General features: G+C 46.2%; 3 protein-coding genes and 1 pseudogene across 4 annotated transcripts; 1 reads left to right on the plus strand and 3 right to left on the minus strand.

Moving 5' to 3' along the window:
- Positions 1 to 5,093: 5,093 nt before the first annotated feature.
- LOC136466026 (uncharacterized) lies at positions 5,094 to 7,086 on the plus strand. Its single transcript, XM_066464538.1, has 5 exons — positions 5,094 to 5,159; positions 5,345 to 5,515; positions 6,200 to 6,310; positions 6,528 to 6,894; positions 6,968 to 7,086. Exons 1-5 carry the CDS (start codon positions 5,094 to 5,096, stop codon positions 7,084 to 7,086), a joined length of 834 nt encoding a protein of 277 aa, XP_066320635.1.
- Positions 7,087 to 8,210: 1,124 nt separating this feature from the next.
- LOC136464195 (uncharacterized) lies at positions 8,211 to 9,071 on the minus strand. 2 transcript variants are annotated; one of them, XM_066463154.1, is made up of 2 exons: positions 8,898 to 9,071; positions 8,211 to 8,787 (listed from the first exon to the last, which is right to left on the minus strand). In XM_066463154.1, the coding sequence occupies exons 1-2, from the start codon at positions 9,069 to 9,071 to the stop codon at positions 8,392 to 8,394; spliced, it is 570 nt and encodes a 189-aa protein (XP_066319251.1). In that variant the 3' UTR covers positions 8,211 to 8,391. The 2 variants fall into 2 exon arrangements, with proteins under 2 accessions (XP_066319251.1, XP_066319253.1); XM_066463156.1 differs by having other exon boundaries at positions 8,211 to 8,790; positions 8,898 to 9,066.
- Positions 9,072 to 9,458: 387 nt separating this feature from the next.
- On the minus strand, positions 9,459 to 30,722 carry LOC136467502 (protein PHOTOPERIOD-INDEPENDENT EARLY FLOWERING 1-like; annotated as a pseudogene).
- A 5,567-nt stretch (positions 30,723 to 36,289) lies between these two features.
- LOC136467503 (protein NRT1/ PTR FAMILY 7.2-like) lies at positions 36,290 to 40,425 on the minus strand. The gene is made up of 5 exons (XM_066466231.1): positions 40,288 to 40,425; positions 39,868 to 40,048; positions 38,710 to 38,927; positions 37,646 to 38,205; positions 36,290 to 37,545 (listed from the first exon to the last, which is right to left on the minus strand). The coding sequence occupies exons 1-5, from the start codon at positions 40,288 to 40,290 to the stop codon at positions 36,678 to 36,680; spliced, it is 1,830 nt and encodes a 609-aa protein (XP_066322328.1). The 5' UTR covers positions 40,291 to 40,425; the 3' UTR covers positions 36,290 to 36,677.
- Positions 40,426 to 71,929: the final 31,504 nt, after the last annotated feature.

Here is a 71,929-nt window from a genome sequence, read left to right on the forward strand (position 1 = left end):
GTTTCTGTTCTAGTTTTTGCCTTGGTAGCCTTGCCAATCTTGGTTCCTTGTCTGGGTCTCCAGTCGTGTTGGCGCTGTCTGTTGCTGTTGCTCGGTGTGTGGTTGACCCTCGATACTGAGCACTTGCCCCTGGCCTGGCTTCTGATTTGATACATTCTGGTTCGTATAGGTTTTCTGGGGATTTTTGCTGCTGTTTTGTTGTCTGTTTTGACCTTGCTCCTCCAGCCTCTTGCGCAGGTCATTGTCTGATCTGCAGTACTTCTCAAATTGGTCATACAACTGCTATATGGAGGTTGGTTTCTCTCTTGCTAAGTGTGCTGCGAACGGCCCAATTTGGAGGCCTTTGATTGCTGCTTCGATGGCTATCTCGTCTGGGACATCTGGTGCCTTCGCCTTTAGTTGCACGAATTTTCGGAAGTAGTCATAGAGTGTCTCTCCCTGTACTTGCTTGCACTGAAACAGATCTGTGGAAGTCAGCGACTGTGCTGTTAGGCCTTTGAAGTTTGCTAATATCTTGTCCTGGAGGTTCTCCCAAGAGTAGACTGTACTTGGTTTGAGCATAGAATACCAAGCCAGTGCATCGCCTTCGGCTGCAATGACAAATGACTTTGCCAAGACGGCGTCGTCTCCGCCCGCGGAGGCTACTGCTGCTTCGTAACTCATGATGAACTGATGGGGGTCAATCTTTCCGTTAAACTTGGGTAGTGTGATTGGCTTGTACCCTGTTGACCATGGCGATTGTTGTATGCCTTCAGATAGTGGTGACTTTGGATCGATAGGCCTCCGCATCACCTGAGATGGTATTGTCGGCTGGCTGATCACTGGTGTAGAACCTTGGAGCATGGTTGCAGTTGGTGTTGCTACGGAGGCTGGGATTGCGGAGGTTGTTGCTGGTACTGCATGCTGCATACTTAGCATCTCAGCGTGTAGGACTGCCAACTGCTGCCTTATTTCTGCTGCTTGTGCTGATGCTTGAATAGCTTGTTGATTAGCTGCGAATGCTGCTGCCATTCTGTCCCTCTCTTGTTGCGCTCTTTGCAACTATGCTTGCAGCTGTTGCAGTTCTAGCTCAGGTGCCGTGGCTGAATTTGGTTGGGCCTCCGGATCCTGAATCTCTCGGTCTTGGGGTTCCGGTGGTTGACCCTGGGCATCTGTTCTGGTGTCATCCTCCGCTGGTGAGGTTGCGTAGGCGCTACGAGTGTTGCGCCTAGGCCTTCCTCGCTGACCCGTGGTCGCTGCTGCTCTGGTGGTGGTCTTTCTTTTTCCTGCCATCGTTGGTTTGCCTTGGCCTAACCACGGTGGGTGCCAATGTTGAAACTTGCTGTTTCGAACTACGTGGAAGTGGCCAAGGCCTCCGCCGGGCGGACGGTCGGCCTTGGGCGGAGGCTCGGGAAGGAAATGGCAGAGAGAGAGAGAGTGTTGAGTGAGTGAATGGCACGGAAAGCTAGGGTTTCATTAATTCATCCACCAACCCTCATCTCGGTTACAAGTGTCCCATATTTATAGGGCTCAACTACTACCTAACAGAATTTATTACAATGCCCCTCAACTGCTACAGTACATTATTGGAATATTCCGTCGCTAGCCTTTTAATCGCGGGGCAGTCCCGCCACACTGTTTCCAAGCAATGGGCCTCCTCAAGCGGTCGGCCCACTGTAGCTAGTCTTCGGCCCAAGGGCTCGGCTCCCCGGTGCTAGCCTTCATCCCCACGGCGCGTCGCTCCCTCGGCGGGCCTCCACCGGGCGGTCGGAGACGCTCTCCGCGCGCCGCTGGCCTTCGCGTTCGGGGGTGCGCGGTTGCCTCGGAGAGTCCCCGCCGATCCAGGCGGAGACATCGCCAGCTGGTCTCCGCCCGGCCCCCGGCCTCGGGGCCTTCGCCCTTAGTGGCGCGCCGTTGCCTTGGAGGGTCCCCGCCGGTCCAGGCGGAGACATCGCCAGCTGGTCTCCGCCCGGCCCCCGGCCTCGGGGCCTTCGCCCTTAGTGGCGCGCCGTTGCCTTGGAGGGTCCCCGTCGGTCCAGGCGGAGACATCATCTGCTGGTCTCCGCCCGCCCCCCGGCCTCGGGGTCTTCGCCCTTAGTGGCGCGCCGTTGCCTTGGAGGGTCCCCGCCGGTCCAGGCGGAGACATCATCTGTTAGGTCTCCGCCCGGCCGAGCAGGGGCCATGCTGGCGCGCTTGCGTCCATCGCGGGTGCCCGCGCTTGACTACCTGCGCACACTTGGGCAAAATAGTTCGTTTGGTTAGTCTAGAAATAAGGCCGCCTCCGCCCGTAATACCGGAGACGCCCGCCTGAGCGGTCGGCGGAGTGCGTGCCCAGTCCTCGGCGGAGTTCGTGATGACCCCTCGAGCATGGTCGAGAAATCTCCTAGTCAACGTTCGGTCTCCGCCCGCTCGAAGACGCCTTGGCGACACCCCGCGGTCAAGGGGCTTCGCCGCCCGCCAGGAGCCATGCTACAACATCACCGATGCCGGGCAAGAAGCAACGCCAGCGCCTGGAAGCTAGCATCAACCCAGGCGCTGCCTTCAAGGGCGATCTGCTCTAGCATCAAGGACGCCTGAATCTGAACGCCATCGAAGACCCGTCTGTTGCGCTCCTTCCAGATGCACCACACCAGGTGACAAGCAAGACAAGCGAGTCGAAAGCTTTGGACATGGCGCCCGGCAACCTTGCCCGCGCCTGGAACCACCGTGTGCGTAGTTCGTCAATCAGTGCCGGGGCAAGCTCGTCCAGTTGAAGTCGGTGAAGAACGCGCCACCATGTCTCACGATCACGAGTGTAGACGCACGCGACAAACAGATTGCCGATTGATTGCATAGTGCGCAGGCATCGCTGTCCTGGAGGCCATGCCGTTTGCGACGGTCCGCCGTCCATAGCCTACCGTGGAGAGCCAACCAGAAGAAGAATTTCACCTTTGGTGGAGCGCTCGATTTCCATAGCTCTTTGGCACCCATCATCGTGGTCCTGCCGATGAAGAAGGAGCAATAGGCTGACAACGAGAATCCACTTCATGAGCAGTTCCAAACAGGACAGCAAAATTGGCATCGGCAGGCGAGAGCGAGATGATCGTAGCGTGCCGGGCCTGTCGATGTAGAAGGAGAGCACCTGCTGGGCTTTTGAGAAGGTCGATCATAGTTGCGGATCCGAGTCCCTACCACATGCCGCAGCATTGGCGCAATTTCTGTTTTCGGCCCAATTTCCATTGGCGCTTTTAGGCTAGGCCCTGCTGTTCAGTGATGGGTCCGCGACACAGGTCCGGCAGAAGGTCTCAAGAAAAAAAGGTCCCGGCTACTGACCGTGCACACATAGTTCAGAACTGATACTCGATTGGAGATGGAACTGCACTTTCTGAACGTAGTTAAATCACGAGGAAGATGGAAACACACCAGTTACAAGATGTTACCTGTCCTCAAACCACACCATGCTCTATTGGTTCATTTGAACTCATCTAAAGATTGGATGCCTTTCATTTTTCTTTAAAATAGTCCTGAAGACTGAAACAATTGATAGATTTGTAGATGGTAACTGCGAAGTAAGCAGCGTCAAAGTGTAGACCGTAGACACTGCAGTAAAGGATTTCCTCCACACACAAATAAGAGGGGGGGGGGGGGGGGGGGGGGGGGGGGGGGGTGAGGATCAACATCTGCACCAGAAACACTTGGAAGGGTCTCCAAAGAAGAAAATCCCAGAAATGCCTTCAAGATATGCAATAAACACTCAAATGGGCCAACTTGCGCTCAAACCAGGGGGCCAATAGATCCAAAATTTCTTTCTTAGTAACACTTGGACTTTAGCAACTAGCTTACTTCATGGTCCCCTTCAATAATGGTATCAGGAGGTCCCAAACCTCATATAAGATCATTGATTATAAAAAAGGTAGGCACAAGATCATATGCTATGATAATGGAAACCTTTATCAATCCCCGTGACAAACAGGGGCATGATCATATATAGGCTCCACCGTTCCGCACTGACTTACCAGCTAAGAAACGACAAATGAACTTTTCAGACACAAAGACGCATTGTGCCATAGCACAAGAATTTATGTAAGAAAATCATAATGATGACACTTAAATATGAACGACAATTTTCAAAACTAGTCATGCATTTCAGTCAAGGGAGAACAGTAGGCTATTGGGTTTGTTTTGTATGTGTAAAACTAGTAGCATCCTTGCCCAATCACTAACCTTGAGCATGCCAAGGTTGCGTATAATTTCTGAGTCAGTGCGGTGTCACATTACAAGCCACGTGAAGATATCACTAGTTTAGGAACCCCACCACAGTACCCTTTTCACAAGCATGACTTATTGGGTACGATACATCTTCTATATATAACATAAAAGCACATACAGAGTAGGTGAAACTCTATTCTACACCAAGAACAGACTGAGTAGCATACCAAGTCAACAGAAGGTTGCTAACTCCGATGAAGGTATACTGCTGGCGAATCCAGTGACAGTCCATCAGAAAAAGAGGAGACCATCTAAAAGTTTCAACCTCATCTCGTGATTCTTTCAAAAAATAACTTCTACATATAGAACATATATAAGGGCATCAAGTAGTCAGCAGCTAAGAGGTTCATCACGTCCAGGCCTACCCTTTTGAGTAAGCATACCCTACCCTTTTGAGTAACCATCCACGTTGATTAGTTGCCATGTCAAATCTTCTTTGAAGACATTTCAGTTTCTTATGTTGCTTCTTTCAACGTTGATCTATTTCAGTCAATCATAGAACATCATTTTTCATTTATATTGGAGAAGCAAATACATGAGGTCTTGTGGGGCTGCTTGTTTTCTGAAAGAACGTCCAAACTGAAATGTAGCATATATGCATGAGTTCCCTTGATTATTTTATGTTCAACTATACGATACAGAATTAAATGAGGCTCTTCACTCCATCGCTTGCTATTTTCAGCATTCCTTAGGAATAACCCAACAGCATTTTCTTCTAATATGAAATGCACAGTATGCATAAATATTGCATGTAGACGTTATGAAGCTGGCTTTATGATTCTAAAAATATACATGCTCTTATTAAGAGTTGATTTTCAGCTACTTCCAGCTATCTATGTTCACAGGAAAGTACACATCATCAACAAATGGGGCAAATAGTAAAATTTGGAAGAACTCTATCCCAGATTGGTGTCTCAAGGTTTGATCCTAAGGTGAGCAATATGTGTTTTGTTCTCGCCAGTTAGAATGTCCACTTTTGCCACATATATGACAAATTGTAAGGACCTCCAGGTCAAATTGGTGCTTTCAATTGTTATGTGCCAAGATGAAAAGAATTAACCACTTAGGAATCATATAAGCATCTAAAGTAATTTGATGTAATCATGATTCATGGCAGGAAGGATGGCAACAGAAGTTGAATGACCAAAGAAGCCTAGAGATATACAGCAAAATTCCAAAAAGATCAGAATATTCTGAACCAGAGGAAACTGAGAACCATCTACAAACTGCAAAGCTTTGTCCTGAAAGCTTATCTTCCTCTGAAATATTTTATCTGCTGTCTGTAAACGTAAGTATATTAAGCCAGTATAAACCAAGTAATCTGATGCGCTATTTTAACTTGAAGTAAAGCATTCATCATGATCTACCCAAAAGCACACATGATAGGGACTGCATGTTCTATGGAAGACTGAAATATGGTAGAGTGCAATTTTATGTTAATCCACCCACATGATATGATACCTGGTCCAACTCCATGGTACCAGTGTCCTTCAATTACATATTTTGTTCAACTCACTACTGCATACTACAAACCTTAGATATTATCATATATATGATTGAATTGCATATATTAAAATAATTTCCGTAACCAAGCATAAACTATAATAAATAGGTAACTATTGGTGAAACAAAATGAACTTTTCTTTTAAAAAACAAAACAAATAACCTATCAAGTGAACTGCCAAACAAAACCAAAGGCTTTCAATTTATCGCATAACTGTCAAACATTAAAAAATTATCCTATGGATTATGGCCCAAAGTGTATCCTAACATTGATTGCTTTACTGGGAAAAGAAAAACTAGAATGCAGAGTAAGATGTCCCATCAGATTATACTAGGACAAGACAATTGAGATGGCAAAATGGAACAGACCTACTCGTTGGATATAATATTTTCCAGTACCCATTATATTTCATGGAATATTGTAAAGTGATCTCAAAATACATCTATGAGACTATGCTGTGCTTCTTAGAGTATAGGTGCATTCTCTGGCAATGGTACACTGGATATGTGCAAGGATGACAATGGAAACAACATGCTCAATCTCAATGAAGAGATCAAAAAAAAGGTGGAAGATATTAGGGTAAAAACAAATATCAATGTTATATGCATATAGCAGATGTTTATGTACCAGATCTGATGGATGCTCTTCCAACAGGCTCTACTATCCAGTGGAAATGTTCAGCGCACAAGATGTCAGAAATACAAAACTAGCCACGCCAACCGTGTAAGCAAAGACAAAACTTCCCAGACTAAGGCAGTCTTTCTATTTTAGATTTGACACATGTAATGCTCCCCAGATGATTATGGGCCCAGTGGCAGAATGGTTGAAAGGCAAGCTAATGAATATAGTGCAGAAGGGATATGTAAAGAAGAGGGAGGATAAAAGACTTCAAACAGCCCAGATAAATGCAGCCCTCTCGGTTGCAAGGTTGTCTACAGTAGTTGCAGGAACTATTGGAAATTGCTCCTTCGGGTCAAATAATTTGAGTGGCATGAAGATGCATGCTGCAATCACATCAGCGGCAGCGCTGGTGGCAGCCTCATGTGCTGAGGTGGCAAAATCTGCCGGAGCTACCAGGGAACAGGTTTCATCAGTCATTAATATGGGATTGGAGACTAGAGCACTGGGAGATTTGCTCACACTAACTACTAGTGCGGCAGCCTGTAAGATCAAGAACCAGACCAGCTCATTTTCTCTGGATAACATAACATGAAACCATGGTTCTTGCTTCTGTAGGTCTAAGAGGGGTTGAGGGTCTTAAGATGCGGACAAACAACTGTTCCTTGGAAGGCCGCATGAACAACCAGAAAGATGCCACACTCCTTGTTCATACACCCAAGGGTATAGCCAATTAACTCACCATTTACTGATTGCTTATCCCATTATATTACTTCATTTTCAATAATAGAATGTTTGGGGAAAAAAATTAAGTGGATTCATTTGTGCACCCATGCAGGAAGGTTCCATAACAGGATTGTTTCCGTGCACTGCAAGTATGACAATATAATACTAACATTAGGCAAGAAGTGTCATTTCAAAAGCTCTGAAAAGTGTGAGTACTAAATAACATTTATCATTGTTTTGTACATAAACAAACAGAATTCATACTAAGATCAGGTTGAAACAATGATGAGCTCTTAACAGATAAATTTTCATTACTTACCCATGAAAAAGCATTCCAACATAGCACAATGACAGACTTAAAAGATCTAGACGATACAGTCATACAGTGAAACTATAAGATAGAAAATAGTAAAATACAGTCATACAGTCACTTAAAGAAAGAACATACTTAGAACTACCCCCACTTTGCTAAGCAGGAGGATATTAAAGATAAGTGAGCTGCCAGAACTATGACACATTGTTGTTTCTTTCCAACAAATTGTCATACCATTTACCCACTTTCTTCCAGATGTAATTTTCACGAACAAGGGGAGGGAGAAGAGTTCAGCTATCCTACAGATAAACAAAGCTATTGTGCAATGAATCTCTCTACATCTGGTGGAACCATTCAGTTGTTATTTGAAGAGCATGAACAATACAACTCCTGGAGGGCATTCATCAGCTACCACATAAACAAGGGACGGAAGCTACTGAGTGCCTAGTTCCAACTTCCTAGCAACACCAACACCATGTATTTCTTATTTTATTATACTCTCTAAGTTTGAAATCCTATCAGTAACAAATATAGCAAAATAAAACTTACAGTTATCTCACTAATGTAGTCAAGGATGATGATTTTCACTTTTGAGTAGTCGATTACTTTAGATTTTGAGAAAATGGTATTTGCCACTGGATGAATTTGTCTCTAGTTTTTTTTTCTTAACATTTTGCTAGTTATTTAATATATCAAATCTGAGGCTCAGTGAACCTCATTGAACTAACATATTTTAAATTTTTTTATTAGCATTGGCATCACAACTGGCAATTTCTACAGTTGATTTGACAGTTTTTTTCTTATTACTTTAGACTAGCGTGGTGTCAAACTTTTGCAATTTCATCAAACTTCAGAACTGAAAACAGCAACTGTCAGCAACATTGGTCTAAGACATTTAGTGTTAATACTTTTGTATTTGTTTTGATCTCAATAAGGGAACAATTTCCAGGCTACAGGAGTCGACACTAAAACACAACAGCCCTACTCCTACCATGAAACTTGCCTAGACGAAGATGATGCCGTGCTCCTTAATGGTGTCAATCACGATCCCGAGCTTGCCCTCGATCCTCTCGTTCTTCTTAGGCTCATAGGCCAGAGCAAAGACGTCGGCGTCCATGGACCTCTCGGCGATGAGCCTCCCGATGGTCCTGCAGGCGTTGTCGTCGACAAGGGACGGGAGGGTGAGCCGGAGGTCCTTGGCGTTGGTGGTGGCGACGGCGATGACCTTGCTGGTGCCCCTGTGCATGACCTTTGCGTGCACGAAGCGCTTGGAGAAAAAAACATTGAGCAGGAAGGGGCGCATGTACATGTCCGTGCGCTGCTTCCACGACTTGCGGTTGGGCCGCTGCTCCGCCTCCCCGCGCGACCGCCGCGTCCACGCCGCGCACACCACCGGGCTCTGCTGCGGCGGGTTGGCGACGGGTTAGATCACCGCTAGGACATCATCGCGGTAGCGAATCGAATCGTAGCGCGCCGGTGCGTGAGAGAGAGGGTTCAGAGGGTTCAGACCTGGCGGTTGCCGGAGGCAGGAGGCGGAACCGGTGGGTGGAGCGCGAGACCAGGGGCCGGCGGGATGCGGGAGACGGCGATGGAGGCGGACCATGAGAGCGACGATGCGCTGACAGAGGGCGCAGGGGAATGGCGATGGGCCAGCATGGCCGTCGTGGGGTGGAGTGAGGCCATGCAGCGGGATGGGTGGGGGGGGGGGGGGGGGGGCGCGGTAAACAGGAGAGGACTGTGGTTTTAGGCCGTCTTACCCTGTTTTGTCGGAGGCTGCGTAGTTTTCTCGGACCGGGAGCGCGTTTTCCAAGCGTGGAAATAGTGTAAATATATGACGTTGATCGCACTTGCACAGATAATCTTATAAATAAATAGAACTCCGTTTCTTATTATTATATTATAAAAGTTCGTGCTTTGAAATTTTGTTTCTGATTGTTTATGCTTAGTTATTATGAAAAAAAAAAATCACCTTGTTCACTTATGCTGAAATGTTATGAGAGAAAACACTGTTTTATGACTAAAACGTAGCGATGAATAAGCTCAAACGCATAAAATGCTTAGCGAGGGACTTACAGATTATGGGATTGGCCAGACATTCTCAGCTAGTCAGCTTACATATTATGGGACTGGCCAAACATTCTCAGCTTACAGGTTATTGGAGGCCAAGACTGAATACAAGCTCAGTATTTTTGAGCGAAACAGACCAGTCACTCTATCTCAACGTTGCTTTGCAGTGATGCAACGTCTACTTACCAAAAAATCAATATGCTGGCGCACAATCAATTGCATTGTTACAGGCTCACAGTCACAGCAGCAGCCCGCTGTTCTAGAAGCCCCCTAGCCTCTAACAAAAGATTATCGCTATTAATCGGCACACCCGAGACCGAGAGTCCACAGAACCATACGTCCAAAAGTCCAGAGTGAAGATTACTACCTTACATCATTTTATTACATACATGTATAACTATGGCCGCGCTCTTTACCTCCTATGAAAAACTTGCCTCCGGAGTCTAGATCAAACCAGAATTTGCATTCCTCAAGTGAAACTGGAACACCAGTTCTGACAGTATTGACACCATGCATTGATTCCTGACCAAATATAATGCGCCCATAAGCTGCACTTGACTGATCATTCTTTGGCAGCCACATTGGCACCACATCCTAAATTTCTGATAGAGATGGCAACCACCAACTTGACATCTGAGATGTTTTCGATGGCAAGATAGCCAAACAACATTGGGTCAAACAGAGAATGAACATAACACGAGATACAGCAACAAATGGGTGATGCTGAGGGCCTCCTCTTTTCCCTTCTCTGTTGGTACCTGCTCAACAAAATTTCCATGTGGTCGAGTTACAAGGTCTGCCCCCAAACACAAATGAGGGAGGCATTTCTACATCCTACGATTCTAGACTACCAATATACATACATGTATGGAAATTACCCAATGCCGCCATTAGTGAAAACCCATCCTCCAAGCTTGTCAGATCAATGTGACCTCACCAAGCCAGCAGCTTTGCTCCAGCCAACCATGATCAAGCTTGCAGCACATATGTGCACGGCTGAGCAACTCAACCTATATCCTTGGGCTCCTGCCAGAGGCAATCTTGTCTCCTCTTGGTATAGAAGGGCATCCCATCAAGAATAATTTGCCCATCTATGTTCATCCGATATCTGTGAAATCTGAAAGAGGTTCTAACTCTTCAATACCAGGAAGGAGACCAGAGTCACCCTGATCTGGGAAGAACTCAAGATCGTCGACCTCTTGCAAGAGATCCTCGGAGTAGTGGAATTCAGAATCGCTGATACCAAATTCAGATAGGGAGTCACTAATGTGGAAGTCAGCTGTACTTGGCAATAGTTGAGCAGGCATACGGAGAAAATTACTCATGACAGTTGGCCCTTCCTGATGCGATTCAGTAATCTTCTGGACTTTGGATTTGGTAGGTCTACCAGATTCCGATGCTGCTTTGTGCTTTCCTATGGACTTTGAACCAGATTTATGGCGGGTGGCATCATTCACGTGGAAAGCTGATGATGCCCAATGAGAACTATCACCATCATAACAAGCTTCTGATGCTATCCTGCAAAGAAAAATGAAAATGATGCATTAGCATTATTTCGTGTAGCAGAGGTGGGCTAAATATTAGGAAAAATCATGAAATTCAAAGAATCACTGTTTTATTTAAACTAAGATAAGAATGGCAATGGCCACCACCATTATAACAGCAAAATATGAAGACTTGCGTCAACACTGACCTGAGTCGGTTCTCAGCTTGTCTGCAAGAAAGTCCAGACAATAACGATTGTTCCACTGGCTCTGGAGCCTGTTTGGATGGTTCTGGTTCCAGTATGGACACATTTATTACAGATGGGAAGTCTTCCTCATAAGCATGTTGATGTTTCAAGAAATCTAACTCTAATTCTAAATAATTCCGCCGGTATTCCTGATTTCTTGACGGTGGTGGAATCACCATTAGTGTAGACTTAGCCTGAGCATCTGCAAGGGCTTTCCTAACTAGATTGAAGCTTGGTCTAAAGTTTACCATGGGCCAGTTCTCACTTGATCCACCAGGCTTCTTCACAGGAGAAAACATATGTAATGCAGTAGAGTAAGTATTCATAAAACAGCAGGGATCACGGCGACATTTTGATCTCCAGACAGACGAAATTACAGCCATGAAGTGTTTCTGGAGAAGCAATTCATTGTTAGGAAGTTCACTGGTCACATTCACCAACATCTGAGCTTGATCCTGAAAAAAAGATATAATAATAATCAGATATTTGCCAAGACAATAAGTTTTATGTCAGCAGTAAATTGCAGATAAGTTTTAACATGGCACAAGCAAAGTCACATGTTCTTCCTGTTTAATTGGATTGAAGATATGCTGGATTGGTAATTGGCCATAAAAACAATATAACGCCAGGATAACACAGTTGTGGGTGCTTGGCAGTTACCCTTACTAGTATATCCTGTACCATTTTTTCTTACAAACTGGCCAGTCTAGTCTAGAAGCTAAAGATCAAGAAATTTTACTTACACTGACCCGGTTTCCCCTATAAACTGGGCCGATTCTCTTATTATTGATATAAGCTGGAATCAAAGGTTCCAGATCTTTCCGAAAAAAATTACTTAAACTGAAGGGTTCCATGAATAAAGTGTATTGTCTAAGGTATGTTTGCTTGCATGATCTCATAAGGGCACTACCAACCAAGAAACTAGATGGTTTCTATCTTCATTAATTAGGGTGCCAACTAAGCAAAAAGATGACGTGGCACTGCAATTAAAGAAGAGAGATGAGGAAATGGTTTCCTAGAGAAGAAACCATGTTTACGCGAGAACCAAGACACGAAGAGATGTGATTTATAGGTAATGACGAGACAAGACATGTGATTGGACAAAAATTTATTATCTAGAAACTATCCATTGAGAACATAGTTTTTACATATAGTGTCTACAGAAATTATTAAGCATAGAAACTACCCGTGGTTTCTAGCATTGGGACTGCCCCAACTATTTTTAAGAGATCATAATAAAGTCAATCCATTGTTTGAAAAACAACAATAATATAGTCAAAAGTCAATCTTTGTCAAAATTTGCGCACAACAAAGCTTCCTTTTTTATAAGGTAGTCCAATAGGAAGACAAGATATCAACTCACCTCGGATACTCTAAGTATAGCCTTTCCAGTCCCAGAAGGAACCTTTTCACTGTTAGAATTATCTGTTGCTGATATTGCATGTTTGCAGAACAGTTCTCTGTATCTCTCACAGCAATGCACAGGATGATGATATCTTCCCCTATAGGACCCACCTGGCAAGGAATGAAGAAAATCACTTGCCAATTCCCAAAGAGGACCATACTCATGCACAGTTCCACAAAGAACTGCATCTTCCTCAGATGTCCATGAGTCTGAAGCACAATCTCGAGACCATATTCCCTTCCTTTTCAATCTCTCAGGCTTTATTACAATAACACGTTTTACTGGCATGCAAGGGATGGAAATTCTGCCATCACTTTTAGTTCTAGCCATTGATTTTGGATCTGAATCATTAAGGTCCTCCTTCAGCCTAGGTGACAAGGCTTCAGAAATAAAACTTGACTTAGTAGTTTTCTTAAACTTCTTTAAACTTCTGCTGTTACTATCTTCCTCAGTAGCAGACATAATCTTCTTACGCTTGTTAGAATAATGGTGTGGCGATTCATCACTTATAAGCTCAGGTGAGGGTGCATTGTCATCAATGCTCATTGTATCTACAGAGGTTTCCTCCAGTACGACTTCTGATTCAGACGACAAACGCACTCTTTTCAGGGACTTGAATTTGCCTGTCTTCTTTTTGTTCTTTTTTGACTTTCTGCGGTGACTGCTGTAGATGAATGCCAAAATGTATAGTCAATAGTATATCAAAGGGAAGCTATAGTCTAAGAAAAAAAAGTCAACAGCCACAAAAACATCCATTAGAAATAATGTGGGCATATAACATGCTAATATTGCCAATTGACACAAAAGTGAAGTGCAACTGAAACAAAACAAAAGAAAAATTTACTACCACTGTTGTGTTTCAGGAAAATAAATTTCCATTCAGTACCTCATATTATCATTCTTCTCCTCCAACTCTTTTGCTGCTTCCTGAGCCTGTCTTTCCTGTTCTTCCAACAACTGCATGTATTATAACAAGTCAGACTAAAAGGCACTGTGTTTCAAGTGAGACACATAAGAATACAAGTTAGCAAGTCAATAAACGACCTGCTTTTGAGTTAAAGCCTCAACATGTTGCCGATAGGCTGTTGTAGCAAAATCAACATCCCATGCTGCAATAAATAAAGATGATGTCAATATTACTAAAGCATAAAAAAGGAAGGATACCTACATTGAGGTGAAAACAAAGCTCCAGCTAAAATGCAGAAAATGCTAAAATGACAAAGAACAGAATGTTCCAAAGTGGCAAAAAGGAAATTATTGAAGACATAAAATACTTACATTCATAAGACAGTGGTTCTTGGTCTTCATCAATTTCTGCTTCCAAATCCTCTTTGAGTTTTTCAATACGATCAAGCTCCCATTCTTCCTCCTCAACATTTACTTGATGATTCACAGCAGCTTTGTCAATTACTGGATCCCAGAGTTCCATAAAGCGCATTGCATATCTATCAATTGGCCGGAGCTGGTTCTCAAAAGATGAACTTGCTTGCCCTGCTGCAGCTGCTGCAGCTGCCATCTGTTTCACATCAGCAAGCATGTCAGTATCTTCATCACCAACAGCCAATGTAAGAGCCTTTTCATCGATTCAATCGCTTGGTAGACAAAGTTATGTGCTTCTCCTTCTCTACATCAGAAGAGTTGTATTTGTGTTCTTCATTAATGTGCTCATCAGGTTTTCCATCCTCCTCATTAACCAATTCATCCTCCTCTGGTCTGCCAGCAACCTCCTCACTGAATTCTTGATTGTCCACGGCTTCTTCCTCCTCCAGCTTCTTGAGAGCCATATAGTCAACTTCATCTTCTGCCTGTCTAATAGCTGCTTCAACATCTGCATTTGACAGAGCCAGATCCACATCATTTGAAGCTCCCGCGGTTGTAGAGCAATTCTTCTCCTGATCTTCCGCATGGAGAGACGTGTGCCCGGAAAAGAACTCCATAGGATCAAGTTTCTTGAAGAATTCCGTATTGTAGCTACCACGTTGTATCACTAAATCATCAAGAGCTCGTTTCTGATTTGCTTTCTTGAGAATGTTCTCCTCTATAGTGCTTTCACTAATGAGTCTATATATGTGAACTTCACGAGTCTGACCAATCCTGTGGCATCTGTCCTGTGCTTGTAGGTCCATTGCAGGGTTCCAGTCACTGTCATAGAAGATGACAGTGTCTGCACCTACAAGGTTGATTCCCACACCACCACTACGAGTGGACAAAATGAAAAGGAAAAACTTTGGGTTTGTGTTGAACCTCTGCATCAGAGTCTGCCTCTCTTCTGGGGGAGTAGAACCATCTAAACGTAAATATGTATACCCATATAAATTTATGAACTCTTCCAAGACGTCAAGCATCTTAGTCATCTGAGTAAATATCAAGGCCCTGTGCCCTTCTAACTTCAAACGCCTTAACAGAATTGCAAGTTCCTGCAACTTCCCACAATCAAACTGGATCAAACGCCTATCAGGAAAGTAGACTTGACGACGAACAATAGCAGACCTTATAGGAGACAGAGTGGGAGAAAACTTGTTCATGCATTTTTCTCTATATTCCGGATCAATAAAAACAGGAGGCTTTCCTTTGCTGCACCAGCAAACAGGTGGAGGAGCTCGAGCAGCAGGAATTGCGAATGTAAATGATTCAACAACATCAAGCATTTTCTGAAAGCGTTCCACAGATGGAAGAACAAGATCTGCAAGGCTTGATGAATAGTCCATGTGGCACAAAGGGTTGTTCCTCTTATCAAGAATATTTGATACAGGATGATTTACAGTCAAAACATGTCTCGTGTTTGTGCCATAGACAGGCCTCTTTTGGCATCTAACTCTATTCCACCATGCAATGGAAGCTGCCCTTTCTCTGGATTCCTTTATTCTCTCCTCCTGTAGGGCTTTCTGAATATCTTCAAAAATGTTTGTCAAATTACTTCCCTGATGATCCTTATTAGAGCAAAAAATATCCAAGTCACAATTCCTGGAGGTGATACTTGAAGGAAAGGCAGAGATGACCTCGTCAGCTTCCCAGGAACTCATGCTAAATTCATTTTGAGTAAACACAAAATTCATATCAGACAGGTCCACCTGAGAAAATGGACTCTTATCAAGGAGCATGCAGACTGAATAGCTGAGCTGCATGTTAATCCCAGCCATATCAAATGAGCTTATTATTGGGCGACCTTCAAAAAGATCTGGATGGTTACAGACCTTTCTAAGTTGCATAATGATGCTTATCATGCCAAAATAATTCCCACTTGCCAGTGTTGCTTGTGTCTCTGAGGCTAGCGATAAAATCTTCATACAAGTTCCTTTGCCTTCTAGAAAGTCGGCAATATATGACATGCTCATGCTTCCTTGGTAACTGTTTCTCAACATCCCTTTTCAGTCGACGCAGTATAAATGGACGAAGGACATTGTGCAATCGATCTATAACTTCTTTGTTTACTTTATCTTGGCCTTCCACCATCCCAGAAATTGGATTGCAGAACCAATCCTTGAACTCCTGATGAGACTGAAATACATGAGGCATCAGAAAATGCATGAGGGACCAAAGTTCCATAAGGTCATTTTGCAGTGGAGTTCCAGTCAGAAGAATACGTCTCTTTGAATTAAAGTTGAGCAAAGTCTGCCAACGCTGTGATTTCCAGTTCTTTATCAGATGAGCCTCATCAAGAATAAGATACTTCCACTTTTTTCGCTTAAACACTTTAGAGTCCTGAATGACAAGCCTATATGTTGTGATGCAAACATGGAAGTAATTTGGTTTCATCCAGCCCTGACGTTTCTGCTTTCTCTCCTTTGCACTTCCAAAATAAGTCAGTATTTTAAAAGCAGGACACCACTTAAGAAATTCAGTCTCCCAATTTAGCATAACACTAGTCGGCACGACAATAAGATGAGGACCCCATATCCCCTTCTCACACGCAAGGTGTGCAAGCAAGGAGATAGTCATGATTGTCTTGCCTAAACCCATTTCGTCTGCTAGAATTCCATTAAGCCTCTTCTCATACATAGCAACCAACCAATCCAGCCCTATATGCTGGTATTCACGAAGAGAATGCTTAAGAAGGAATGGGAATTTCGTGCGCACTTTTGTAGTCAAGAAGGTGTTGCCAGTTGGTTGTGCTGAATCTTGCAGCAGCTGCAGCATCAGCAATTACATCATCACTCTTATCTCCATGGACTGCCTTAACATCAGTGAGATTATTCTCTTCCACAAAATTTTGTTGAGCACAAGGCTCTGATGCGATTTCTGATTGTAGAGCCTCCTGCTCAGTTTCCACCACATCGATTTCTGATTGTAGAGCCTTGTGCTCAGTTTCCAGCACATCCCTGGATAGGTGATCCACAAATATATCACTTTTCGCTTCCAAAATGTTCACAGATTGATCATCCAAAGACATGTCAGTATTGACCTCTTCAATAAAATGGGGTGAATTCTCCAACTCCGCTGTTTCATGATCTGCACAGCCATCCTAAATATAAAAAAAAAGGTATTACAAATGGACCACAGTAATTTGTTTGAAGAAAGCAATGGAAAACCTAACTATACCTTTCGGTACATCGCGAGAAGTTCTTCTAGTGGTATCTCACTCTCCTTCTGCAGTAACTTAATCTACAATTGAAAGGACATATGATCACCAAAAAATAGTTAGCAGAAGCCTTTTGGAACATATGGAATTGTGAAACCAATTGCTAGAAAAATTGGGAGAGTATTTGCAATTAATGTATAAAATTACTCCTAGTCCGACTCCAACCTCTGAAGCCTTTAATGAAAACAAGAATTTGGCTACATAAATTCTAAATGGAATGCTGACCACCAGGGCCCTCTGCATAGACCAGTATAATGTCACATTTTGGTTTTTAGACATGGTTCTATTGGATAATAATATATAATATTTATATGATCCTACTGATTTAAATATGCACCACATTGTTAGTCGTGTGGTCTTTCATTCAATTTGCTAGTATCTGTTCAGCAATCAAATAATAAACCCTAGAATTCGGGTTTAACGTTAAAATGCCAGTTTGCTGTGTGTGTGTGTGCGCGTACGAGAGAGAGAGAGAGAGAGAGAGAGAGTTTGCTAAGTTTCAGAAAACAAAATACTGTTAGCCCCCAATAATTGCAGAAATATAAGGGTATTTTCCTAAACAGTCAGCCAAATGGATGCATCGCTAATATGCTCATTGAGTCACTTCCTCATGCACAAGATATAATCAGACCCCTTATCAAAACTTAAGGGCTGTGCTTTTAATTGGGATTCACACAGAAACAAACTTGTGTTACTAAAGGAATCTTTGTATGTTCTAAACTAACATAAAAAGACTCTGGAACCAAAGGTGGTGGCAGATAGCCCAAACAATCTATTTAATTAACTTAGCTTCTTGACATTCCCAGAATTAATGTCCAGAACCAAAATAAATGAAGCGAACTTCAGAAAAAGAAATCGATAGCCTTGCATAGTTACACATGATAACAATGCTATTGAGTCAGTTTTCAAGACCGGCTAAGTTTACGCTCCGTGCAATAAAAATTGAACTAGAGCACTTCAGCATGACAATGCAAACAATTCAATGATGTTATGGATTGATGGCAGCAATCCACCTCTTCCAGATGATCAGGATCTTCTTTCTTTGCCAATTCTTCCTCTTCAGACAAAGTTGCTTTCGTCATCCTATCAGAGATGATCATATATTATGTATCACGAGACAGCAGGACTCAGTATACATGACAACTTTACTAGATGGCTATAGTTTTCCCGATTTTTCTTCAAGTATAACTCCAATCCAGGTAGTATGGCGTAATGGAAAAACTAGGGAACAAGAAAGCAATGAGGAAACAAGATGAAAAAGGCAATGCTACCTTTACTTCTTCAGCAGCAATGTAATCTTCGTCCTCCTGAAAAAATAATATCGCAGTTACATTAACCACACAATCATAAAATAGCGAGATAGGAGTCCTAGAAAGCAGTTTTTTTTTTTGCCACCATTCATCTAGTTGAGCTTAAAAAACAGACCATTTGATCTTTACTTGGCATGAAGAAACCAAAGCTGAATATCCCCAACCTCCGGTGCAATAGTGGAAACTAACATGTGTTAGGTTTGGAGACAACCTATGATGGGATGGTACTGTTCTCAAGGGGATCCCACTAGCCTGTTTGGTTACCAGGATGTGACAATCCCAGTTTTGCGTTTGGTAGAAAGGATGAGGATGGATGGTGATTCCCTTCCCGTCAACCACCATTAGCGACACAGGTGTCGGCCACTGAGAAGCAGATAAGGCCATGCCAGTGCCAGGAAGGTGCAGGACACCTCCCGCGCAAGGAAAGGTGGAGCACACAGCAGCAGGAAGGTGCAGTGCACCCCTTGTCTTGAGTTTGCCCAGGCCACACTTGTTTTAAGCACAGGAGACACAGACATTGGAGGACAGAAGGCGGTGCGGGGCTTGATTTGCGATGGCTGCAGCCAAGGATAGCGCCATGAGCCTAACTGCGAAGAGGGCCGCGAACAGGAAGGTACAGGGCACCGCGCCGGTGACACTCACGATGTTGATTGTAGCTAAATTTACTGGGATTTAAGCTTAAAATGTCCACATTAAGTAATCCAGAATGTATTGCATTTCTTTCTCTGCTCTTCCTCTACTTCTTAAAGGTTGTTAATGGAGGTTTAATTTTGAAAAGATAAACTTTCATGGGATAGGGGTATTGTTTTCTTAATTCAATAGCTAACTGGTCTACAAAGGAAGTTTAGTTGGGCAGATACTATCAAGTGAAGGGGCAGTCCACGAATAGCTAGTGTTAAAATTCTTCATGACCCATGACCACCGCAAACTCCCATTTCCCACACATAAGGATTGTTTCTAGAGACATCACCCTCAGGCAGCGATAGGAAAGAAAAAAAAATATAAGTATATAACAGTGGGATAAAGGATAAAGAAAATCATAAACAACATAGATGACTAGAACATGCCTGATCATTGATAGAAGAAATATTTCCGTTACTTTTACCCTGAAAAGTTAAGAAAATTTGGCTGGTACAATCAGATAATGCTCTACTGTCCAGGGTTTCATCCAAAGAATGAATAAAGATAAAAGAATAAAGCCAACACATGGAGCACAAATAAGATACAGAAAGCAAGCATACATGACTTTTCTTCACAAACTCAGCATAAGATTGATCATCATCCACTTCCTCAGAAGAATTGCCATCGTCACTTGAAGAGTGAGCAGGTTCATGATCACAGCCATTAGCCTGGTTCGAAGAATCTGAGAAAAAGGCAAGATCCACATCAATCATAAGAAATGACATCAAAGAGTCTGATCAACTTCCTAATACTCTACATCAATCTCACCTACAATCAAATTCTTCGAACCTAAGTTACTTAACATGTCGTTGCTGTCTGGACTGCTTTCCCTGCTAACTGAGACATATTGAACTAATCAAATTATCAATTGAGTGTCAAGCAGTGCATAGCATTGTCCCCTCTATGTATGGAAGTGGGTAAGAGAGAATTGTTGTTGGAGATCACCTTTGGTTTTGGTATACATCTTGAGAATAAGCATCCAGTGGTAGGTCAGCTTCTGCCTCTAAAGCAGCTAGTTCTTCATTCCGCTCAGCTTCGGTGATCTGAGCTTCATCCACATCGATTGTCTGCTCATCATCTTCCTGCAGCATTCACACATACAAGTACAATTCATCATTCATGTGAACAACGGTTTCAAAAAAGACAACAAACATTCCATTCTAATACTTGTATGCAGCCTACTACAAAATTGACTAGAGCTAACAGTATGTCCAAAAAATCTATCACCAACTTTTGCTGGTCTGAACAATAATTGATAAATGAAAATATATTTGCTGCCATGTAACAGTATAGTATTAAGTATATACTATATAGTGAAACAAAACAGAGGAAAAAACATATGGATGGTAATAGCCTCAAAGAAAAGGATCCTTCTCAAATTAACAAAGACAATAATGTGCCCTGATACATAGAATTCCTTACATTTACTTTCTGAGTAACAAAAGAAAAACTGAATTAGGTAACTGAAATGGCTTACTGGCTCTTCATCCAAGGAGCTCTCATAATCATCATCGACTTCCATATTATCTGCAAATAGAAATTGTTTAAACCAAGAGAACGAAAATAAGGTCTTGACACATGCAAAATACATCACTATGCTACAAACCAAGATCATCAGGAATGGCTGCATTTATGTTCTCTTCTGCTACTTCTTCTTGATGGGATGGTTGGTTTATCTGCGAAGTCCCGTTTTCTAGGTTTTGGGAATAGGGCATGTCCACAAGGTTTTCCGCCAACATTGTCGAATACCTGGAGAGAATTGTACCAAAGAATAGAAGGTCAATATACAGCTAGGAACAAAATTAAAGATGCTACAGGTCAAATGAACCATAATGAGACTGACATACCTTTCAGTCTGACCTAAAAGGAAATCAAGTTGCTTATCAAGTGCCTTCTTCTTTCTCTCCTCAACCTCCAGTTGATGCTTATAAACAACCTGCTTTCCCTCAAATCAAAGAAAAAAATATAGCTCAGTTTTCTTCCAAAGACGAATATCCTAAAGTACTGTCACAGTTAGCCACGACGTTAGAAAACAAAAATGAACTTGCCAGCTTTTCTATTTTAATCCAGAACTTCTTCACATCCTTTGAAATATTAAGGGCAACTTTTCGCATTCTATGTTCTTCCTCCTGCAAAGAAAAATCATCATATACTAGAATAATTCTCTTAATTCATTATTTACATAATTCGACTCTTGGGTTATTATTGGAGCACCATATCTTCATTCAAAGGCATTACAGAAATTAACCATAGCTAACATTTCATAGATAAGCAGCTTGCTGCAGTACCCCTTCCTGCAGCTACTGTTCAATTACGAAAGGAAACCAGCAGCAGCAGCGTTGTGGCTGCCAGAGTAGCAGCAGCGAGCAGAGCCGAGATATATGACAGAACAGTGTCTACAAGTCATCCAATTAATCATGATTAATCGGCCTAATTGGTCCCTTTAAGTCAACTAGGGACAGCGAGGCGACTAGCTTGACTAGAAACTTGACTAGGTTTCCAGTCATCCTGACTAGGAGGAGGATGGGGCTGGATGCTGTGACTGCCTGTCCTTTCACGGGCCTGCTCAACTGGGCTTAGAGGTGTGGGCTACGGGCTGCCAATTTGGCCTCTTCAGGTTAGCATAAGTGTGCCCAGACTCCAGCAAAACGCAGAGAACAGAGGCGCGCCGGAATTCTTTATCCCACGCCGCCGCAACTCCTCCCGTACATGATTCCTCTCTTCCCCTGCGCTATTCCTCGTCTCCCGCGCGCCATTCCTCCTCCCCCATGCTATTCCTCATCTCCCACGCACCGCTCCTCCTCTTGTGGAGCCATTAAGCCGCCAACGCACTCTCAAGCCACCGCCCCTCTTCGTGATGTACTCCTTGCTGGAATTCACATTGGGCTTGGGCTAACCCTAGAAGGGTAGTAATGTATATTAGTCATACATGGGCCTCATGGGCCTAATACACTCATACTCCAACACCCCCCCCGCAGTCTGAACTACCGTCGCAGCGGAGTTACAGACTGGACATGAAAAGAAGCACACACACGAGCCCCCCCACAGACGCAACTAGCCACCAATGATGTTGAGGCTGGAGCGAAACTCGGTGAAGGTCGATGACGGGAGGCCCTTGGTGAAGATGTCGGCAAACTGGGAGGTGGTCGGGACGTGTAGGACCCGAACATCGCCGATGGCAACCCGATCACGGACAAAGTGTAGGTCGATCTCCACATGCTTGGTCCGTTGGTGCTGCACGGGGTTGGTGGAGAGGTACACCGCACTGACGTTGTCGCAGTAGACCAGCGTGCTCCGGGAGAGAGGGCTGTGGAGCTCGGCAAGGAGCTGTCGGAGCCAGGAGGCCTCAGCCACGCCGTTAGCGACAGCTCGGTACTCCGCCTCGGCACTGGATCGGGAGACCACCGGCTGGCGCTTGGACGACCAGGACACCAGGTTGCCGCCCAGAAAGACAGCGTAGCCGGAGGTAGAGCGCCGAGTGTCCGGACACCCGGCCCAGTCGGCGTCAGTGTAGACGACGAGCTCGGTGGAGGAAGACCGCTGAAGGAGTAAGCCGTAGTCGACAGTGCCGCGGAGGTAACGGAGGAGGCGCTTGAGCGCAGTGAGGTGAGGCTCTCGGGGATCATGCATGTGAAGGCATATCTGCTGCACTGCATAGGTGATGTCTGGCCTGGTGAAGGTGAGGTACTGAAGGGCACCTGCAAGACTCCGGTAAGCAGTGGGGTCTGCCACGGTGGTGCCCACGGCCTCTGACAGCTTGCCCTGTGTGTCAACTGGAGTAGAGCAGGGCTTGCAGTTAGTCATCCCAGCACGCTCCAGGATATCAAGAGTGTACTGCCGCTGGTGAAGGAGAAGGCCGGTGGGGCGAGGCTCAACAGTGACCCCGAGGAAGTGGTGGAGCACACCAAGATCCTTCATAGCAAACTCCTGCTGAAGAGAGGCGATGACACGGCTGAGTAAGGACGGGCTGGAGGCTGTGAGGACAATATCATCAACGTAGAGCAGCAGATAGGCAGTCTCAGGTCCATGGTGATAGATAGATAGGGACGTATCCGACTTGGCCTCCACAAACCCCAGTGTCAGCAGGAAAGCAGCAAACCGAGAGTACCACGCCCGGGGGGCCTGCTTGAGGCCGTAGAGAGACTTGTTGAGCCGGCAGACCATGTCCGGACGAGAAGAGTCAACAAACCCCGCTGGCTGGCTGCAGTAGACTGTCTCGGTGAGAGTCCCGTGGAGAAAAGCATTCTTGACGTCCAGCTGATGCACAGGCCAAGAGCGACTGAGAGCCAGGGAGAGCACTGTGCGTACGGTGGCCGGCTTCACCACGGGGCTGAAAGTCTCATCATAATCGACTCCAGGGCGCTGAGTGAAACCCCGAAGAACCCAGCGAGCCTTGTACCTCTCAAGGGTACCATCAGCCCGCCGCTTGTGTGTCCAGATCCACTTGCCGGTGACGACGTTGGATCCGGGTGGACGGGGCACCAGATCCCATGTCTGGTTGACGAGGAGAGCCGCGTACTCCTCTTCCATCGCGCGGCGCCAATGAGGGTCCGACAAGGCGTCGCGAACGGAAGAGGGTACAGGAGAGATCTGCGGGTCGTCGGGCATCGTCGCGAGAGCCCGGGGCCGCAGGGTACCAGCCGCGTGACGCGTCACCATAGGGTGAACATGCCGCGGGTGTCGGTGAAGGAGCTGCGGGTGGTACACCGGCGACGCGACACGGGCAGCCTGAGGCGACGGCGGCGGTGTAGGGGTCGCCGGCGGAGAAGGAGCCACCGGTGGTGTAGGCGTCACCAGTGGAGAGGTGGACCCCGGTGGTGCCGGAGGCAGCGTTGCCGCCGGCACACGGCGCTGGTAGACGTGCACCGGCTGGGCGAAACGCGCAGGAGGTGCGACAGGCGGCGTCCCCGGACCCGCTGCGGACGGAGGGGCAGGGGCAGCTCCGGAGGGCGACGCCTCCGGACCCGGGCAGGGCGCAGGGCCAGGGGCGTCACTAGTGGGCGGCGAGCGGGGGCACGGGCCCGGCGAGGGGCACGGGGAAGCAGTACCTGCAGGAGACAGCGGTAAAAGCGGCTGGACCACCGTGTCAGTGGGAAACAGAGAGAAGGGGTCAGGATCGGGGGTGGGAGATGGTGTGGTGGTGGTGGAGAAGGGGAAGACAGACTCATCAAACACCACGTGGCGAGAGATGAGGACCCGACGGGAGGTGAGGTCAAAGCACCGGTACCCCTTGTGATCCGGGGAGTACCCAAGGAAGACACACAGAGCGGAACGGGGAGCCAGCTTGTGGGGAGCGGTGGCAGTGGTGTTAGGGTAACACGCACACCCGAAGACACGAAGGTGGTCATACCGAGGAGGGGTACCGAAGAGAGCGTGGTGTGGTGTGGGAGCCGGGCAGGCAGCGGAAGGAAGGCGGTTAAGGAGATAGGTGGAGGTGTGCAGACTCTCGGCCCAGAAGCGAGCAGGAAGCGACGCCTGGAGCAGAAGGGTGCGCATGGTGTCGTTCGTGGTGCGAATCATGCGCTCGGCCTTGCCGTTCTGGGAGGAGGTATACGGGCAAGACATGCGCAACTGGACACCGTGAGAGAGGAAGAAGGCACGGGAGGTGCCGTTATCGAACTCACGGCCATTGTCACACTGGACGGCCTTGATGGTAAGGCCGAACTGAGTAGACACCCAGGCGAAAAAGTGGAGAAGAGTGGTGAAGGTATCCGACTTTGCACGCAAGGGGAAAGTCCACGAGTAATGCGAGAAATCGTCAACCACCACAAGATAGTATTTATACCCAGAAATGCTGATGACAGGAGATGTCCATAGGTCGCAGTGTACAAGATCAAACACATGCGTAGCATGTGAAGAAGAAGAACAAAAAGGGAGACGAACATGACGGCCCAGCTGGCACGCATGACACAAGTGCTCATCGTGAGCCCGAGTACAACCAATGTCGGAACTGCGACTAAGCTGCGTCAGAGCATCACGTCCAGGATGGCCGAGGCGACGGTGCCAAGTGGTGGAAGAAGGAGTGGCGGCGAAGGCAGCTGACAAAGTAGACGGTGACGAAGAGGAAGCAGACGTCGGAAGCCGAAGGGTGTAAAGGGGTCCCGTGCTGTCACATCGGAGAAGAGGACGCCGGGAAGCCAAATCCTTTACAGTAAGACCAGAAGAGTCAAATTCAACAGAACAGGAATTGTCAGCTGTAAAACGACGAATAGAAAGAAGGTTGTGAACCATAGAGGGTGCAACAAGAATGTCAGGAAGAAGAAAGGAACCATGAGTGCCGGCGGCACCCACGGACGTGACTGGAATACACGAACCATTCGCGACCATGATGGACGAAGGATGAGAGGGAGAAGGAGGGTGAAAAGAGGAGAGTATACCAGGGTCTGGAGTAGTGTGGTAAGTGGCACCCGAGTCGGCAATCCAGTCGGTACCGGCAGGCGGTGTCAGGGCCATGGTGCTGAAGGATCTGGCCAAGGCCGCCGGGTTCCAACCGACAGGCCCGGGCAAGGTGTCGGGAGGTGGCACCCACGAAGATGCGCCGGGAGGAGTAGCCCACGCAGACGGGGAGTAAAACCTCGGAGGAGCTCCAGTGAGCAAGGCCACTGGTGGGCGAGGCTCTCCACCTGGAGCCGGGAAGGGCCACATGGAGATGCGCCCCAACCACGGGTTGTGGAAAGAGGGCCAGGCTGCACCCCGTGGAGTCACGGGCGACTGGTGGCTCCCTGGAGGAGCCGGTGTGTGTTGGCCCCCGCGGCCCCCACGCCCCCCTCCGCGGCGACGGCGGCCGCCACGGCCCCCCCCCCCCACCCCCGCCCGGCCCGGGGGGAGGAGAACCAAGAAGCGACGACGGCGGTGGAGCGAACGAACGCGCCGGAGGAGTAGCGGCCAGGGCAGTCGAGGAAGACGAGGACCCTGGCGCGGAGGTGGACCCTGGCTGGACGCCCTGAGTGAGCTCCTCCATGACAAGGTCGTCACGGACCTGCAGGAAGGAGGGAAAGGGCCTCTGCCGGGTGATCCACGTCCGGAGGTGGGCGTAGCGGTCACTGAGCCCGCGGAGGACATTGAGGACCAGAATGCGGTCCTCCACGGGCCAGCCAAGGTCGCCGAGGGAGTCCGCCATGCTCTTCATGCGCCGGCAGAAATCGCCAACGGAGAGGTCACCCTGAACGAAGGTGCGGAAGCTCGCATCGAGACGCAGGGCCCGGGCTTCGGCATTGCCCAGAAACTGGCCCTCGAGCGCAAGCCAGGCCCGGCGAGCGTCAGCAGAGTTGCGGACGAGGTCGTGGAGGTCCAGGGAGATCGTCCCGATGATCCAGGAGAGGACGACGCTGTCAAGGCGCAGCCACGATGGGGTCTGGACCGCGACCGAGGCGTCGACTAGGACGTGGTCGTCGAGGGCGTAGCGGCGGAGGGTGAGGAGAACCAGGTCCCTCCAGCGGGCGTAAGAGGGCGACTCAGGCTCGAGGACGACCGGGACGAGGAGTCGGATGTTCTGGACACCCCCGGCCTGGTAGTGGAGCTGAGCCACGTGCGGGTCGGCCGGGTCGTGCCAGATGACCGTGGTGCGAGACGTGCGGTGACCCGTCGAGCCTGAGGAGGTGGCCGCGGTGTCGTAGGATGTAGGGAGGACGAGGAGCTGCTCCGCCTCAGCGATCTGGCGGGCCAGGGCATCAGCCGCGTCGCGCTCGCGCTCCAAAGCGAGGGCGGCCGCCCGCACCCGGGCCTGGCTGTCCGCAGCAGCAGCCCGTGCAGCCACGAGAGCGGCGGCGAGAGCGGAGTTGGCCCCTGCCGTCTGGAGAGGGGCAGGGGGCGGCAGAGGAGGGGGAGCGGGGAAGAAGAAAGGCTCCAGGGTCTCCCCCGCGCCCCCCAGCGGCAGCGGCGTGGCTGCCTGCGCCCGCGCCCGCCCCTGCAGCAGCGGCGGCGTCCGCGCCCGCGGCGGCGGGGCCGCCTGCGCCCGCGCCCGCAGCGGCGGCTGGGCCACCCACGCCCGCGCCCGCGCCGGCACCCGCGCCCACGCCCGCAGCGACAGCGGCGGCGGCCGGGCCATCCGCGTCCGCGGCAAGGGGGCCGGCGCCCGCGCGCTGGGCCCACGACGGGTAGGGAAGGGAGGGGAAAACGTGGAAGTAGGTTGGGGAGGGAGGGGGAGGGCGGCCAGCCATGGCGGCGGCAAGAGGCCGGCCGGCGGCCGGCGGCGCCTGGCGGCTGGTTGGGGAAGGGGAGGGAGGAAAGCTAGCCTGATACCATGCTGGAATTCACATTGGGCTTGGGCTAACCCTAGAAGGGTAGTAATGTATATTAGTCATACATGGGCCTCATGGGCCTAATACACTCATACTCCAACACTCCTCCTCAGATGGTGTCTCCATCCTGAGGTGCTGTACAGCTGTTGTGTACATGTGCAGATGTGGAACGGCGGCATGCAGTGGTGGAAGTGATCATGCATGACCTTGAATGTTGTCTTGATGCTTGCTTTATTGTGTATACTATATAGTATGTATAGTATGTATATGTCCTGAAATATATAGGACAAATAAGATGACTAGTCTCGACTAATCGGTCTGGTCCACAACTAATCATGACTAGTCGCCTTGTCAGTCCCATTGCAACTGGGTTCGACTATACAATTTGTAAACATTGTGTCACAAGAGTCAAACCTTCTGTTTTCTCTCGCCCTTTGTTGCTTGGTCAACTATGCTCTTATTTGCTCTTTGAGCAATCTTTTTGGCCATGGACAACTTCCATTTTCTCTCAGAATCAAACTCCTGCAGCATACACAAATTTAAGCTTGCAAAAAGAAAAAAAAATACAAATTGACAATAAATTTAAGCGGGGGTTTCTCAATGAGAAGGATTGCAATTTGCCAATTATAATATAATATAGTAAGCAACCTTTGCCAGCCACACCATCTCAGCAAGGACATGGTCCCAGTGAACTTTTGGCCGTCGAGGCTCCCTTGGAGCTTCAAGAGCCTGCGCAAAGAATAACAGTTTTCCCTTTATTTTCCTCTCAAACTACGGAGCATGACACCCAAAAAATGGCAGTATGAAGGTACAAATATGCCAAGTAAACTAGCCCAGAAGATGAAGAGAAATACACAGTGGATGGATTCATGCAATATCAAATCTGTGCGCTAACCTTTTGACGCCTAGCTCTTGTCTCATGGTCTAGCTTTGACCGGGGACCTTTTGATGCCATCTTTCCAATCACTCGCACAGAGCTATCTCATATCTTAGAGCATGTGCAGCAAACTGGGACTGGTATACCAACAGTGCAGCAACTGTTGGTGATTAGTACCTTCAGAAATCAGAAGTGTAGCAATATGTAGCGAGTAGCAAGGAAAAAGAGCTGATGTAGCAATTTCAGTTTCTGTAAATCCCCCTAGTTCTTTGTAGTCTGCTTGTACATAAAAATCCTTTTACATTTGTAAAATTTGATCATGCTGGAGGGTTTTAGCCCCATAGCTTTGGGTCAAATAAAAAAAATCAATGAACCAGGAAAATATGCGCCCAATGTGTTGAAGAGCAGATGGTGCAATATGCCTTCAGGTGCAATGAGCCAATGAAAAATTTAATGTTGAAAGCAGGTATCCAACATTCCAACCCATAGTAACATATACTGAATGAGCTATTCTGAAACCCCTGGAGGTAACTACATCCTCTGATTCCAAATATAGGCCATTTAGACTTGAGCACAAGGATTAAGTAGTATATCAAATGGCCTTAGGGCCCTTCACTTAATATGCACATTTAGAAAGATGACTCATTCATTTGTGTGAGTGGTAGCATTTATTAAGCAGGGGCAAGAATGGACAAAAGGGGTAAACAAAGTGTAGAAGTTCTAAAACGACCTAAAAATAAAAATGCTAAAATGACCTACATTTGGAATCAGAGTATTAAAAAGCATGACAAAAAAATGGCTTTACACACTCCCCATTCCTTCATTTGCGATGAATTTTTTTCAATAATGAACCAACACAGAGGAATTCTAATGCAGATCAGCAGAAGTAAAGCATAGGACACTTTTGGTGGCGATGCCAGAAATAACTATGGTGCTGTTTGGTTAGTGCACTGCCAACGTAAACGTCAATGGGAATGGATAACGCTGCAACCTGGAAAAAAGTAATCATTTGCTCTGATTGTTTAGTTCACGTGAGGTGATAGCTGCCAGCAATGTGATCCGTTTGCGGTGGGTCCTAGGTGGTAAGCACAGAGCATATCACAGGATCGAGTCCCGCCGTGAGACGACTACAGCATATATCTTAACCAAACAGATATGAACGTTAGTGAATACCACTGTGAATCGTTTCCGGTGCAAAATAGTCCAACCAAACTGCACCTATATTCTAAGAAATCCCACAGCTACGCATAACGTATCACAGTAACATTTCCTCTAGTTGTTCTTAAAGAGTAAAATTCATTCCACAGCTATCTAGTGAAAAACTTTAAGTTGCATTATTTTATCAAGCTGCCTCAAAGTTTGGTTAGAGAACTAACACAGGCAACTACATGAATGGAATCAATGAGTATCCCAATAATACTTAGAGACTTCAGGGCATATCTGGTGAAATTCCCACTCTAGCAGAACTAGTCAAATGTACTGACATTATGTTCGCCTAAAATCATGCAGGGTAGCCACATTGGCATTGTTCAAACTCCAAATCCCTACAGCAATGCACCACAGCATAAAAGGCTCATTAATCACACACAAGGGGGCCCCGAACATAACAAACTCCGATCCCCATAGATGCAAACACAGCTGGAATGGCTAGAACCCCAAGGTAGAGCAGTGGAGATAAACAGCCGCAAGCAAGAGCTCCAGTCTACAGCCAGCAGCTGACATCAGATGTGGTGTGGAGGTTCACTTGCACAAAGGGTTGGAAAATAAAGCAAATCACCTATACATGTAGTCTGGATGGGCTAGGAAGAAAAAAAAAAATGGATTTCAAGGATCGTTATAAGGAAGGGGAAGTGACTAACTAACTATTGCAAAACAAAATGAGCAATCCGTCCAAGCAAGGTAGGGTCCTATAGCCCAAACAAGAAGCATCTCAAGTCCCGATGGATCGGATCTCCACTCCACGCCATGGCGTCCAGCAGTGGCGGTCCCAGAAATGGAGCTAAGTATGGCAGTCTAAGAGTCCAGCTAGGTTGAAACTAAAGCATTAAACTATGTCTCAGTCGAAGTACCAACCTGCAGGTGCCGCGGCGGGATCTGGCAGCCGCTATACCGGAGGCAGCACGCACTGCCGCAGTGGCGGGCGCCTTCCGGCGGCGCTGCCGCGTGTGGGGACGTGCAGACGGCTTCGGTTCGGCGGTGGTCGGCGCCGAACTCGCGTTGGGGGCGCACAACCCACTGGGCACAGGTGGCCGTGCAGCCCTGGACGGGATGCAAAGGCGGCGGCGCGTGGTTGCACCGGCGCCGGCGGCCGGAGGAGGAGGGGACACACCGGCGGCCGGAGCGCGGGAGCAAGGAGGCTAGGGTTTAGGCCTTTAGGATGAATGGGGAACGGGGAGGAGGAGGCGAGTCGCGACTGCGAGCATCGAAGCTACGCGACGGGCGGACGGGCGTCGGGGCTTCGGGAGACAGAGAGTCGCAGGACCCGCATCGGGAGGATGGGAGATTGGGCTGAGGTCCAGGGCGGATGGGCCGGGCATTACCTGGGGCCAATGGATCGGACTGGTGCATCAGACCCAGTTCTGGGACTAGCTCAGGCCCGCCTGGTATCCGCCCTGTTCGTTTAGGCTCGTTTGGCTGATAAGTCATGGCTGAAAGTACTGTTGACTGATTTGATATGAGAGAAAAATATTATTCATTGGCTGAAAAATTACGGCTTATAAGCCAAACAAGACTAAACAAACAAGACGATCGTTAAAAGAAATGTTCGAGACGACGGATAGGAAGAGGGCTAAAGAGCTTGGCATGCAAGGAGTATGGTATATATATATATATATATGTGTGTGTGTGCGCGCGCGCATCTCATATTCCGTCTCACGAAGTGACATTCAGGATTTTTTCTGATTTTTGAAGAAAAGAGGGAGGTGAGGGAGAAAGAGATGGTTGCTTCGTGAAACAATCGTCTCATGGGCTAAATTTTGTGACTATGAGACAACTATTATATCATTGTATGAGTTGTTATTGCTATATAACTCACAATTTTACTTTTATTTTTATGCATAAATTAATAAAATGTGAGTTGCTATTAGATAACTTAAAAGACAATCTTATCACGTGGCACTACATGAGACCGTCTATGAGACGACATCAATGTACTTACCCTAAAAGGTCTCGAGGGGCATCAAGTTGCGTTGAGCTCTCGTATTGCGATGGCCAGTGGTGAGATGGTGGTGGTGACAACTAATCCTTGTTTAACACAACACCATCTATAACCTAATTTCTGAATGCTGCAACTTCTCTAAATTATGTTGCAAACATATATTGACATGAAACAAAATGTTTATGGATTGAAATGTGTGTTGTTTTAAATCATACTTTTACAATAGATACCCTGCTCATATGAAACATGTGTTCTATTTCTTCCGAAACACAAACTAAAATGACTTGCCACACTGGAAAAAATGTTGTTGCACCGTAATGCTCCTATTTTTTACACAAAACATGCGTCATGTTAGTTTGCGACACTCTAAACACGGGAGGGTACAATTGATGGGAGCAATCCCGCTATGGGACATCGCATTGCAGTAACCATCTGTTGACGTTTTCACAAGTTTGCTATTGCATTCAAATATTCTCCAAGTACAAAGGGGAACCACATTATTTGAAAAATGAAATACTACTATGATGTTGATTATACCTTCACTTTGTTGACATGTTGATGGTCGGATTGATCACTAGAGACCACCAACAAACTCTCCAAATTTCCCCTTTGCTTGTCCTGAGTAAAAACGAAGACTTAGGAACAGTGGATCAGGAGTTACTAAAATGTTAACCCCTCAAAGTACTTGCGTACAAATCAAGAGTCTATCTTTCGAATTGAATAAGTTGGCATTTAAATACCCATCCATATTAACTTAGTCATTATGGGGCTTATAGCTTTCACCTTGTCATGAGCAGTTGAAAGACAGTGGCTAGATAGAGTGCTTGTTCTCCCATCCTTTGCTTGGTATGATCTTCTAGAGTTTTTTTTATAAATTTTGCAAATAAAAAAGCTTAAGTTACTCAAATAGTACTCTCAAATCTCTTAATAGTGTATGTATCCTCACCAAAGGCCATAGCCTCTTATTCGCAAAAAAAGGCCATAGCCTCAACATTCTATTTCTAAATAATTATTGGAGTTCGTGGGCACAAGATGATCATAAGGCATACTTGAATTGTGTCGTATTGCTAAGTCAAACACTTGGATCCATGGAGAAACAAATCATACACTTAGATCAAGATATGCAAGTGTGTGGAGCATAGTGGAAGAGATACAAGGAAGCAAGGCGGTGCTGTTACAAAAGCATGCACATATGACATAGGCAACAACAAAAGCTCATAGCGTTGGCAAGAGCATAGCTAGGACTCTAAGCTAAAGCTCACTAGGGTCTCATGGATGTTTGATGTTTTTGAAAGCATGTGATGATCAGACAACAAAGAAATAGGAACAGGTGAAACAGAGGAACCACTATGAAGGAATTATCTACAATGTGAAGCTGAACAGCCGGAGCATCAGAGACTTGATTAGTACACGACCGTGTCTAATGCGCAACAAATAAATCGTGCGGCTGAACAGAGAAGGAGTCTACAATGATGCTGGCCACGGAGAAGATAGAGGTCTCTCCCTGACTTAGGCCATCTTTGCACATAGAATTGGTCTCTCAAGGATGCAAATGGCCAACAAAAAAAGGTTATCCCAAGGCACAATTATTATAGCAATGGAAGACAGTAACTCAAGGAGGGCCAAGTCCAAGAAAATGAATAAAGTAAGGGAGACCGTACCACAAGGGTTGCTCGTGAAGGCACATAGTGGATAAATGCATCAATATTTTTATGAAGGTGGTAAGTTTGACTTGGATGTAGGCTCAGGACATTGTGCAGCTACGGGTACTGCTTAAGCCTAGCTCTTCAGGCTGGGCATTCGGTTGGATCCAACAGTTAGGTTCGGTTTTAATAAAATTCGAATTCAACAAAGAGTGGAACCAATCGGTTGCAGAAAGAAATAGAAACCAATGATTTCGACCTTAGTTACAACAGTTCGGTGTTCGGTTTCAACCGAAGTGTCTCCTGCTTGCCATGGCGCCATGTGTTCTCCATCTTGCCACTTCCCCTGCTGCTCATTGTTCGAACTCCGTGTTACCCGGTAGAGCTCGCACGCGTGACTCCGCAGCTGCACCGCCCACACCCACCGTGCCCTTGCTCGTCGTGTTGTTGCTCAGTCCGTGGCCTCCGCTCGCTGCTCAGTGGCGTCGCCCCCACTCGGTGGCCTGCCCACTGCTACGTTGCCCCCACTCAGAGCCGGAGGGGATAAGGTTGAGAGAGAGAGAGAGAGAGAGTGAGTGGGGTGCTTTGGGCCTTTAGGCTTGTCAATTGAGAATAGGCGTATGCGTGTTCAATGTCTTCGGCTCCTCGGTTTGGTTGGTGTATAAAACCGAAGTCGAAGTCCATAGCCGAAGTTATCAAATGTCAAAACTGAAATCGAAACTAAAACTGAAAATTTGACATTTCGGTTCGGTTCGACTCAGTTTGGTTCGGTTTTCAGTTGACGGTTTAAAAGTGCCCACCCTGACTAGCTCTAAGCACCGTGGCACGCAAGGAACAACACGCTCGGATGAGCAAACAGTGAGAGAGAGGAACTTGAGAAGCGATGCGCGGCCTTAATTTGCCCACATGGCAATAACGTCAATATATGAATAAACACTAATCATGCATGCAGGAGGTTGAAGATGAAGGTACCACGATATACTAAGCCGAGTGAGCTTAAACGGAACAAATGATTTTAGCATGGGAAGGAATATATTATATAAGTGAAATAGATAGGGCAAAATTGCCAATGTTTCAGCCCATGAGTTCTTTTCCTTTTCTAAAGAGTACGAAACCAAGGAGGTGTGCAATGTGCATTCAAAACGGTGATAAGTAAATATGTAACACTTTCGACTTTATGGAAACACTACTAAGAGTTTTGGAAACTTTCGTCTTAACAAAATTTAACTGTAAGCTTGCATATGAACAAGATATGTCATGCATGATTTAAAAAAAACTTAGCGAGATGTTGAAATGCTTTAGAAGTATAATCAAGCAAAAATTAATTTTGTAATTACCTTACTTAGGCCCCTAATATTTTGAGGATGTTACATGCTTGCAGGTGTAAAGGTCGGGCAGCAAAGTCCGGTGCTATGGACAGAGACAGTGGGTGCATGTGAGACCCCACTAAATGGGTTAAGTTGGGCTGGTCTGGTGGGCTAGGTTGAATGGACGAGACTGTAGCGACAAGGCGATATGAGTTACTGTAGCATCGCGGAACACTATAGTTACGAGAATTTAGTTTGCGCGAAGTGAGGACGAAAGCGTAAGAGAGTTAATTAGCAGGTATGGTCCATTCAACGTGTAGAGTGGATCTTAGCCGTCTTCCTGGGCTGGGGCGTTACAAATGGTATTCAGAGCAAACTCTCGAGGTTTCACGGACGTATGGCTCGGGAGCTCGGACAGGTTACGCATGTTCTGCAAGAGCATGGCACTTGGGCCGCGGAGCTAGGAATATGGACGTGGCCAAGAGAGTCGATCCTGGACATTTATGGGAATTTAGTCCCACATCGGAAGCAGAGGAGGTGCCGAACCAGCTTAGTCCCATATCGGAAGCAGAGGAGGTGCCGAACCAGCTTAAAAGCCTGAGCCTAGGATAGAATAAACTCCGGTTCGAATCTTTTGCGCAGAGCGAGGACGAAAGCGCAAGAGAGTTAATTAGCAGGTGTGGTCCATTCAACGTGTAGAGTGGATCTTAGCCGTCTTCCCGGACTGGAGCGTTATAGCGCAGCTGGGAGGAGTCTAGTTGCGGCGAAGATGGAAGGGAGGCGGTGGGTGACTGTGGAAAAGAAAGGGCCGAGACAAGGAGAAAGCAAAGTCCGAGAGTCGTACCCGAATGCGTGGAAGCGAATGTATGAGGTGGGGTAAATGAGGTGGTTTGTGCTTTTTTATGGTCTAACTTTAGGTCCACAGTCTCATGCTTCTTCCTTTATTTAGAGTAATATACATATTTATATAGAACGTCTGTAAATCACCTAGGTGTGCCTAGACAATAGGTCACCACCTTGGTACCGCTTAACGCCTTTTCTATCCTCGGACTAAATACAAAGTCCCTGTTCGTTTATCTTATAATCCGTATTTTTCGGGTTGTTTTTTCAGCTGAAACAATGTTTTTCTCTCACAACAAATCAGCCGGAACAATGTTTCAACTTGTTTTTTCAGCGAAGCGAACGGAGCCAAAATATAGAAAATTCAGAGTCGGGACGGGGTGCGCCAAAACTGGACTAGTAGTCCGGTATGGACGACAGTGCGCCTCCATAACTAAAATATTCTCTTTTTCAATTATACTTCTATCGTTTGTTGCAGTGGGTTTCCAAAAGATGTTTTATGATTGTTGGATTTAATTAGTCTTGGTCTACCTTTAAATCAAATAAATTCCAGGACTCATAATAAATACTAATACAATGGAGATTGACTCAACAGTTAAATAGATGACTATTGTGCGTACTTGTTGGGAGTTTAAGAAAGATGGAAGACGAGATCTATCCTTGCACGCGCGTCGCGATGTGAACGGGCTCGGGCGCTAAGCTATGACACAAGTGGTGTGGTGCCAATAAAGGCTTTGCAGTGAGAAAATTGAGAGTAATTGGCGGACAATGAGGGAGTGAGAACAGAAGAAGAGGGAGTGAGAACAAGAGAAAGAATTATCTGCACTTTTATATGATACTATACTATATAATGTTAAGGGCATGTTTGGATGTCATGAGCTAATTATTAGCTAGTTAATTTTATTTAGCTTAAATTTGCTCTAGTACATCCAAAAAGAAGAACTAATAGGTGAGCTAATTTTTTTAGCCAGTCTTAAATTAGCTGTTAGCCAACTAGCTAGTCAACCGCAGCTGATTTTTAGAACAATTTTCAGCTTGTTCGGCTTGTTTTTCTAGCCGGGACAGTGTTTTTCTCTCACAACAAACCAACATAAAGGTGTTTTCCCGTATGAACAGTGTTTTTAAAGTCCAGCCGAACCAGCTGTTTAGCTCCAATATTGAATTTTGCATGAGCAAACTAATGTAGACCGCGCAATGACAGAAAGAACAGTCGTGGTCTGTTGTTACATTGGCCAAAAAACGCGAGCATGATGCAGCAGCATGTAGTATGTAGCTAGCTCTGCTTTAGTGCTTATTCTTTAGTCATATCATCACCGTGCCCGCGCCCATGCTTGTGCTATCGTCATCAATGGAAGAACTCCGTCAACCAATGGCCCTCGAGATTTGCAGCCTGCCAGCCTCCACCTCAAGAAGACAAGAACGACATACGTACGACGCCCGGCCGGTGATGGTCATGCGTAAGCCGGCGGGGATACCTGACCGGCCGCTCCCTCCTCCTCGTCGTCGCTGCTCCTCCCGTCCACCTTGCCGCTCCCGTAGCGGCTCGCGCACACGAGGTACACCGCGAAGTCCGCGACGGCCAGCACGGCGAGCAGGAAGTAGAACTTGTCGAGGTGGCCCTCGTTGAGGTCAGCCGGGATCCACCCGGACCGCCCTTGCGTCGTGGTGAGCCTGGTCACCGCGCTCACGATGACGTCACTGAAGTAGTTGCCGAGCGACATGGACATCATGCAGAGCGCGCTCCCGAAGCTTTTGAGCCCGTCGGGCATCTGGCCGTTGAAGAACTCGAGCTGCCCGACGTACATCATCACCTCCGACACGCCGATCAGCGCGTACTGCGGCACCTGCCACATGATATGCAGGTCGCTGCTCATCGCCGCGGCGGCCCTGGCCTTCCGGAAGTGCTCGACCGTCCCGGCCGTGGCCATGGCCAGGGCACCCACGACCAGGCCGAGGCCCATCCTCTGCAGCTCGGTGGGGCCAGCCGGGCGGCCGGTGAGCCGCGCCAGGAACGGGCAGATGGCGCGGCCGTACAAGAAAATCGTGGTGGCGACGGTGAGGATGTCGAAGGCCGACATGCTGGAGGGCGGGACGGAGAAGCCGGAGAACGGGGTGGTGCGGCGCATCGCGGCGCCCTGCACGACAAACAGCGAGGCCATCTGGGTGAAGACGACGGAGTAGAGGATGGTGCAGAGCCAGATGGGGAGGAGCCTCAGGATGGTCTTGACCTCCTCCACCTGCGGCACCGTGCACAGCTTCCAGGGGTCGCGCGCGCCGAGCTTGGAGTCCGTGTCCGCGTGCGCCGCGCGGTCCAAGAAACTGCATGGCAGGCGGTTCGAGTCAGATTGCATTGGTGCGTGCGTGCACGGCGGCCGAGATCAGTTCGTTCGTCGTGCATAGTACCTGCACCTGCACGTACCTGAACCCTTGCGTGTGCAGAAGCTTCCTGCCACCGGCGGCATCCGCCTTCTCGTCGCCCTCGTACAGGCAAACCACTCCGGTCGACGCGCCCGCCTTCCAGTTCCTGCACGCGGCGATGGCGACCTGGCAAATCCTCCCGATTGGGTTCCCTCCGGGCTGGAAACAGCGGTACCGGAGCGTCCCGCTGAGGAAAAGCAGGAGCGCGGTGGCGGCGGCGGCTGCGGAGGCCCAGAAGCCGAGCGCCCAGCTGCCCTTGTCCTCGAGGTAGCTGAGGAATGTGTTGGAGAAGAGCGAGCCGAGGTTGAGGGCGAGGTAGAAGTAGCTGAAGAAGGAGACCTTGGAGTGCGCCTCGGCGGGGTCGTCCTCGTCGAACTGGTCGGCGCCCAGGGTGGCGATGTTGGGCTGGTACCCGCCGTTGCCGAAGGCAATCATGTACAGCGCGATGTAGAAGATCCCCAGCTCCTTGCCGGAGTGCGGGCCGCAGGGCGCGTGCTCCATCCCGCACCCGTCCGGCCTGATTAGGTAGAGGTGCGACGACACCGACAGCAGCGCGAGGCCCTGCAGCAAGCAAGCGTGACAGCCACTAGTCAGCCGGCCGTGTAATCTTTGATCGATGTACGTGTGGAGTACGTGGTAATACACAACAATGATGTATCTGGTCCATGCATGGATCCGCATTCCCGCCACAAACTCTATGAACCGTCCACTTCAGCTGTCCATGCGGACGAACGAAATGCCTTTGTATTGTAGGTACATAATACAAAGAACATGTGTGTTTGCTTGCACGTATACATCACAGGAACCAATGATTCCTGCAGCAAAAGCTTAGGTAGGCACGGACAAAAGTAGAAACAGGGGACCGCCGGTATGGTATATAGAGCCGTACGTCGTCGCTGGCAACGTGAAAACTCTTTCCGACACACGCTGATCGGTAGATTGGTGGCAGATCGATGGAGAACTCTTTCTGACACACGAAAATCGGTAGATTTGGCAGGTCGATGAATGAATATAGAGGCCTCATGAATATATATATATATCTAGGTGTAGACGTGTGCGACTTACGAGCACAAAGATGGCCTGGAAGATGGCGCAGGTCTTGTAGCGTCCCCAGTAGGAGTCGCTGAGGAAGGCGCCGATGAGGGAGAACATGTACACGGTGCCCGTCCACTTGCTGACGTTGTTGGCGGCGTCGCCATTGCTCTGCCCCAGCACCCGCGTCAGGAACAGCACCAGGTTCACGTTCACGCCGAAGAAGGCCAGCGTCGCCAGGCCCTGGTTCACTGCAATACCATATACAAATTAAACCCACCACCGTCAGCACGTAGATTTCCACTACTAATCTTCTTCTTCTTCTTCTTCTTCTTCTTCTTCTTCTTCTTCTTCTTCTTCTTCTTCTTCTTTTCTTTCAAACCAAATCGATTTCCACTAGTCATCAACAAGCCTTTTCACGACGTGTCAAGTAAGGCCGGGTCTGATGGCTAATCGACAGACGTCAGCGTACACACATAGTACCGGCAAAAAGGTAATCGACAAGCACCCACAAACAGTACGGGGAAACTCGGCTTTCGGCACTCCCCCATTGAAAGCAATGCAGAACCGGCCGGACAGCCAAAGCACATCGATTCATCGCTTTAGTCACTCTTTGGCACGGCTTATGTCGGCTTCGGTTTTATCTATTTTGCGCAAATCGAGACACTGTAGTGTGAAGCCGTTTTATAAGCCGGGGTTAAAATGAACTAGAAGCCGAGAAAAATCAGTTTTTCTGGCTTCACCGGCTTTGGCTTCACCAGTGAAGCCGTTTTGATGAGCCATGCCAAAGGGGCTTTAGTTTCAGTAGCAAGCTATTGAGAGTACTAGCTTATGGCAGCCACACATTATCACTAGTCGCTGCTAGCTACAGACAGTACAGATAGATTGCTAGCTAGCTAGCTAAAATGTGGCGCTAGTAATGCGTCCAAGCAGCCTTCCCGTGACCAGGAACCCCCCAGTTCCGGGCGTTGCATGGCCGATGTCACCTCGGCATGCAGAATCACGCATAAACAAAAGGACCGGGTGTCTACCGCCACTTCGAGGAGCAGCACTTCAGAGTGACTCGCGCATTCATGACGTTTCAAGAGGCCCACGACGTAAAAAATCTCTTCTTTAATTTCCTTCCGGTAGGTTGATTTTGTGTGGTAGGAGATTAATTAACTGCAGAAAGGTTGAACAGCAGAATAATACCAAGGATTAGAGCACCGGCAAGCCATCCTCCCGATTTCCCCTTGACCGCCGGCCGGCCCTTGAAGTCGACGGAGCCGTCGAGCGTGTACTCACAGCACTTGTCCTGCTTCGGCGTCGGCGCGCTCACCTCCCCTCCTTCCCCGACGATCGCCCTCATCTTCATGTCGCCGTCGTTTGCAGACTGCGGCCATCAATCGAGCTAGATACTGTTAGTTGACAGTGTCACTCTACTACAAGCTCCTATAAATGCTCCACTTCCACATGCATCAAATAAAACCTGGCTATCCTGACAATTCCAGGAAAACACAAACCGCTGAGAAACTGCCTGTAGCATGTGTGCTGATGAGAAGGAGATGATGCATGAATCAACACACGAGAACGATGATGGAGAAATTAATAACAGAGTATATACGCACTAACCATTTCTTCCCTCCTCACCAGCTACTCGATAGATGGCCTCTACTGACGTATGTACGCAACGCGACAAGCCGAGGCAGCTAGCTGCTCGTGTGATCGAGGAGGCCAGGCGAGAGGAAGGGGATGATGGCAATGGTGGTGGAACGAGGGAGGGGGGGCTGGTGCGATTTATAGAGCTCAGAAAGGGGCCGAGCAGTATAGTGTGGCTTACAGCTGATGTGCAGAACAAAAGGGTGGGGGCGGGTGTGCACGTCTTGCTCCCGTGATGTCACTCGTGCAGGTATCTTAGGTAGATGCATCACAAGGCCAGGCATCGCCATCAACGGTGACCGTCGCCCATCTCTTTCCCGTACTATTAATTTTCACCGTATTTTTTTTTGGGGGGTTGCCTTGTCCGCAGAGAGCCCCATTTTATCACGCAAGGAATTCAGCCTGTTCTTGGTAAATCCCTGCACGCTTTACTCAACCCCTGCTCGTCGGCCGTTTTCTTCAGACGTGACCATGGCCGATCGGCTTCAGTAGTACTAATCCTTAGTAGTGGCCGTAGTAGCTTGGCACTTTTTCTAGTACCGTCAGGCGTCAGCCTGTGTTCAGCTCTAAGCGAGACGCCGCCGTACAGCGCCGTGATTCGATCTCTGCCAGTCATCAGTTTCCTTGAGCGAGATGAATCATATCATATCGCTTCGCCCGCGAAAAGTGGCAAGAAGGGCGCGTCAAAGACGTGCCTTGTGGCCCTTCCAACTGCAGGAGATCGAGGCGTTCTGCATTCGGCGGCGGGGCATTGTTTTGTCATGCATGGCCTCATGGGTCAACAAGGCAAAGGCAGGCATTCCTCCATATGGTCACGTCTGACTGTCTTATTGAGTGAACCAAGGCATAGCCAAGGAAATCTCGTTGCTTGCTCCTAAATGTGTTGTTGCTTTTTGTCCAAATTACTACTAGGTAGCCTTGCATGTGAACTGAATGTATTTTGTTCTAGGGTATTTTTTTAGGGGACAGGAGGGGCAGAGCCCCTACTGAGATTTATTGAAAAAAGTTGAGCTGTGAAAGGCAGCCGAAAAACAAACAAACAGGAATACAAGGGGTTACTCCGATCTTATATTGGCAAACGGCTGAATAATCTGTCGTGCATCGTCAAAGAATCGGTTCCAAAATGCATGATTCTGTGCCAAGAATAAAATCATCTTCAGTTCTTGGATAATTTTATGTTGTCTGTTTATCCCTCTTGCCTCAATTATGTACCGAGACACAGTTAATATTCCTGAATTATTTAAGCGCCTTTGCTTCAGATAACAATTATTCAAGCACCTGGTACTGATCCGGGGGGACTATTACCTGCGATGGTGGTGGCCTCATGCATTGGATATCTGGATCATATTCAGGTGGTGCATGCATATATATCATCCAATGCAGAAGTACGTGGCGTGACAGACACAGGTATCGCTCTCGCACCGCATTATAGAGAGCAACAAGGATCAGGCGCCCGACGCAACCTCCGCTCAGGCTGATTCAGCACATTTACCACCATCCATAAGTTAAACTCGTGGACGGCCGGGCGCGGGGCGCTGCTCGGTGTCGGAGGTTATTGCGTCGACACCCGTGGACTGGCCGTGGCCGCAGCGGCTGCCGATCGATTCGCCACCGGTTATACCAGTAAACCTGAGCTCGTGCACTTGTCGCTCTCGGCGCTCCGGCCTGCTGGCCCTGCCGATTTCAGGGAGCAGTGCGGGGCGGGGACTGATTACCGACTACCGAGTGATGCCTGCGCCGGCGCTGTGGGCTGTGGCTCACAGTGCCCGTGTGTTTTACAGCTCAACGTGGGCTCCTCGCCTCTCCCGTTGGCCACTACTGTTGCCTGCGATCAGGTTGGCACACGCGCGCGCGGGCCGCGGGGGTCCGTCAGCAATGATGTGGCGCATGTCCTGGTCTGACTGTTAGTCGCCGCCCGCTGTCAGATCTTCCCTCCTGTCCACTCGCGGTGTGTTGCAGCAAGGCATATGTTCTGATTTACTGAGAGAAAAATATTGTTCGTTGATTAAAAAATATGACTTATAAACCTAGCGAACAGGATGAGCCAATTAAGCTAGCACTATCGTAGCCTGCCGTACACATCGCCGAACTAACGGAGACCGGAGACATGAATTTTATTCGTTAATTAGTGGTACTAGTAGCCTGTTTGTTGTACCACGTCACGTGATCGATGGTCCTATTTGGTAGATCGGTGGAGAGAAGCGTCTGTGAGCCATGAGATAAGATCAAACGGATTCGATGTATGGATCTTGAAGCAAGATCAAAGGGTCACGTTATCGTCTGAAGCAAAGACAGATTTCAGGCGCCTGTCTTTCAGGAAAAGTATGGCAAAAAACGTGATCAGAGAAGCAAGTATTTCCTAGTTTTATGCATATTCGTACAAATAGTAACGGTGGGAGAAGCACGGGCAAGAAAAACGCACCGTTGTGTAGCTCCTAATTTCAGATTATTCTAATCATAATCGATTTATAAGTTTTACCAAACGTGCTCCATAACTATGACTATTAGCCTCCTTTAGCTCAGTCTATCCATAAGCTTTTTTGAGATGAAGAGAGAATTATATTAAAATTTGGCATCATATACATCTCTAAACTATATATAAAAAATCTATAATAAAAAAACAATATTTTATCTAAATCCTTCTGTCATCTTCTTCTCTAGAGTTTTGCATTGGCCGATACAGTAAATCTGTCAAACACCGAATGTAGTCCTCATATCGAATTCACAGACCAACAGTAAAACATTGAACATGGCGTAACATTCAACATTTTTGGAACTAGGCCAAAAGTATATGAATCGATGAAGTAACATTACCGGTTGAATCGCTGGATATATCATATAATGACACATGCCGCAGATTTATCACCATTAATCCTTGATCCATCGAGTTGGATGCTTGACTTTCTCTCCTCTTTCGTGACAACCCAGAGTTAATATCCCTGTGGAGAGTGCCCATGAGCACCCTTGCTATTTGCCCATGAGTTTCCTCTTATCGTTTTCCGCCCTGTTCACTTGGCTTATAAACTAATAGACCTGTCGAATCGAAGCCAGAGTGTAGTTCTCATGTCAAATCCATACACCAACGGTAAACCTTAGCTAGGAACGCATCTAAATCGATGAAATAGCATTGGCAGTCAAATCGTTGGATACAAGAGGCTGCAGATTCAGCATCTTCACCCTTGGTCCATTAAGTTGGACACTTGATTTTCTCTCCGCTGCCATCAACGATGAGATGTACGGCTTGGAGTCAATATTCCCGTGGACAAGTGCCCATGAACACCTTTGTCCCTTGCTAATGCAATGGTGACATCATCGTAGTCATCTACGAAATTATCACAAGTAACAAGATTTCGGCTGAGCATCAATGATAATTTTGCCGGTGACTTTATTTAGACTAAACTTAAATAAATTAAATTTAAAAACTATTTAACTATAAGTAAGGAATAGATCCTCTCTCGTTCTTGCCATCAGCGAGTTCACCGGAGAGAAAGGAAGAGAAGGCCTAAGCGTGCCGGGGCTCGATGCGGCGCGGCGGCGACACCTTAACCTCGGCTGTGGTTTGGTTCTAGTGTTAGCCTTCCACAAGCTACCACGTCCATTGTAGTTAGCCTATGTCTCGATGAAAATCACATAATGCCATTTTGTAGCGCCGGTGCAGTTGCTGTAACAAGCGCTGAGGAGACAAAAATACGTATAGGTATCTCCTCACTAGTAGAGAACAGACCTTTGATCCTCGGCCAAAATGGGCTCTAGTCCCGGAATTTTTTGCCCCCGGGACTAGAAATACCTTTAGTCCCGGTTGGTGGCTCCAACCGGGACTAAAGGTCCCTGCCCAACGGCTACTGCGCCAGACAGAGGTGGCAGGGACCTTTAGTCCCGGTTGGAGCCACCAACCGGGACTAAAGGTATACTTTTACTCCCGGTTTGTGGCTCCAACCGGGAGTAAAGGTCTACTCCCGGGTCGTGGCTGCGCCCGGGGTTGGAAAGTTACCTTTAGTCCTGATTGGATCTATCAACCGGGACTAAATGTTCTCCCTTTATAAATCGGCCGTCTCCTCCTTCCTCCCCGAGCCCGAGCTCAGCACATTTTGAAGCTCACTGCAATAGTGTTCTTGCTTCCTCCCTCCCTCCATTGTTCCTCCATCCATTCTTCGATTCCTCCGTCGATTCTTCAGTTGTAAAGGTTACCAATCTCATACTCTCATTTTTTACCATTTTCTTATGCCATTTTATTCACTATATATATTTATGGTTCTTTATTGTGGTTTTTTTTCATTTGTAAGCAATTTGAGCTCAAAATCACTTTAAGCTTGCATATTTACATGAAAGAAGGTTAAAGTATATATAAATATAAAGTTAGAAAATAGTTAGAAAATTATAGCAAATCCTTACTAGTTGAACTTGCGGACCGTGTTCAGGTCGGCGAGGATGTTCTCTGCCGAGCGGTAACGGACGTCAAGGAGGAGCTTTGATTCTACGAGGGAGAGCGATAACGGTCGTGGAAGACCGTGTTCCCTTCCTCGTAGAATCGGAGCTCTTCCTTGACCAAGTACGGTGCCGTCCGGTGGAGAAATCCTCGCCGAGCTGATCACGTAAGCAAGGTCAACTAGTACGGATGGTTATTTATTCACATGTCCCGATATCGTCGTAGTAGTCTGTCAATCACCGTACCTAAACGTAGTATATATAAATAAAAACTTAGAAAATAGTTAGAAAATTATAGAAAATCCGTACTAGTTGAACTTGCGGACCGTGTTCAGCTCGGCAAGCATGTTCTCTGTCGAGCGGTAACGGACATCAAGGAGGAGCTTTGATTCTACGAGGGAGAGCGACAACGGTCGTGGGAGACCGTGTTCCCTTCCTCATAGAATCGGAGCTCTTCCTTGACCAAGTACGGTGCTGTCCGGTGGAGAAATGCTCGTCGAGATGATCACGTAAGCAAGGTCAACTAGTACGGATGGTTATTTATTCACACGTCCCGATATCGTCGTAGTAGTCTGTTATGTGTGTACATTCCCATTCTTCTGTTAATTTGCGGAAATATCATATGAATTACTTACCTGCCGCAGTAAAAGACGAGAACACAATGACCATTAAAAATATCATTGTTTAGAGATCTAGATAATTTTATAGTTTGTTAATTTTATTTGTTTATAAAAGAAGAAATTTATAGTGTATTAAAAAATGAGTATAGAGAGTAGATGGCAACTGCTTCCGGGTCCTCGGCCTCTCATGGGTTTCCAAAGCGACTTAGGCCGGGCCTTCCTCTCATTCCATGCGGCAAGTGTCGTGATGAGATGAAGATTGTGATGGAGTACCGAGTGAAGAAGGAGGGTCCCAACAAGGATCGTATCTTCTACAAGTGTCTGGATCGCAATGTGAGTTATTTTATCGTATTTAATGATTATGGTTAGTTTATACCTATTTTCATGATGGTTGTGATTAAAGTTCTAGTTTTTTGTTTTAATTTCAGTGGGATGGCAGTGGACGATGTTCAGGCTTCTACTGGGAGAAAGAGTATGTTGAACTCGTGCAAAAATATCTTGCACAACAGGCAGATACGGCGGCTAATGAGGCAGTGATCCAGCCGAAGAAGCCCAAAGATGTTGCACAATCGGGGGATCTGTCTGTTTTAGTTGAGATTGGTCGCGAAATCCTTGTGCTCCTGAAATGTATTTTAGCTTTAGTTCTTTTAGTGGTAGTTGGGATTGTCTACATTATAGCGATGCTTTCATAAATTTGTATCTTTTGTGGTGGCACGCATGTTGTATAAATAATTAATTATGATCTAGGTTTTAATATGATATTTATGTCATGTAATGCAGATGAGCCGTCATTGGATGTATAATGCTGATCGCCGCTCACAAGAGTTCATTGACGGCGTGCATTCTTTATTACGTGCGACCGAGACAAACAAATACGACGGTTTCATGTGCTGCCCATGTGCCATATGTAAGAATACGGTGGAATATCCTTGCTCAAGGACTCTTCATTCACACTTGTTCAAGTCGGGTTTCATGCCAAACTATATTTGTTGGACAAAGCACGGAGAAACCGGTGTTGTAATGGAAGAAGATGAAGAAGAACAATGGGACAACAATGATATTATTCCTGATGGTGCGTGCTTCAATGATACTGCAATGGGAGAAGCTGAAGAAGAGGTAGCCGCAGAAGATGAGCCGGCTGATGATCTTTGTCAGGTCATTCGTGATGCACAAAGAGAATGTGAAAGTGAAAAGGAGAAGATCAAGTTCGAGCGGATGCTAGAAGATCACAAGAAATTGTTGTACCCAACTTGTGATGCAGGGCAGAAAAAGTTGGGAACCACACTAGAATTGCTGCAATGGAAGGCAAAGAATGGTGTATCTGACAAGGGATTTGGAGAGTTACTAAAAATCCAAAAGAAGATGCTTCCGAAGTACAATGAATTGCCCGCCACTACCTACGAAGCAAAACAAGTTGTCTGTCCTATGGGGCTAGAAATAGAGAAGATACATGCATGTCCTAATGACTGCATCCTATACCGTGGCAAAGAGTACGAGAAATTGGATGCATGCCCGGTATGCCATGCGTCGCGGTATAAGATCAGGCGAGATGACCCTGGTGATGTTGAGGGCGAACGTCCACGTAAGAAAATCCCTGCCAAGGTTATGTGGTATGCTCCTATAATACCACGCTTGAAACGTCTGTTCAGAAACAAAGAACATGCAAAATTGTTACGATGGCACAAAGAAGACCGTAAGGTAGACAATATGTTGAGACACCCTGCTGATGGGTCCCAGTGGAGAGCAATCGATAGAGAATTCCCGGAGTTTGCAAATGACGCAAGAAACTTAAGGTTTGCTTTAAGTACAGATGGTATCAATCCTTTTGGAGAGCAGAACAGTAGTCATAGCACTTAGCCTGTTACTCTAAGTATCTACAACATTCCTCCTTGGTTATGCATGAAGCGGAAGTTCATTATGATGCCTGTGCTCATCCAAGGCCCGAAGCAACCTGGCAATGACATTGATGTGTACCTGAGACCACTTATTGATGAACTTCTCATTTTGTGGAATAAAGAAGGTGTACGTGTGTGGGATGAGTACAAACAGGAACACTTTGATCTGCGAGCATTGTTGTTCGTAACAATCAATGATTGGCCTGCTCTAAGTAATCTTTCAGGACAGTCAAACAAGGGATATAATGCATGCACACACTGCTTCGGTGATATTAGAGGTGTATTCTTGAAAAAATGTCGAAAGGTCGTGTACCTTGGCCATCGTCGATTTCTTCCTGCAAATCACCCCGTAAGAAAGAAAAGTAAGCATTTTAAAGGGAAAGCAGACCACCTGACCAAGCCTCGCAACCGAACCGGTGAGGATGTACTCGATATGGTCAATGATGTGAAAGTCGTCTTTGGAAAAGGACATGGAAGCCAACCTATTCCGAAAGACGCTAACGGTCACGCACCCATGTGGAAGAAAAAGTCCATATTTTGGGACCTACCCTATTGGCAAGTCCTGGAGGTCCGTAGCTCGATCGACGTGATGCACCTGACGAAGAATCTTTGTGTGAACCTGCTAGGCTTTATGGGTGTGTATGGAAAGCCTAAGGACACATTTGAAGCACGACAGGACCTGCGTTGTTTGAGAGAAAGAGACAACCTGCATCCAGAGAAGACAGATGATGGACGCCATTACTTACGTCCTGCTAGCTACACTCTAAGCAAAGAGGAGAAGGAAATCATGTTTGAATGCTTAAACAACATCAAGGTACCATCTGGATTCTCCTCGAATATAAAGGGTATTATAAATGTGACAGAGAAGAAATTCTGTAACTTAAAGTCCCATGACTGTCACGTTCTCATGACGCAATTACTTCCAGTTGCATTAAGAGGAATTCTACCTCCAAATGTACGTCTAGCCACCGTAAAGCTATGTGTATTCCTCAATGCAATTTCTCAGAAGGCAATTGATCCAACTGATCTAGCTAAACTACAGAATGATGTGGTTCAATGTCTCGTCAGCTTTGAGTTAGTGTTCCCTCCTTCCTTCTTTGATATTATGACACACCTCCTAGTTCACCTAGTCAAGGAGATTTTCACTCTCGGTCCTGTGTTCCTACACAACATGTTCCCCTTAGAGAGATTCATGGGAGTCCTAAAGAAATATGTTCACAACCGTGCTCGCCCAGAAGGAAGCATCGCCAAGGGCTATGGAACAGAAGAGGTCATTGAGTTCTGTGTTGACTTTATTCCCGACCTTGACTCGATTGGTGTTCCTGAATCGAGACATGAGGGGAGACTAAGCGGAAAGGGGACACTAGGGAGGAAAACATATATTGGTACGGATGATGATTATTTTAATAAAGCGCACTACACAGTTCTACAGAACTCCTCTTTGGTAGATCCGTATATTGAGACACACAAGGATCTCTTACGATCCGAGTTTCCAGGGAAGACTGAAGCTTGGATTACGCATAAGCACATGGAAACTTTCGGCGGTTGGTTGCGAAAAAAATGTCAAGGTGATGAGAGCATCCATGAGCAACTGTATTTATTGGCTATGCAACCATCATGGCATATCGTCACATACAAAGGGTACGAGATAAATGGGAACATATTCTACACAGTAGCCCAAGATAAAAGGAGTACCAACCAAAACAGTGGTGTCCGCATAGATGCCACAGACCCGAATGGGAATAAGCAGACATATTATGGACGCATAGATGAAATATGGGAACTAGAATATGCACCTACTTTGAAGATCCTATTGTTCAAGTGCCAATGGGTCAAGGTGACCGGAGGCGGAGTAACAGTAGACAACGAGTATGGAATGACAACAGTAGACCTTAGTAATATTGGGTACAAAGACGAACCATTCGTCCTTGCCAAGGATGTGAATCAGGTGTTCTATGTCAATGATATGTCTACCAAACCAAAAAGAGGGAAAAACGATAATGACTCAACCAAAGAGCCAAAGCGCCACATAGTTCTTTCAGGGAAAAGAGTCATCGTGGGAATTGAGGACAAGTCGGACATGTCAGAAGAATATGAAAAGGATGACCGAATTCCGCCCTTCAAAGTGAACAAAGACCCTAGCATCTTGGTAAATGATGAGGACACTCCATGGTTACGAAGCGATCATAACCAAGGGACATACGTAAAGAAGAAGTTCACTGCTGTGCCCACTTGATGATATAGTGATTTAATATAGTGTGTGTTTGAGATATTATGTAATAATTGTGAATTCAGATGTTTATTATGTCATATTTCAAATTAAATCAATGTTTAATTTGGTGGGATTTCTCTCTCAAAAAGGTAAATTAGGATACTGAGTGATGAAAAATTAAAATATTAACGTTAAAATGATGTGAAAACAAATTTCCTGTCCAAAACCAATAATTTTAATAATTTTAATTAAACACTACATTTTTGCATTAACGAAATAATAAATATTAGTTACATTATGTTTTATAATTCTAACAAAAAATAAAAAAGTTAGGTTATCGATTTTTCCTATGTGCAATAAACAAAAATAAAATTCATATTTTTAACAAAATAATTTTATGCCTTTTATTTAATTTACTATGTATTTAATAAAAACTATTGCATTTCTATTGTATTTAACAAGACTATTGCTTAAAACAGGCGGGAAACGAAACTGCAGGCCACCTTTACTCCCGGGTGGGAAGCCCACCCGGGAGTAAAGGTGGGCTGCAGTTTCGTGGCCCGCCAAAAAAAAGCCTTTACTCCCGGTGCGTGTTACCAACCGGGAGTAAAGGTATACCTTTACTCCCGGTTGGTAACACGCACCGGGAGTAAAGGCACCTTTACTCCCGGTTGGTAATACGCACCGGGAGTAAAGGGTTTTTACTCCCGGTTGGTGGCTGGCACCGGGAGTAATTCTCCTCTGCTATATAACCTCCAGCGCCTGGCAGATCGATCTGCTCGTCTTCTTCCTCGTCGAACACCGCCGTCCTCTTCTTCGACCTCGCGCCGCGTCCGTTCGCCTTCCGTGATACCGGCGCCGCCGTCTTCTTCCTCGTGCGGCCTCCACCGCGCGCGCCCGTGCCCCTCCTCCGCGCTTGCCCGTGGCCCTCCACCGCGCCCTCCTCCGCGCCCGAGGCCCTCCACCGCGCGTTGCCCCACCGCGCCGGCCCGAGGCCCTCCAGTACGTACACTGCCGAGCTTCGAGGTGATATATTCGTCGATCTCTTTGTACATTCGTCCGAGCCCTCCACTGCCGAGTTATAGATCACGTCGAAAACTACAACTTTGGTGTAAGCCATGTGTCAACGGTCGAGGTCGATTGAAAATTCCAAATTTTGAATCACAAAATCTATAGAAACTAAAAATGAATATTTGGAACTCTAAATGATTTTAAATAAAAACATATCTTAAGGCAAGTTTTGAATATTTGGAACTCTAAATGACAAGTATAATTAAGGATCACCAATGAAATTACTTTAGAAATTAATTAGATCGATGTAAATCCATGGCTTGTATAATAAACACGCTATATATTATTTGGAAACAACGCTACGAACCATCCGCTAATGATCCAGCCCATCAACCGCCATATATTCATCACTATATGATATGCCATTATTTCAAGATGCAGTTTCAATAGAAGAATTTTTTCTATCTTCATAGATCAATGTTTGTTAACGAAATTTTATCCAAATATATTCATGTAGGGTCTTTTTTTTTTGAAGGATTTGTTGTAGGATATATAATGGTCAAATAGGAACTCAATTTTGATACCCAGTTTATAAACTAAGCGTTTTTTAGTTTATCAAAAATATCACATGTTTCTTCATTTGTGAACTTTGAATATACAGATATAATATATTAATGTTGCTAAAGTAATATGAGCATTACATATTTTTTTCCGGGAAGACTATCTTCAAACTTTATATCATAGCATCAGAGATCGCCTGTAGAAGAAGAAAATAAATTCTTATCATTTCGGAAATAGTAATGGTTATATGAGCAATAAGACACATATACTTACATTTCATAATGACTTATACTTATATTATTAACATAGAATTTTCTCATATGATGAATGACTACATGGTTGATCACATGGTACATAGGATCACAACATCACGCACCGACACCGCCCCGGCCCGCCTCACGTCGTCGTCGTCGTCAGCACGCCGGCCCGCCTCACGTCATCGTCGTCAGCACACCGGCCACCGCGCCGACACGTATATATACGTCATTTGTATTCATATGCATTTCGTCCATGCGTTTCTATGTATACGGCGGAGCACCGCCACCCTCGTTCACCCATGTGTACAGACATGTATACGGCGGAGTGGAGCACCGCCACTCTTGTCACACCGCCCTTTCTCGTGCCCTAATTCGCCCTAGTACCGACGTAGTTCGTCCTAGTGTGGCGAATTGCGTCCGTGATCGAGGGGCAAGATTTAATAATGCATATTGTTTGTAGATTTTACGCATGTAATAAGCAAAGATTTGACGTACTATATATTGGTTTTGTTTTTTGAAGCTAGATGGCCGACCCGAGAAATATGGATGAGGAGGAGTTGATGATGAATTTGATCAACACTGGCACTCAAGTTGCCGGCGATGATGGTGCTAAAAATAACGTGCAAGAGGATGTAGATGACGGGAGTCAGTACTTAGCTCTTGAACAAAATGAGCAACAACATATTGGCCAAGTATATATTTTTTATTATTAGCTATATATATATATTATCATATGTCTTATGTGTGCTCATGACATTAAAAATAATGTTTATGTTTTGTAGCCCTCTGGATCGACATCAACAACTACAACGAAGAGTAAAAATGTTCGAGGTCCCAAAAAGCCATTGGAGGGTCGCTTCATCATCTCGGAGTTCAATGTGGATACAGGAGAACCGGGGGGGCCGAATAAAATGAAATTTGTGCACCACTGTGGTTACCTTGTACGGGACCGGCTCCCGATTAGTACCCGTGAATGGAAGAAGAAGACCAATGCTCCTCATATCAGTTTTGTCTCCGATCGTGACAAGGCGTTAATTTGGAATGATGTCTTGGTACATTTCACGCTCCAAACAGATGATTATGATGATATAATAGATGGTGATAAATTGAAGGAGCGAGTTAGGGATTGGGCAATGAAGAAGATGGCCACCCAGTTTCAGACTTGGAAGAAACACCTATACACGACGTATGTCAAGAAGAACATAGCACCAGATTTTACTGTCCCAGGCCCGATCTCAAAGCAGAGGCCCTATTGGGATGAGTTTGTACAGTACAAGACTTCAGAAGAGGGTGTGAGTCGGGTGATAAAGAACCAACGTAATGCCCAACAGAAGACATACCACCATACCTTGGGATCAGGTGGCTACCCGACTGCCATTAAGAAGTGGAACAAAATGGAAGCAGACCTTCTTGCCAAGGGTATCAGACCAGAATCACTCGAGTGGGGAGAACGTGCAAAGAATTGGTTTTTCGCTCATGGGGGAACACTAGACCAGGAGACAGGGAAGTGCGTTTATGGCGCAAGACTGCAAGAAGCAGCAGAAAGATTGTTTTATGCTCAGAGAGCTACTGCTAGTGGTGCGTTCAGGCCCAACAGAGAGAAGGATGAGCTGACATACGCCATCGGGACTATTGAACATGGTGGCCGAACTAGAGGCAAAGGAAGTGTCTCGTGGGAGCATGGATTCCCTCAGGACAGACCTTCCTACAGAAGTCGCCAGAGAAAGAAGGAAGAAGAGGCACACCGGCTCCAGAGGTTGGAGGAAGCGGTGCGTGAAGCACAGGAGCGGGAAAAAAAACCTTGAAGCGAGAATGCAGGAGGAAATCAAAAGGCAAGTGCAAATAGCAGTGAGTGCAAGCAAGCAGGCATCAGAGCCAGGAATCAACATTAGCCAATCTGTTCAGTTGAAAAGCAGCTACGCTTCCACGGAGATACCAAATCAAGGGGACACAGGACTGCGCTTCCCTGTGGATGACGTCACTGAACCTTGTACAACGTGTGAGCTACACATTCCGAAGGAGAATTCCACAATCAAGGTGGCTATCGGTCTTGTTAATCCTATCGACCGAACCAAGACACCAAGGATTCATGGGAATATAATCCAAGAAGGATATGCCACCATCTCGGTAGATAAAGCTGAAAAAAGTTTTAGTGATTTGCCTCTTGACATTCCTGGAGGTGATGGCGAGAAGACTCTAGGAGAAGCGGAGAAGACATTCATTCTATGGCGCAAGCGCTACATCATCATTCTAGGGATGTCGGCTCCACCTCCTTCTGAACTACCTCACCATAGGTACGTGCGGATGAAAACACTACATCATTAATTTGTATTGGCTTAAATAATTAACAGTCTGCTCATAATAATATGTCATTCCTTTTTTTGTAGCAGATCCTCCCCCAACCTAAATCCAATTGTTCAATCGCCAGATCATCATAGTGCTCTGTACGATGACATTGTGTTGGAAGACGAGGCTGCATCCACACCCTCTCCAAGGAGGTCTCCAACGCCACAGCCGCCACCTCCAAGGAGGTCTCCAACGCCGCTGCCAACACCTCCAAGGAGGTCTCCAACGCCGCTGCCAACACCTCCAAGGAGGTCTCCAACGCCTCCCCCGCCCCCGCCTACCAAGAAGCCTAGCAAGAGGCCAGCCCCTCAAACGAAGAATCAGTCCCCGCCTGCAAAGAAAGCCACCGTGAAACCAAGGGCTATTCCCAAAATAATATCTGAAGAGAAGGAAGAAGGAACTGATGCATATAAAAAAGACATGTCTAGATTCTATGACAAACTTAAAATGAATCAAGAAGCAAGGAGAAACCCAGAGAAACCGTACTTCTTCGTAGCTCCGGATATTTTAAGAAAAAAGGTGACTTCTTACCAGCATCAACAGCGGGAATCTCGTAAGCCGTCCAAATCAACGTTATCAGACTATGACCGCACTCTCACCAAGTCAATTGAGGCGGCACAGAAAAAGAAGCGGGCAGGGAAAGGAGTTGCCCAACTCGGACAACAAGCGCACCAATCAATCCCCCCGCTAGTTGTTGGTAATGAATATGGTTCGAATTTAGGATTAATGCATCAGGCAAACATACCTCCGGATGTCGATTTGGATCACCTTGGTGAATTTCTTGATGAGACTGGTCTCGACCTTTACCAGATGTTTGGTGATGGAAACATTGAGAGTGCGGCGGAGGTTGATATTTGGAAGAAAAAATTTGTACTAGGCCAGAGTCTATACAACCCTCAAGCCTTATCTGATCTGGGGACGCAAATGTACCTGCTAAACAAGTGGTACATGCAGGCGTCTACCAGTGGAGACTTCTGCGTTGGTGTCAGAATTAGAGACGAACATTGGTTCCGTAGCGATGATGTTATGTATGTTGACTTTGCAGAATTTCATCAACTATGCCACCTTACCTCTCTGGACAAAGTTATCATTAGCTGCTATTGCCTGTAAGTAATAATTCTTTCGATCTATTATTAAACTCATCATATGTGTGTATATGCATATAAATTATCCTAACAAGTACTATATATATGCAGATTTACAATGACAGAGCTCAGAAAGGAAGGCTGCAATGAAATTGGTTTTGTTGATCCCCATATAGTATTCAAAGACCCAATTACTCCAATGACTAATTGAAAGTCTGAGTCAGAGAGTAACCTCATGAACTTCTTAGTGAACCAACGCCACAAGAAGGATATACTCTTTCCCTATAACTTCAAGTGAGTGTTAATCATGTCGATCATAGCCTTAATGGCTCATATGTTGATTCTAGTTAATTAATGAGTGTTATGCGTTATATCCTATAAACACATGCAGCAATCACTGGATATTGATGGACATCGATCTGGTGAAAAGTCACTTGATAATCTATGACTCGATGAGAAAACCACAACAAGACTACCAAGATATGATAGATATTATCCAGAGGTAATTTCGGGATCTCTAGCAACTATATATACACACAAACATGATGATTAACTATATCTGATGACGTGGCAAATTTTTTATTGGGCAGTGTTTGGAAAACCTTTATTGAGAAGCAACACATGGAAAAATGCAAAGCGCCACTGAATGTAATCCCATTGAAAGTAAGTCCCCTGAATCGCATCATCTTTATTAATTAAACATATAGCTTTCACCGGATCACCAGATTGGATGACAAATCTTTTTCTCGTAAAGTGGTGTCTGAGGCAGGAACAGGGGAACAACTACTGTGGTTACTATGTTTGCAAGTTTATCAAGGTGCTCTCCCAAAGAACTCCTACAGAGAGACTCAAAGTACGTTAAAAATACACTATATATTCATTTAATTATTATTATTGATTGTGTTACTATGTCTTTATATATATATATGTACATATATTAATTTATTTTCCTTTAATTCAAACCTGTAGACTCGATGGTTGGAGGAAAAGGTCATACGGCAAGACCAAATCAAAGCAATTCAAGAGTCTATAGCCGGATTTTTTAATGAGCAGGTCATCGATTCCAAGGGCGAGTTCTACTTCGACCCAACACTGCCATTGAAGCCAAGCTAGAGGATGAGAAGAAACTTGTTATGTCACAACAACTATAATGCAATCTTTTGTAATATATGCACATGAAATAATATAATGTAAAATACACATATGCATGCATGCATGTAAATATATATATGATGCATGCATATATATATATATATATATATATATATATATATATATATATATATATATATATATTTCTATGCTTGAATTGTGTGATTTAATACGTTCATTGTGCTTGAACCGAAACATACTATATGCGCATATAAATGTATAATTAGCAGCGTACAATACGACTTCGAAAACCTATTTTGAAAAGAAAACAAAAAAATGAAAAGGAAAGAAAAAAGAAAAAAAACCTTTAGTCCCGGTTCGTATTACCAACCGGGACTAAAGGTGCCGGCCATCGTGGCATGTCAGGAGGCACCTTTAGTCTCGGTTGGTGTTACCCACCGGGACTAAAGGTCCTCCTTTAGTCCCGGTTCCTGACCCGGGACTAAAGGACCCCTCTTTAGTCCCGGATGCTTGCTCCCGGGTGGGGAACCGGGACTAGAGAGAGTTCCCCACCGGGAGTAAAGCTCGGTTCTCTACCAGTGCCTTAATTTACTTTCTATATATCGTTCGATTTCACCAAAGTAACTGCGGAGCAGACAGCGGTAGTGAACCTGCAACAGAAAAGAGCAATGAGGAGTACGCTTTTGCCACTGCCCAATGGTAGCAAACGACATCTGCTTTTGTGACACACCTCTGACGAACTGCACGTTCAGGACTTGTCATCCGGACATACGATTGTAGCACGTTGGCAAACACACAGGCAGAGCGTGACTATTGGGAAGCCTAAAGGACATCATGACTGTACACCAGCAAGCAAACTGAGATTACCGGAGGAACACCAACACTCTCAATCATCCTTTACCACCTTTAACGCATTTTAAAACCAAATCTGCAGATCATCATCCAATGCGGACGTACCCGGCCCTGGTACTACCTTCACATGCATGCACGCCAGCCAGAGTATTGCCGATGATCAAACACCAACTGAGCCAAACATCTCTGCCTTTTCAGCGACGATGTCCTGTTAGGCCAAAAGCAACAGACTCATCCCCAATCCCGTCGTCGTCTTTGCATGCCGAGACGCCATGCACAGGAGCACCGTGGCGAACGCCGACGGCCCACGTCGGCACCCGAATCCCCTCCCCCCGCGATATGCCCCGCCGGGACTACGGGACGGGGGCCGTTTTTGCCCCCCTCTTTTTCACCGGCGGCCCGGCGCTACGCGCGCGTATAAGTGGAGGGGAATATCAGGACGTACGCGCGCGCCCTGTGGTTGGCTTATCGCTCGCACGCGTGCCCGCCATCCGCCTCGTCACGCTCCACTTCCGCGCCCGCGGCCCCTGCAGCCGACGGCGACATCGGCGTCGACCACCCGATCGACGTCTCGACCGGTCATGCATGCGACCGTCCCTAGTCCCCACCACTCGGCCGCAGATTCGCGGACGGACGCGGGCGAGCAGTCAGCGTGCACGCTGCATGCAAACAGCTGCTGGTTAGCTGGCGACCCGCGCCGTGCGCGCGGCTGTGACGACAGGTTAAAGCCGCCGGACCTGGCGGGGGTTGCCGCCTGTGCATGCGGCTGCGCCCGGAGAGGCCGGGACACGAAGGCGTTGGGCCAACTATTTCAGGTTCCGGTCGTCTTATCACGGATGACGGATCGAATAATCGGATGCCGTGCGCGGGCGGACGTACAGACACGCTGCAGGCCTGCTGCAGCGATCCACAACAGTGGGAGCGCACGAGACGAGAGCGAGTGGCTGGCTGCGGAGTTACGTGCGCTCAGTCGCTCGATCGATGCACCGGGCGTCTTTTGCATTGGCTGGCTCGACATGTGCAGCTTTCGTTGAAGCCTTTTCTCCTCGCGTTGCTGGCGGTCCTGCTCCGGTAGACATCCGCATAGTTCAAGAGATCCTGACCTACCGTTCCTCTGCGCAACAAAGTCCCTTTAGCTCAGCGCGGCTAGTTAGCGCGTGACAGTGTGTTCCTTGTCATGCATTCCTGGGAGCCCTTTTCTTGTGGTTGTGGGGGCATACCGTTGAATGTGCCCAAATGTTCTTGTCGGCAAGTCAGATATGATGACAGGGAATATGTATATAGGCCACATAACAGCGTTGTCAGGCGTGTGTGTTATGTGTGCACCACCGTTACCACTAGTGACGAAGCCAGAAAAAAATTTAGGAGGGACTGAACAAAAGAATAGATGTTTTTTTTATCTTTTTTTAACCTTAGCCCCTCATACCTAATACATATATGCATAAAATTTTAAGAGAAGACTTAGAGGGGCTCAACGTGCCCAGAATCGGTAGGGGTAGGGGGGTGCTTAGCCCCCCTAGCCCCACCGCTGGCTTCGTCATTGGTTACCACTTTATTTGCACTGTGGCATATACGCCATAGGTCTGTTGCATGCATGTGGTGGAATATACGACCAGGTCTAATGTATCTCTTAGATTAAAACAAACTATGCCCTCAAAAAAACTGAACGAACTTTTACACATATTGTTTCTTACAAAATAATGTCCAGATATCCGTTGAAGTAAGGTTCTCAAAAGCTATAAAACACTAGTGGATGTGCCCTTACATGGGATAGAATGCTACTCCATCCCACCGTTTCAAAATTCAACTTATAAGTCATTCTAACATTTCTAGATAAATAGTTTTTATTATATATTTAGATATAGCCTATATAGGTGTATAGCAAAAATAATATACCTAAAAAATAAATGACTTATAATTGAATGGAGGGAGTATAAAACATAAATATTATAAGTTCGCATGTAGTATCTATGACTAATTAAAGTCACTTATCTTTATGCATTCTCTCTTTATTTACTTTCTAACACAATCTGCCTGGTTGTGCAGCGAGACAAACTTACCAATTGATAGATGTATTTTTTTTCATCCATATAAATAGTTTTTGCCCACTGCACATGTTTTCAATATGTGTCAAAATAATTTGAAAGGTTAGCTTAAGTGATGATAGCTCTGGTTGCAGCCCATGCTTTGATGTCGCATGATTCTAGATCTTGACTTCCCGGAAGTTATCTTTTAGTTGCTACAAATTTTTTATCCGTGTGTTAAGTTGAAACTATTTTGCTTTTGCATATTTTATTTAAAATTTCATTTTATATTTATTAAAATGTGGATTTTAGTTTGTTTAAGCTAGTAACATAGTGTGGGGGTATGGCCCCCCAAGACATGGGCCACACCATCGGAGGTGGCCCGGCCCACAAGATCAAGGCGTGCACGGCGCTCCTCGGCGTGCACCACAAGACATTATATAGTACCAAATAGGATACTTTACTTGTAACCCTGTCTCTCCAGACTATATAAGGAGAGGCAGGGGTCCCCAGCGGATAGGCTACATCAAGCTACTTGATCGTCTAGATCAATACAATACACCAAAGACACAGGACGTATGGTATTACGTCGATCAGACGGCCCGAACCTGTCTAAATCGCAGTCTCTGCGCCTTGTGTCACCATCCGGTTCCTGATTACGCGCATCCCCACCGACAAATCTACCATCATGGGATACCCCTCGGTGGACTGCCGACGATATTCTGTCGACAGTTGACGCGCCAGGTAAGGGTGTGCGCTTGATCCATGGCGAGCCAGATGGACCTCAAATCAACAACGCGTTCTCGTTGTCAATCTCGTGGAGATCCATGCCGGTCCACGACGACGATTCATCGCTGCTATACCAGCCCCTACGACAGCAGATCCAATCTCGAAACCACCTCCGAGGTCGTCTTCACCAACAACTCACCGTCCACCAGGTGCTCGCTGTCAACGCCAACCAGATAGCGCCATACGCCGCCGACCAGACGCTCCGTCCAAAGTTAAGTCACGCTTTAATATTTTTCTAAATATTCTCCAGTCTCCATATATCGCCGTAATGTTTCTCCGAACTATTTTCTCTATATTTGCTCTCTAAACGATTTTTCGAACCCTCGAACAGTCACGTTGATGTTCGGACGCCTCCAGAGATGGCCCTGTCTCCGGCTCCTCCCTACACGTGCACGAGCGTCTGCCCTCTGCGTTATGGGTGGTCAGCAGTGGCTCCTTGGTCACGCTTGTTCCTCCTACATGTGCACGGGCTCCGCGCTCAACGTTATGGACTATGGGCTAGCTAGGGCTGGAGACTCAGCTACACACTAACTGTTCGGGCGATTTATATTAAACATAAATATATTTTCACGCCAACTGATCGCCGAACTGCATACGCCGTTTCATCACCATTGCTGTTTTTTCTCCGGAGTTTATTTATTTGTGCGTCATGTACTACCCGTTCTATATATTTGTACTGCAGGATCATCGTCCAGGTGATCGGATCACCCGGTGCTCGGGCTTCTCCACCGATCAACTGGTCAGACCGCTCGGTTCATGGACTCCATCGCCGACTAGTTGATCGGATTGTTCGCCGGTCGCTTGTACTCAATGCTGACTTCGCCACCAGTTGACCGGACTGTTCGTCGCTCATGCTTCATAGCCAGCTACACTGGTTACTCCTCAGTGCTCGAATTCTTCGTGCTCGAGGACTAAGTGGGCACACTTCACCGCATGGACATCATCAGCTACGTCGGTGCTCGGACCTCGCTGCCTACGCCGAGGACTCCTCGGTGCTCGGACATCGCCGCCTACGCCGGAGGCTCCTCGCTCCTCGGTGCTCGGTCATCACCGCCTACGCTGGGGACTCCTCGCTCCTCGGTGCTCGGTCATCGCCGCCTACGTCGAGGACTCCTCACTCCTCGCTCCTCGGTGCTCGGACATCACCAGCTTCGCTGGGGACTCCTCGGTGCTCGGTCATCACCAGCGACGCCAGGGACTCCTCGCTCCTCGGTGCTCGATCATCACCGCCTATGCTGGGGACTCCTTGCTCCTCGCTCCTCGGTGCTCGGTCATCGCCAGCGATGCCGGGGACTCCTCGCTCCTCGGTGCTCGGACATCGCCAACAATGCCGGGGACTCCTCACTCCTCGGTGCTCGGTCATCACCAGCGACGCCGGGGACTCCTCGCTCCTCGGTGCTCGGACATCGCCAGCGACGCTAGAGACTCCTCGCTCCTCGCTCCTCGGTGCTCGGTCATCGCCAGCGACGCCGAGGACTCCTCGCTCCTCAGTGCTCGGTCATCGCCGCGACACCGGGGACTCCTCGTTCCTCGGTGCTTGGTCATCGCCAGCGACGCCGGGGACTCCTCGCTCCTTGGTGCTCGGACATCATCAGTGACGCCAGGGACTCCTCGCTCCTCGGTGCTCGGTCATCGTCAGCGACACCGGGGACTCCCTTGCTGCTCGGATCTTGCTACGTCTCGTCGGTGTGCTATCAAGCTGCTCCATGCTATTCGGATTAGAGTGCTGATCTTGGGCAACACGTCTAGGGTCTTGATACGCGCATGTCAGACAACGTCGACAAGCTTTCAGACTTCTTTGACCCTGCTACAAGATTCATTCTTCATCTTCCAGCAGGCTCGGGGACTAAGTGGGCACACTTCACCTTGCAGTGAATGTGCTTGTTCTCATCTCGAGGCTACGCCTAGGGACTGGCTGCCTACTCGGCTGGTCTTCTACTTTATGACCCTGGCACCACGTGACTGCGTCACCTACTATCAGGCTCGGGGACTAGCTGTGGGGGTATGGCCCCTAAGACATGGGCCACACCATCGGAGGTGGCCCGGCCCACAAGATCAAGGCATGCACGACGCTGCTCGGCGTGCACCACAAGACATTATATAGTACCAAATAGGATACTTTACTTGTAACCCTGTCTCTCTAGACTATATAAGGAGGGGTAGGGGTCCCCTAGCGGATAGGCTACATCAAGCTACTTGATCGTCTAGATCAATACAATACACCAAAGACACAGGACGTAGGGTATTACGTTGATTAGACGGCCCGAACATGTCTAAATCGCTGTCTCTGCGCCTTATGTCACCATCTGGTTCCTGATTACGTGCATCCCCACCGACAAATCTACCATCACGGGATACCCCTCGGTGGACTGCCGACGATATTCTGTCGACACATAGTACTCAAGATTGGATTTAGAACTTGAAGTGAGATTTAGGAGGAGCACTGGTGCCAACCTCAAAAGGATATTAATATGTAAGTTTAAGAGCAAAATTCACCACCGGTCCCTGAACTTGGCCGGTGGTGTCATCTAGGTCCCTGAACTTCTAAAATGATATCTATGGGTCCTTAAACTTGGCAGACGATGTCATCTAGGTTCTTAAACTTTCAAGGTGATTGAAAGCATCTAGGCCCCTAGTTGGGTTTCGGTGATTAATGACGACACGAGATTACTGTGACTAACGTGTGTTTTGTAGAGGCAAATTGAGTTAGGTCATGATAATAATGATTGTTTGGGCAATTATGGTTTTCATGCCCCTATCGATGAAAATCGTTTTGTTTTTCAAATGATGGACGACAAGGTTAAGGACATACTAGTTCTAAGTGTCTTTTGGTGTTAGTGAGACACTTAAAATAGTTTATGACTTTGTTTTTCATTTGGCCATACTATTAAGGGGGTATGAACCAGTAGCTTGACCTAGGTGAGACTAATAGGTTAGGTGTGGTGCACACTTATCAAACTTAGCACTATGTAGCTTAGGAATAGCCCAAAGATCAATTGGAGTCAACCTCATTCACAAAGAATTTTGAATTGGAAGTGAATGGAGGATCAAATGTTGACCGAACACTAATTTAGTGATGATCGGACTCATAGGTGCTGCGTCCGGTCAATGATCAGCGCACACAGTAGAAGCCGAGGAGTGACCGGACGCTGAACAATAAACGACCGGACGCTGAGTTCGTAGCGTCCGGTCAACATCAGAGAGGGTCCAAAGACCAAAATTCCTGACCGAACACGTCCGGTGGATGTTGACTGGACGCTGGCCAGCGTTAGGTCACTCCAACAGCCTTCTCTGGCAGGCTAACGCCATGTAGCCGTTGGTTACTCACCGGACGTGTCCGGTCACTTCGATCGGTGCGTCCGGTCATCTCAAAAACCGCCGAGTTAGACAATAACGGTTATATTTTAAAGTGGAGAGTATATATACTTCTCCTACTCGTTCAACTTAGCTCTCTTGTCCATTTGTTCAGCTGAGAAATACCTTTGGAGTGCAAGGAAGAGCAAGAGCCTAGTGGGTGATTGAGATTTGATAATATAAGATTAAGGACCTCATTAGTGCATAGGGAGTAGCAAATGTGCATCTACCTTTCTTATTAGGTTTATCTTGGTCAAGTGATAGTTTGTGCTTCTTACTCTTGGAGATCGCCATCACCTAGATGGCTCGGTGGTGATTGGAGACTTGGTGATCATCCGGCGGAGCTTGTGGATGACCCAATCCATGGTGTGAGCGGTTGTAGGCGATTTACCATGACGGAGTGTCAAAGAATCAACCCATAGAGAATACTTGATCCTTGCATGGATAAAGGGGGAGCTACACCCTTACGCGGGTGCTCCAACGAGACTAGTGGGGAGTGGCAACTCTTCGATACCTCAGAAAAACATCACCGCGTTACTCTTCTCTTTACTTTGAGCATTTAGATTTGAGCAATTTAATTCAAGTCTTTACATTCTTAGAATTGCTATGCTAGAGTAGGATTGGAACCTAAGGTGCAAAACTTTTATGCGGTTGAACAATAGAAACACTTCTGGGCACAGGGGGTCAAATGGGCTAAGTGTAGGGCTTAATTATGGAAAGAAATTTAGAATTAGCCCAATTCACCCATCTTTTGGGCATCTTGATTCTTTCAGTGATCACCATAGGTCCCTAAATTTGGCTGACGGTATCATCTCGGTTCCTGAACTTTCAAGATGATCACCGTATGTCCCTAAACTTAGCAAGCGGTGTCATCCCTGTCCAAATATAATAATAATGAAAGTTACCTATAGTATTAAAAGTTTTCTCTATTAAAAGTTGCTTCTAATTTTAGTATTATTTTAAAAGTTTTAATAGTAGTATGATAGAAGTAACTTTTCTCTGTTATTAATACTGTAACATTATTATTAAAACTTTTAATACTATAATACTAGTATTAAAAGTTCTAATACTATAATATGACTATTAAAAGTAATAGAATTATAGTATTACAGTATTAATAATAGAGAAAAGTTACTTTCATAATACTACTATTAAAACTTTTAAAATAATATTAAAATTCGACGTAACTATTAATAGAGAAAACTTTTAATACTATAGAAATTTTAATATTATTTTCATACTATTAATGATACATAAATACTAAATTAATTTTAGTATTTTTCTATTTAGTTTAAACCTAATATATTTGTTGTTGTAAATTATTTTAATACTTTAATTTATTTTTTGTTGATGTAAATTATTTTATATAATTTATATTTTCATGATAAATATTATATAAATAATGATTGATTAATTGACACATGTTGGATTCACGTCTAACGTACAATCAGCGTGCCACACCAACTTATAGGGTCGGTTAGATCATATTTGGACAGTGATGATACCGCTTGCTAAGTTTAGGGACCTGCGGTGATCGCCTTGAAAGTTCAGGGAGTGGGATGACACCGCTGGCCAAGTTTAGGGACCTGCGGTGATCACCCTAAAAGTTCAGGGGCCTTGATGACACCGTCTGCCAAGTTTAGCGACCCATAGATGTCATTTTAGAAGTTCAGGGGCCTAGATGATACCGCTGGCCAAGTCCAGGGACCGACGGTGAATTTTGCTCTAAGTTTAAATCACTGTTTACTCCAAAGTAGTCTAAAAAGAAATCCAGAGAGACTATAGACATCTTTATTTTGCACTAACCTCCTCCACTACTCAAGATGTTGAGTCAATTATATATGTAATCTATTTTTTTTATAAAAGAATATAGTACTTACACTGATGCTATCAATATATATGTATGCTATAATATTTCGGTCAAAATATATAAAGTCATCTAAAATAGCAACTTACATAACTTATGGGCACGAGTAATATCTGTTGATGTCATTTGTATGGGAGTCCTTAAGGGAACTTTTCTATGGTTGCTGAAACATATTTGTATATCATGCATGCAAGTATATTTTGATTTATAAGATGGCACAAAATTTATGTTTACTTTAATTTAACATTTTTATACCAATAGAAATAGAATTGCGTAATTTAGATTTTGCGATGAGACAATGACGTCATGAGTCTAGATTTTGCTTTCAAGTTTTCGCTTTATTCGTTGTTGCAATCTTTTGATCCATACCCTCTTTCAACACTGGAAATTTCCTTGAATCTGGCATTTTTGTGTGTGAAATTGAACCGATTCTTGTGAAATTTGTGCATTCAAAAGGGGTCATCAAGTTGAAACTCTAGTGCTTGTTGTACCTATAATTCAAAACTCTCCTTTTATATTTAAATAAAAAATTGATTATGGGTTCTAAATTGCACTTTTTAGTTACTACAATTTTCATAAACAATCAGATTTGTAGAACTTTTAGGATTTATCGTTTTCTTTCTAGCATGTCTCGTGAGGATAAACATGGACACTTTCTTTGGAGATTTCAATTGGTAATTAGTAATTATAAGATCCTCGCCAAAAATTTAATAATAATAAGATATAATACTTGATCTTGGTAAAGTATGTATTGTGCTTTAACAAAGATTAACTTAAAGTGTACTTGAATTAGGTCATCCGTGTCGCTATTGTCTTCTCTTTAATTTCCTTTTCTCACAAATGCATTACAGGCACGCTACTCTTTTTTCGCTACTGATTTGGCAAAAAGAGAAGTATCCCCGCATGAGTACAGGACCTCTGCGACATGTCTGCATTTTACAGGCACATAAAACAAATCAAGTCTGTTTTAGTGCGGTTAGATGAGTAAAGGGTGAGGAGTAAAATTAATTGACTGATAGTGATTCCTTGTCGATTTAACTAGCAGGAGCTAGGACTTTTCCAATCATTGCTTTCTTCCTCTCGGAGAATTGCATGACATAAAATATATACTGACAGTCCCGTCCTCTTAGGATTCCCGATTATCGGATAGGCTAGCTACCGAATCCGTATCGAAGAAGACCCAAAGGTTCATGACTCACCTATTCAAGGAAGGATATCTGAAGATTACGCCAAGACTGTAACTAGGCACGACTATGTAACTTGTAGGGCAAGTAGGCCTCGGATATAAATAAACAATCATCCGCCCTGTTGTAATCATTGAAACTCTCATAGACATAGCCCTTTGTAACCTGTCATCTCGCCATCTCGACGAGATTGCAATATAAACAAGTAGCTGCTGGACGTAGGGCTGTTACTCGCTTCTCGAGGGCCCGAACCAGGATAAATCTCGTGTCTAGACTGTGCTTGCTCTTTGTGTCAGGCGAATTCCTCCAGGAACCGAACATCTGCCGGTAAAAAACACCGACAGAGGTGCGCCAGGTTGTAGCATCTAGTTTTAAGGGCAAAACCAGATACACACCGTATGTGTGCCTAGGAATTCAATTCACACATATAGTTACAAATGAAGGGGTAATATCAAAGACAATGCCTTTATTACATAGCGCATAAGTGTTTATTACAAAAGACATAGTCTTACTTAACAGTGTATACTATAACTCTATTATTCTGGCGAAGCCTCCAACACCACATGAATCATCAACTGGTTGATCACAAGCCTAACACCTCTTGGGAAACTCCACTGAAGAACCACCATCTGGTATCCATCCGGGATTTTACCTAAGTATTAAAATAAAACAAGCGTAAGCTACTACCGCTTAGTAAGCATAACACGAGGGGATGCATGCTCAAAAGGCTTGACACGGTTGAACTGCGGTAAGCACTTTTAGTTGATCATATTTTATTGTTAATCATAAGTTGCTAAGTTATCCTTAGGCTCCCAAATTTGAATAATTAGAGATATCAACAATTTTAATCATAACCCAAACCATCCAAGTAACCACTATTTAGTAAGGGTCCAGGCCGCTCATGACCGTGAGCATGACTGATTAGAACAGTACACTAATTGATATAAAATCAAGATGAAAAGTTTATAAAATGAATCTATGTCTCGCTACGATCACACAGACGCGAAGACCAAAAAATTCAGAGCTAAAACAAAGAAGTTATGAATTAAACAAGATTTCCTTTAGTAAAATAATAGATTAAATTTAATCTTGAATTTTAAAAGTTGAAAACATACTTAACATTAGTATTAACATGTAGATTACTTAATTACAAACCTAACACAAGTTGAACGAATTAAATCGGAGTTAAAATAGATATTTTATGGCTAAAACAAGATCAGTGGCAAAACTGTAAATAGGTGAAAACATATTTTTGATCTAAACCGATGAGACTACGCTTTCCAAAGAAGAAAACGCATTCTTGAAAGGTGCTATAGGCTGTGGGTGCTATAAACAAAAATCTGAGGGTCTCTTTTGAAAGACTACGAGGACGCGGGTTAAGTTTTAAATATTTATAATGACCTTTTTGCAAATATGCCATGGAAAGGGTAAGTTCTAATATCAACCGTTGTTCTTGAATCGGACGGCTGAGGCGGATTGAGGCTTAATCCGCCACCAGAACAGGACTCCGGCGCAGTTGTCCACCATTGTCGGCGACGAACACCACACTAGCGCGCACGACAAGGGCCCTAGAGGCCACGAATCATCTCAAAAAGAGCACCGGGGAAAGGAGGGAGTGTTTGTGAACCCACCGCGAGCGATCTCGGCGATGGGGGATGGATGAGGATGGCGCGGGGCTTGATTCGGTGGACGGCCACGTCCTGCAAACTTCGGCGGTGGTGAGAGGAACATAGAGACCAGGAGAGAGAGGGGAAAAGGGAAACTATGGCTTCATCACCTCAAGCTGAAGGGAGGTGTATGGGTTTTGACGACGGCGAGGCAACGGCCATCGTCAATGGCGGCGTGGCTCTAGTTTCTCCCCAGCAAGATCCAATAGAGCGGCGGTGCGAAGCTAGGGCTAAGGGAAAGGAGGCGACGTGCAGATGCGAACTGGGCACTATTTATGGGGCTCGGGCGGCATGGGAAGCAAGCCAAGCGCGGCATGGCAAAGTCGGTCTCAGCGGCGACAGAGTCTATTGTCGCGATGGGAGGAGGAAGATGAGCTATGCTGACGAGTGGGGCCCTCCTGGCAGACACCTCTAGAGAGAGAAACGCATAGGGCAGGCTGTCCTAGCCAAGATGGGTCGGCTGCTGGGCCGACGCGGAGAATAGAAAAGCAGAGCAGGCTGCGGGCGTGGGATTGCCAAGGAAGCGGGTGGCTAGGTCGACGGGACTAGAATGGGCCGTGCAGGAGAGTAGGAGGCCGCACAAGAAGCAAAGGAGAGCGGGCCATGGGAGTGAGAGTAGGCCACGTGGGTGGACTGGGCCAGCGATAGGGCCAACACGCCAGAATAGAGGGAAGGGAGGAAAAATCCTTTTCTTTTTCTTTTCTAATCTCCAAACAAATTTTAAAATGCAAATTCAAATCAATTTGAAATCTGATTTCAAACCACACAGTACAAATATAATATGCAGCAGCATGAATGCACAACCACGTTGCTAAACTTATGATGAATTTTAATTTCAATAAAGATTATTATTTCCCTAGGTTTAAATGTACACAAAAATTCATAATTAAATGAATTTAACTCTATTTGAAGAAAAGCAAATTTTAGGGTGTTACACAAGTAGAGGGATTTCGCACAAAGAGTGATCATGCCAATCATCAATGGAGTTTGCTATGCCGCACCGACGCATTCCGACATCGAGGTATTGCCTACTTCGGCCAAATATGAGATCTTGAGCTACCACAACTTAGGACCTCAGATCTATTCACCCTCCCACAACATGCCACCAACCATCCACTTTGGAAGCTTGGTATTCGAGCATGACGGTGATTTCAATCTCAAATGGATGGGGATCGATGATCCGATCTAACTCGCGCTGGCTAGGAGGTTTTCACCTCCTGGGGACACCCAACTGAGGAGGAGAAGAACGACAAAACAACTTAGCTTGATCTAGACTTTGAGGACTCTAATAGTGAATTAGATCCCTTCAAAAGCCATCGGCTGTACATGGCTAGTCGTGCTCAGACTCCCGCTAACGAGGCTAGCTTGTCGGTTTCCTGACCACCACTATGCTTAAGTAGCATGCCGACACTCAACATAGCTGCCCCTAGGGCACCAACTCACTCAACCCTGGCTCCAAGGAATCTGAATTTCGACTTTCAAGTAGCCTAGGAGGATAACATCTAGATTAGAACTCTCCTAGGTACTATGGGAGCCCTGGCAGAAGGGGGCACACCCTTGGCAAAATCATTGAGTAGGCTCAAAATCTGGCTGATTAGACGAAGCAACGCATGGATGCCCGGATGGCCAAATTGCTATCTCAATCTAGAGGTCGAAACCCTCCTCCTGATAGATCCAATCGATCAGTAGGAAACCATTATCAACCAAGATGAGGTAGAGATCTATGGCCCAAACTTGATATGCATCACCGTAATCATGATGCTCGAGAAACCATCAATATCAACATGGCCCAACACAGGAACTATTTGGTTGGCCCCTATTCTACATTTGTGCATAGGTTGCGTCAGGTGATATGGCCTAACAAGTTCCATCCTAGACCCATTGAGAAGTATGATGGAACTACCAATCCTAAGGAGTGGATCCAAATCTACAAGATGGTGATCATGGTAGCATGAGGAGACAACTATGTAAAAGCCAATTTCCTACCGACTGTACTTCAGGGGTCCACCCAAACTTGGCTGATGAATTTGCCTGAGTGCACGGTCCAATCTTAGAACCATCTGCGCCAGCTATTCAAGGCCAACTTTCATGCAACTTATAACCATCCTGGGAGCGAGGATGATCTATTTGCATGTGTTTAGGAATTCGATGAGAATCTTCAGGACTTTATTCGTTGGTTCAGTGAGATCCGAAACACGATCCCCGACATGACCGAGGATTCGTTGGTTCAGTGAGATCCGAAACACGATCCCCGACATGACCGAGGATCGGGTGATTATAGCCTTCAAGCAAGGGTGTAAAGATGAATAAAGCACAGAGAAGTTAGCCACCAAAAACCCGAAGATGATCCCTGAGCTCTACAAGATTCTCGATGCAATGGCAAAGGCAGCTGATGCCCGAGCCTGAATGCATAGACAACCTGATGCTGAAGATAAGAAGAACAAGGAAAAGTAGCGCAAGACCGAAGCTAAAGTCCTTGTCACAGAAAGGGAAAGGCTCCATCGCGATGATAAGGTAAACCTAAGGACCTTCCTGTCTATTTCCCTATTCATCATTTTACCAAGCATAGCTCTATAGATTGTCTGGTCTACAAGAAGCAGAAGCAGGAGGAAGAACATGCACGTAAGCCTAAAGGCCCAGTCCGGTAGGAGCCACCTAGGAGACAAGCCAACCCCCAAAACAATGATGATTCAATCGCCTTGGGGGAAGTGAGATCGCTATAAGCTGTGGTGGCATGGCCACACCAGCCTTTAGGACCAAATTGAAGCAGTTTGAGCAGCCGATGAACAACACCTAACCCTTAGACAAAAGGCTTAAGTGGTCAGAGGTACCAATCTAATTCGACATTCGAGATCGTACCCTAAATCTGTATGACAGTCCATTGCTCCCGTTGATCGTAAAACCCTACATCAGGAATTACAAGGTTGGTCAGACCTTAATTGAAAGCGGAAGCGGCCTCAATCTCCTTTTCACCAATACATATGACAACCTAGGATTACCTAGGAAGCGTCTCATCCCGGTCAAAGAGCCTTTCTATGGGATAATGCCAGGCATGTCAGCATACCCCCTTGGGAGAATCAACCTACAAGTTTGAAAGGTCCTAATGGCTAGAGGGGGCGTGAATAGCCTAATAAAAATTTCTACAACAACACTTAACAAAAGGTTAGACAATTATGAGGCAAAGCAAGTGTTGCGCTAGCCTACTTAAAATGTAAACCACCTACCACTATTCTAGTTTAGATAGTGTCGATTCACACAAGAGGTATGACACTACCCTATGTTAGTGTGCTCTCAAAAGCTAACTAAAGAGCCACACCAACCAAGCAAGCAAGCTCTCACAACTAGTTACACTAAAGAGCTTGTCAACTAGTTTGCGATAATATAAAGAGAGTGATCAAGATAGTTATACCGTCATGTAGAGGAGTGAACCAATCAATCACAAGGATGAATAACAATGAAGACCAACACAAGATGAGGATCACATAAGCTACGAGCAATTCACTAGAGTATCTTTTGGCACTCCACCGGGGAAAGGTCAAGAACCCCTCACAATCACTATGATCGGAGCCGGAGATAATCACCACCTCTGCTCGATGATCCTCGCTGCTCCAAGCCGTCTAGGTGGCGGCAACCACCAAGAGTAACAAGCGAAATCCGTAGCAAAACACGAACACCAAGTGCCTCTAGATGCAAACACTCAAGCAATGCACTTGGATCACTCCTAATCTCACTATAATGATGAATCAATGATGGAGATGAGTGGGAGGACTTTGGCTAGGCTCACAAGGTTGCTATGTCAATGAAAATGGCCAAAGATATGAGCCATAGCCAGCCATGGGGCTTAAATAGAAGCCCCCATGAAATAGAGCCGTTGTACCCCTTCACTAGGCACACTGCACTCTGACCGGATGCTCCGGTCCAACTGATCGGACCTTGGACACAGTGTTCGGTCCACTGATGGATGCCATGTCTCACCAGATTCAAACGCTGTTCGTCAGATTTCAACGGCTACGAAGCCGACCGGACACTCCGGTAAAGCTGACCGGACGCTGGAGCCTCAGCGTCCGGTCGAGTACAATAAGGATCAAAAACCAGTTTTCCTCGATCGGATGCGTCCGGTCCACCTCGACTGGACACAGCCCAGCGTCCGGTGGTAAACCCTAGCCACTGTACCACCAATCAGCATGACCAGACGCAGGCAGTCAGCGTCCGGTGCTTTTGGATCCAGCGTCCGGTCACTTGACCGACGCTGGCATCTCCTCCGTTCTCTTCACCCTTGCTCAAATGTGCTAACTACCAAGTGTATCACCTTGTGCACATGTGTTAGCACTCCACTAGATCCTAAATGCATAT

Source organism: Miscanthus floridulus, chromosome 7, assembly GCF_019320115.1.
Source record: "Miscanthus floridulus cultivar M001 chromosome 7, ASM1932011v1, whole genome shotgun sequence".
Classification (NCBI taxonomy): domain Eukaryota; kingdom Viridiplantae; phylum Streptophyta; class Magnoliopsida; order Poales; family Poaceae; genus Miscanthus; species Miscanthus floridulus.

Excerpts from the sequence above, each read along its gene's own strand:
- LOC136466026 (XM_066464538.1), top strand. The coding sequence starts at position 5,094 with ATGGGGCAAATAGTAAAATTTGGAAGAACTCTATCCCAGATTGGTGTC. Across the intron at positions 5,160-5,344 it reads TCTCAAGGTTTGATCCTAAG|GAAGGATGGCAACAGAAGTT; the intron begins GTGAGCAATATG and ends GATTCATGGCAG. Across the intron at positions 5,516-6,199 it reads TTTATCTGCTGTCTGTAAAC|AGTATAGGTGCATTCTCTGG; the intron begins GTAAGTATATTA and ends TGTGCTTCTTAG.
- LOC136467503 (XM_066466231.1), bottom strand. Across the intron at positions 38,206-38,709 it reads TCCAGGCCATCTTTGTGCTC|GGCCTCGCGCTGCTGTCGGT; the intron begins GTAAGTCGCACA and ends TGCTTGCTGCAG. Across the intron at positions 37,546-37,645 it reads CTGCACACGCAAGGGTTCAG|TTTCTTGGACCGCGCGGCGC; the intron begins GTACGTGCAGGT and ends CCTGCCATGCAG.
- LOC136464195 (XM_066463154.1), bottom strand. The coding sequence starts at position 9,071 with ATGGCCTCACTCCACCCCACGACGGCCATGCTGGCCCATCGCCATTCC. Across the intron at positions 8,788-8,897 it reads CTGCCTCCGGCAACCGCCAG|AGCCCGGTGGTGTGCGCGGC; the intron begins GTCTGAACCCTC and ends CCGCCGCAGCAG.